Genomic DNA, 72,089 nt, shown 5'->3' with positions numbered 1-72,089 from the left:
CTTGGGCCTCACAAACTGTGGTCTGCCCAACAGTCCATTATTCTGGAAACCATAAACTTGTTTACCTGCATATCTCAACAGTGGACTGACTCCCAGCTGGGTTGGGTTCCAGCCCTCCTCTGGGATTTACTCTGGCACACTGTAAGCAAGTTCAGAAAACAGATAAATGTAATCTTAAATGAAAACTTTAAAGTAACAAGGGATAATATTTAGTTAGGTAGGAAACGAGAATCTTAAAGTGCCTTCAAAGTAGTACTTCAGCCCAGGTTGTAGAAAAACGTAGTGAGAATGCACCTCTAGATTTAGACTTCTACTTTATGAAAAGACTCACAAACATGAAAAAGTTCAATCTGGGATATTGTTACCTACCTAGGTTTACCCAAGATGTAACATGAAGAAGAAAAATCACAGATTTAGAAGTCATTTCTTATTTTTGTTTATTGTACTTCTACTGGTCAAAATCATAAGACACATTTATATTTTTTTTCTCTAAATGTAAAAATATATCAGGGAAAAGCAAGCAGTTTATGAGCTACCTTCACTAGACTATTTGCAGCTCTTATGTAAATAGAAAATCCCCGGGGTAACATCTTCTTGTGGTTTCAGATGTTTTTAAATAAATTTAGACACTAATGACAGTAACTGTCACAGTTCTTCTATTCTGCTGTTTTCCTGTTTTCATTTTGCTGACAAAGAAAAGTGCTTTTTTGTAAACCACATAAAGGAATACATATATGAATATATTGGTTATGAGGCCAGTGTTGATAGACTTGCATAAAAAATTACAACTCATTTGTGAAACTGTATATAGACAGAGCAGTTACTCTCCGAGGAAGTTAACAGTGAAAAAGGATTTATGGTGATTCAGTTATACCACACGTTATATTAAATTAGAATCTTCTGAAGTAGAGTGTGAATGAAGTAGGATAAAAACTGCCAAATTACTAGTGCCTATGGACTGGCGATATTGAATAAATGTACAAATATTATATTTTATATAAATATATATATATATATATATATATATATATATATATATATATATATATATATATATATATATATATATATACATACATACACACACACACACATATATATATATATATACACACACACATATTTTTTGCACCTGCCTGAAACTTTTGCACAGTACTGTATAATATCCATCCATCCATCCATTTTCCAACCCGCTGAATCTGAACACAGGGTCATGGGGGTCTGCTGGAGCCAATCCCAGCCAACACAGGGCACAAGGCAGGAACCAATCCTGGGCAGGGTGCCGACCCACCACAACTGTATATTTTATATATATATATATATGGTTGAAATAGTTTTTGCATTTATTTGACAGTAGAGTACGCGACACGTGTTTCGCCCTCATTCTGGGCTCATCAGGCGTACACACTCCACTGAACTCCCTCTCAGGAATCGAACCTCGGACGTCAGCGCCAGACGCGATGCCCCTAACGTTGCGCCATGGCGTGTGGTTCGTTTATTTGACAGCATGTAGATCGGGGTAATTACATTCACAGCATTCGAAGTCTGTGTCACAATCTGATTGTATGGGTGGTTACCTACCAGGTAACGCTTGTGGTTGGCCAGCAATCTGCTAACATCCGCCACGGTGCCCTCAGTTTGTGAGGAGCAGATCATAGAATGGTTGAAATAGTTTACTGTCAAATAAATGCAAAGAGTACGCGACACGTGTTTCGCCCTCATTCTGGGCTCATCAGGCGTACACACTCCACTGCACTCCCTCTCGGGAATATATATATATATATATATATATATATATAAATAAATAAAATCATTCCCTAGTGGTACAGCGATGATCGAAAGAGTCGGTAACACTAACGGAAGATTATACTCGCTTCTCTTTAATATTGGTTTAACACTCACAATAATATGTGAAAGCGTTGTCCTAGGCACAGGCAGGAGCAATGTCTTCCATCCCATCCATAGGTGAGCTCTGGAGGTCTGTGCAGTTGTTCAATTTTTATACCTTCTTTTTGAATATGCAACCTCCAAGCATGGGCACATTCTGGTTTACTGGTTCAGCACTCATAGAAAAATAGAACCAGAAACTGACTTTTGGATCATTGCACATTGCTTTTTCCCCTAAATATCCTGCCTTGGCAGCGAACAGTTGTTTGTTGCTTATCTTGTTATCTGGTTTCTGTTCATATGACTAAAATCAGATACAATGAAATAAACTTAACAGATCACAATGACATACTTTAAACGCTGGCTACACCAGGTAGGAACAGGGCAATCAGTTGACTTCATTCACCTAGACTCTTTACATTTTCCAATGGGCCATTTGAAGTAGATTTTATTTTTGTTCAACAGATTGCATATATTTCCAGGACTGACAACACAACTTTCCACTGTTTTTTGTAAGAGGAAACATTTCTTTTCACTAAATTTCACAAAATGTATTTTTCTTGTCAAAATGATGAGAAAATGTAACAACACCGTCATCCTTGAGAATATTCTCACTTTTATCTTGATCACAGAAAGCTATCTGGAGCTGAATCTACAGTAGTTTCAATTACATCGATAAAGTGAATCTGAGACATTTCTCAAAGTTTTCTCTGACTGGGAAATTACAGATCATGCAATGCTATTCCTTATTCTCAAGCATAAACAAAAGCTCAAAAATTAATAAAAGGCTATTAGGGTTACAACATAGGGCAACTGTGTTATTAAAATATTAAAAGGCTGTTTTAAATCCATTATTTAGAATACCTTCAAGTAAGACATTTTGATTAGTATACTGACATTGTGACAACATGCATTAATTATATATAGATATGTGTTGTCCCACTAAAATCATGAGGGCACACCTTTGTTCTTAAAATACATAGTTACTTATATAGTTACATCATCCAATTTGATGTGGGATGTAGTGACAAGTATAGGAGGTACTCATAATTAAAGCCCCAAAGCAATCAGTTGCCGAATAGAAGGTTTCTAGTTCAGCCCCATCACCAACTCCTTGTGTTTGTGAGCAAATCACTAAACCTGCATATGCTCCATAAAACATGGAAACCTCTATAAAGTTTCCCGAGCCCATACAAGATTTCTTCCTAATGTACAATAAAAAAGAAAAAAATGTCATAACCCAAATTAAGACCATTATACAGGAATAAATTTTTAAAAAATCCTTAGAACTTTTTTTTGCCGACTATACACAAAAGCTTTATTGGTGCACAGTTTTCTTTTTCATTGCAGATACATTTAAATGTGTTCTTATAAATAAAATAGATGGAACTTCATTTACCTGTTGCTGGGGGGAAATTTGGCTTTGTACAGAAGCTCTTTAAATAAATAAATACATAAACCTGTAGATAAGTAAGTAAATAAATAAATATACACACATTAGTATGACTTTAAAGCAAGAAAACGTCTGACTTGGTTGTCACTGTCAAAGTGAGGCTTTATGCAGACATACCCTGTATTGCTGTTGGGATAAAGTACTCTGTGTACACCTTATTAGATAAACTTCCACTTATAATGCGTATCTTCATGTCATGTCATTTTCTAACTTGATTAATCCAGACTAGGGTTTGCAGTGGAACAGGAGCCAATCCCAGCTACCACAGAGCACAAGACAGGAACAAATCCTGGAAAGGGCGAACACACACACACGCACTACCTCTGTACCACCATGCCACCCATATCTATCATACAATTTAATAATTACAATCTATATATATATATATATATATATATATATATATAAATAAAATTCTTTTCGCGTTTGAAACGGAAATTATGTATGACCATGCGATATGGAAATTACGTATGAAACGGAAATTACGTATGACCATGCGATATGGAAATTACATATGACCACAGAACATATTTTAACTGCGCCGAGCTGTAAACTATGTGAAGACGAGACCACCTTCAGCGGTGAGGGGTCGTGAAAACAAAGTGGACGCTGGGAGGCACGGAATGTAGGGCTGCTCAGCTGGGTCGAGAGCTTCGCAGTTTCGGGCAGTGTCCTCTCTTCTCGCACTGTTTGCGACACTTCAAATGCCCCGTCAGCTCCTGGGAGAGTGGAAATCTTTGCGAATGAGTAATTGGCGCCATCGAAGCAGGACTCTGTTTGTAAATTGCCCTGCACAACTACTTACTGTCCCTTAAGGTGAGTTCGGGTCACTAAAACATTCACGGTTGCTTTTGTGATCAGTTATTTTAAGAAGGAGAGTTTACATCTAAGAAGATGTACAGACTTCTTCATGTAAAGTGTTGGACTTGGGAATTGTTTGGACATTCTGCCTGTTAAGCAATAAAGGACAGCGTCTATATTTATTTGAATTATTTTTCAATTAAATCACAGGCACATAGTGCAAGGTTGTCAGGCAGAAATTTGGATGTTCACATAGAAAATGTAATTTCTATACCACAGCGGTCATGTAGCGCCTTTCAAAAGGGATCTACTACCGAGAGCTGATCCAAATACATTTTAGCTGCTGTTAGTACTACTTACCTGTTGTGTTATACTGCCTTTAAAATGTAGTTTACCCGAAACGACTCCAGTAGTGCTCAATGTATCTTTACTTCTTAAAATGTTAATGTTTTACTGTTTCATAACTTAGACATTTTATTTTTTTCCCCTGCACTCGATGAGCGAAGCCACTGGGTAATCAGCTAGTAATAGTATATAAATGAAGTGCAACAAACACAAAACAAACCACAATGCTTATGTACAAACACAGAGACATCATACAATATACAGAAATATACATTGCATACAGTGGATTCAGAAGTATTCAGACCCCTTCATTTATGCAAACTTTATTGTGTTGTTGATTTAATTTTAAATGGATAAATTTGCCGTTTTTGCCTATGAGTCTACGCTTAACTCATAATGACAAAGTGAAAACATGTTTCCAGAAAGGTTTGCAAATGTACTAAAAATCAAATACTGGAAAAAAGATTATTTAACCTTCCATTACATCAACTAAAAAATCATTTAAGCAACTATTAAGAAACAACATCAGTAGCTGTTGTAAGGGAATCCTTTTTTGTACTGATACTTTTTATGTTTACTTTTAGGTGTGTTCGAGTACATTTCATGAAGCACCTATTGCAATAGCCTGTGCAACCCCAAAAATCCTGGACAGGACAAACACACACACAGGTCGTCGAGATTATAAATTATATTATATACACACACACACACACACATATTTATATATATACACACACACACACTGTATACTTTGTGTGGAGCTTAGGGTGAAGGGCCTCCTGGGGGACTACTCCAAGGCTTTCATAACCTGAATTTTAAGCAGTGTTGTTGTAATGTGGGATTATAGTTAAACATCTGTTTGGATTTCTTCTTAGATTCCCAATTTTTAGACTTTGTAAGCACTTGTATTTTGATGTTCTGGTTATTGATTTTTGGATTGTGGACTGTTTTGTTTGATTTTCAAGACTGCCTTTTTAGGCATTTCCTTTTTGAGATATTCTTTGTTTTTGTACTTATTTTAGAAATTCAGAAATAAATTTCAATCCTTAAATAATCATTGTTTTTGTTAAATGTGGCCCATGGGTTTACATAGTTCACTTCTTCCATTTATGGATATTGAAACTTTTACCACTTTTGGTTGGGCCTAAAGCCACCTTCCAAATTTTGGGTTTAGGTTCACTTTATTGCTAGGCATCATTGGACCCTTTGAGACTGGTGTTTTTGAGAAAAGCCTGGGTTTTTGAGTTTGTGAGAACAAATAAAGAAATGTGAACAATCCTCAAGTGTCTAAGGAAGTAGAGGTCCTGGAGGATATGATGCTACAAATCTGCAACTGCCGATCGGCTGGTTTGTTACAAAATCCAAAATCCAATTGTGAGAGGATGGCACAGACTTCTCAACTATGATAGTACAATAGTGTTAAATCAGAGCTGTAATCTATAAACAGAACTCTGACATAAGTTTGTATTATCCAGATGTGAAAGGATGGCATGAAGTGCAAGAGATGCGATATCCTCTATGGGCTAGTTGTGAAGATATGCAAACTGGAGGCGATTATGACCAGCTGGAATATTCTGTTTAATGTTTCCTAGGTACCAGTTACTCAAACCACTTCATCACAGTTGGAGTGAATGGCACCAAGTATGTAGGCATTCAGTCAGACCAATCTGATTCTGATATACAGTAGTTTTCTTAGGCACAGGAATAATTGTCCTCATCAAACCAACATGGTGCAGAATTAACATGTTTAGCCTGTTCCATGTGAAAATACATAAATAACTGAAAATGAAATAGCTGTTTTTTACAACTTACATATTTACTGTATGGATGCTGCATTGAATTGTTTTATTGTGAAAAGGCTCCTATATAAAAACATAGTGAAACTTGAAAAATTAGAATTTTAATAAGACGAATAATTCATATATGCAGTGCTTTGAGCTGTTCTACTGGAAAAAGCCCTAAATAAATAAAATGAATACAACTTTGCTGCAGCAAATTGTTAGAAATGGTTTCTTATCAATGAATTTTCTGCTGACCCTGTCTACAGAACTTTCACAACAGAATACTTTCCCATTCCATTCACACATTTGGGCATCACTCGTTTCTTTTTAGTGCACCAAATTCCTGAAAACTGGTAGAACATCAAGGAATGTTCTAGTAGCCCATGTTTAGTGTACACATGTGAACAAAGCAAACTGATTAAAGTTGGTGCAATATGTGGTATGTTGCTATTGTTTTATATAAATGCAAGTAGACTGTGATGGAGATGTTTCCAGATGTATATATTGGACGTAACAGTTTGGAGATGCTTAATTACCAAAAGTTTTGGGGCGGAGACTAAGTTATATATAAAGAACAAAACACTTTTATCAACAGGAAAAAAACTATATATTAATTAAAGGTGATGAAAGTGGAACCCTTTAGACATAGTCTGTCTCATTATGTCTTGCATAAGCCAAACATACCATTTTACAGTAGGAACATCAGACATGGTGTGGTGATTCTCTGGGGATGCTTTCCTGCCACATGACCTGGACCAAGAGGACCAATAATTACTCGATCATTAAATTCCTAATAAGAATGTTCAGTAATCCATATGCAAGTTAAATTGTAGAATAGCTGGGGGAAAAAAATTAACGATCATAGTCAAAATCCAAACCTAAGCCAAGTGTATTTGCTCAGGCATGACCTACAGTAGAAAGTGAACTAAAATTCTTCTACAACAATGTGGCATACTAATATAAGGAGTGCAACCAATGTTGAAGAATAAGGAGTAATTACTTTTTCAGAAAATGCCACTTGGCATTGGATAAGTTTGTTCCTTTGAATTCTTTAAGTGCCTTTTACTTATTAGGTTTTGTTTGAAGGCCTACAAACCTTCATTATGAAAAACCTGCAATAATAGAGGAAATCAGGAAGGGTACAAATATTTATTTACTGCAACATACTATGCCACAACCATCAAACAGGCTGCCCTGACAACCTAGTATTTCTCAGAATTAATCGGCATCATAAGTTATACCTTATAAGCAGGACAACATGGATGAGCCTGTATGAGACTTTAGCTCATGACTCATAATGGCATTATGATGCCAATACAGCTGAAAAAACCTTGTAAGTTTTAAAAATTTTTAAAAGTAAAATCACAAGGTATTTAAAGGCAATGGGTATAGTGAATGCCAGTACATTTATGTTATTTTTTGCCTCTTGTGTTACTTCAAACATGTTTTTTGTTAGCTTCCTTCAGGTCTTTTTAGCCAAGTAGTTCACTTTCAACAGTAAATTAGGCCCAGTTTAAGGATTCAAATTTAATAAGTTGAATTTGAAAAACTAATTGGGTGTTGAAGTAGTTGATCCATTTGCCATTTTATACTTTGGATGTCTTACTCTCATTACATATATGTTGGCTAGTTGTCAGATGGCTTACTTGCTCATCAGGAGGGCTAACATATACAGTGATCATTTTAACAGAACTGATCATTAGACAAAGTTAGAAAGAAGTACAGTGTGTTTAAAAAAAAACCCAGCTCTGATCTTTGGAGCAATCACTGTTAATATCCATCTGTGGAGCAGCAAAAACAGGGTGGAAGACAGGGTACAGTGATTTTAATCTGTAGTTATGTGTACAAGAAGTTTTCCTATTGATACAAAAATAAAACATCTGTTATTCTTTACCATTATATGTAACAAAAATAAAAGTACAGCAAATATTAAAAACCTTTTTTTTTCAGCACATATATAGTATTCCTTCATCAAGTGTACTTCAGTAGATAACTGCACAAATTACTCATTGTTTGACAAGGCGTGCATTAAAATTGTCTTCAGTACTTTTTTATCCTTTTTTTAAATCATGGTTAAATATTTTTTAAACTGTGGTTAGGGGCTTTTCCAGTTTCTGTGAGGAAATATAACCTGCCATGCTCTGGTGCATTACCCGGAAACATGTCAACATTTCTGTTGCAATGGGGAATTAATACTTGAAGGTGATGGCAAAACTCAATTCTGCTTAGCAATGGTGTTTTATCCACATCAGGTGGTAGGGCACTGTCCTTCACCAAGACAAGAGGAAAACAAGTTACTAAAAACCAAATTATAGTGGCAGCCAAGTCTGGCGCAAGTTAAAATCTCAGTCTAGTCACTATATACATGGAGTTTTTCTTTGTCTTTGTGAATTCTTCTGTGGGTTCTCAGCTTTTCCTTCCACATCCCAAAAATGTTCAGATTTAGTTAAGTAGCAGTGCTAATGAGGATAAATACATATCCGTAACTTATGATGCATTTGCACCTATTCCAGAGTTGAGTACTGCTCAGCCTAATATTGCATGAATAAATTCTAGCTCAAGACACTAAATTCATGTAAGTAGGTTCAGCCAATGGATTGATGGTCACAGAATGCTTATTGTGTGATACCAAGACATGGGTGAGATTACAAATCCCAACAATAAATTTTAAAAACTAAAGGAAAGAAAAAAATGTATGTATATGTAATTTCGTGGCTGTAGGCAGCAGTGAAGTTTACTCAGTATGCAATGTGTCACTGTGGTCTGTGTATTAATGTTGTAGTAAGCTTTGCATTCAAAATAATTCATAAGCAAGTTATTTCATATAAAACATACACCTTGTTTCTGCCTAATTATGATGTTGAATTAATTTATTTTCATTATACATTCTTGATTTTTGCTTTTCTCTTATGCTGCAACTGTCTGTGGGTGGAAAAAAAGTAGTTTTCAGGCCATTCTTTATTCCCAGGGATTTCTGGCGGAAGAGGGGACAAAGCTCCAATTTAAACACCGAATGGTTTATTGTACCAAACAATATTATTCTAAAGTTGGAAAAAAAAAAAAAAAAAAGTTACCGCACCTTTGCACGTTTTGAGAACCCCAAAATTGTCGAATTACTCTGCCCTGGAACTTCTGAGAAAGAACATGCAGACACCACAAGGGCAGTAGCTGTGCAATTATTCAAAACCAGAATTCTGGGTTCATTTGACAGAATGCTCCACTGATTACCTGTATCTTCCATATTTCTTAGCTGTGCTAAAGAAGCACTGAGCAAGCTTCAGAAAGACTACACCAGGAGCAAATCAGACGACAGCTCAGCACAAAACTATATTTTTAGTATGGTACACCTAATGCTTCTAACTGAAACCCAGTTTTGTTTGGCTAGAAGTGTTAAATATGCCACAGTAAGCTATCAGTACCAAACATAAACAATGTACCTTAAAATTCTGCCTTCTTTGTCATAACTCACATAGTTCAGCCCCTTTCCATCTAAATATAAAATGAGTGAAAACCTGGTCCAAAATGCCACACTTCCCCATCTTTACTGTACTATATTGGACATTTTTAACATTGTAAAAATAAAGGCATTGCAATGGGTTTTTAATACATAAACCTAAATTTGTTTATAACAATCTTTTCTTTTCATGCTCTGGCAAACGAGATTTTACACTACTGTTGTACTGACCATTATAAGCAATTTGTCATCCTGCATTTTCTCACACTCTCAATTCTGAATGCCCATTGCCCACCCATGAAAGTGACATGTCTTGCACTCATACATATTATGTTGCAGCTCACGAGATTCATGGGATCCAAGACCTGATGTACACATACTGTATATTGAGAGATGAAAGAAAAATGTTACTTTTGACTGAATTATAATAATAAATAAAAAAACTGCAGAAACAGAGGTAGGGGACTCATTTGACTATTTTGACACCTCCAGCTCTTGCCAAATTTACCAAGTAGGAGGTGTTAACCAAGATGTAATCCTGTGGGCTGTAAGCATCTGCGTACCTTGTGAATAATGCAGAACTAGTGCCTGGAATCAAATGAATTACTGGTACCGATATATCTGGTGCCTACTTTTGATAGTAATAATATTGAACATACTAACAGTAGGCATGTCCTCCTGCAATGGAATCACATAAGACGCGGACTCTGGAATCCTTCCCTCTCCTGAGGCCATTCCAATGAAATTTAGAGAATGGTCCTGTGAAACAGGAGATGAACGGTTTACCACAAAGAGTAATGAGCGATTTTGATATACAAGAATTCACAGGAAGCATAGAATTAGTAAAAAGTGGCCAGGACTCTAATTTATTGCACAGATTTTTTAGCACAAGCTAAATTGTGTTATACATGTATTTAAAAGTAAATTAAATCTGTACATAAATGTGTATATATAGCTACAAAAAAATGCATCATGTATGCCTGCCAAGCCATTGAATGCACAAATCAGAGTGATGTACCGATTTCTGATTATTTTTACTTCATGCTAAATAATTGGGGGAACTTCAAGGTTATAAACTCCAGAAGCTCCCTAAGAGTGAGGGTTTTAAGGTGTATCAAATGCTCAAAGTTGCAGTGGTCTCTCACTAAACACTTTAACTAGGCAGGGACAAACACTTTAAATGAATTTCAGACCTGTGGTGAATTGATAAAGGTCAGCCTGAACCTGGAATTACTTAAAAGTTGCTTCAGAAGGAATTTTTAGAATCTAGAATTGGAAGATGATCAGTGCAAAGGCTAGCTGGTGGAAACAAATCTAGGACTACAAGAAAGAGAAAAAGAAATGGGTTGGCACAGATGAGAATGTTTTTCACATAGGATTCAGAGATCAGCAAATCACTGAGACACCCTACTGAGCAGATAGGAATCAAGACTGACTAAAGCAGGTGCAGAGAGGCTAAAGGGCTTAATTTGTCTTTGGTGTACTTTGAAACTGTATCTTCCACTACTCAGATCCTACTATTTTGTTAATCTGTATAATACACCCACACTGAGACTGTTTTGTATATTTTTTCTCCAGGATTCCAATTACAATAAGTTGCTATAAGAACACTACCTCCTTTTAAGATGGGTATATAAGGACTATATGCAATTGACATTTTCTGTAAATCTAAAGAACATACACATATCAAGGTCTGACTTGTTTGAAATTAATCAAATAGGAGTCATGACGAGCATTAGCAAGGAGTCTTTCAATGAATATATACTATGACCCTTGGGTATCTTTGGATAATGCATATATAAAATTAAGAAATTTGAAGTTAAAAATTTTTGAAAATAAGTTTTATACATATATTTGATAAACCCATCCCCTAATGTAATTGAAAGCCAAGCCTTTTTTCTGTACCAAGAGTCTGCCATCTAAAGGATATTGCTGCTTATGAACTTGTGATTCCAGATTTATGCTCACTTAAAACACTCACCCCGAGCTAAGCACCTATGAAATTCCCCTTGCTGTATAAATGTTGTATAGCATTGCTGAGAATAGTACATTATAGAACTAATTTAAGGGCATCAATGCAAAAGTTCACTGTTATGAACCTGAACAAATATCGTAGATGTTAAGCTATTTGGGGAAATAAAGGGAACTCTCTAAAATATTTCACTGTGATAAGAAAATTTGTTTTTTGAACATTTAAAAATACATTTAAGCAGCCAAACAATCAATCTCGAATATAAAAAATGAATATTGACATGACGTTGACATTTTTCTGCATATGATGTAATACGAAAATTGAGTGTGCCACTGCACATTTCTCCATATTTACTGAACTTTGGTTATTTTTATCTCTCTCTTCTTTTTCTTGTTTGTTTTTTTTTTGGAATAGATTATTGTTCCTGTCTGAGAATTCAAGATTCATTGCTTGCATGTTTATAAAAAATACATATATAAAGAATTTTACAGATATTTAAAGTATATAAACAGTAAATAGTTGCATGTTTTTTGAAAAATGATAATTATATAATACTGAACAATCTGACATCCATCTATTGATGTAGCTGTACTTAATTCATTATTTATTTTTAATTTGGAAAGAAGTTAACATGCTCCAAATTTAAAATTTTCAGAAATACAAATACAGTTTTTCATTATCTAACATGATTCCTTAAAGATCCCATACAAGGTAATCATAATAGATTGAATGTCAAAATTTTGCGTAAAAAACATTTCAGAAAACTGACAAAGGCAAATTCCAAGATTACTTCAACAATGAAAGTTGTTACACATGGGATTTTGTAGTGTGCCTCAGGGGTCTTGATGAAGGGAAACGGGTGGAACAAAATCAATAGGGCAATTTTGGTTTCCATCTCTGGAGAATACTTTGGAAGTACTTTGCCTGACTTCTGCAGTAACATCACAAGCCCCACTTCCAGTTCCTCCACCATATACTGTTGCATTCCTGAAAGAAGTTGTTCATTTTGAGACCATGTTCCAAGCCTATGAGATGGTCAAGAAGCTAATTATAGCTCAACAGAGTGCACTGAAGACTTGCGAGGGCAAATACATTTTCATTTTCCATAGTTCTAGTTTAATCGGACATTAAATGGGGTATCCTTCAGAACCTCAAACTTTCATGTGTTTCATTTACAGAGCAAAGGATTTAAAAATAACTACAATCTTGAAACCGCTATACAGTATCAAAAAAAAGGTTTTCCAAATATGGTATTTCCTTTAGAAAAAGACTTGCTCACCCACCAGATGAGGTGGTTAAAAGTAACCGAAAGGCCATCTCTGGATGATCGGAAAGTGGGATCCAAAAGGGAGACACAGAAAAAGATGATGATTGAAAAAAACTAAAAAGGATCACAGAGCTGGAACAATAAAAGTGCTCATCCATTACTCCAACTCGTCTTAACTGACTCAACATTCTCATTGCCCTCAATAGAAATTATCTTACATGTGGGACAATTGTGAATAAATCTCCACCATGAGATGGTTTACTGGCTGACTTTATCACATTTTTAAAGTGAATTTAAAACCGTATTATTCTGAGGCAGTGTAAATATTACTGTTCTCACACAGCATACCAAGATGTAGCATAGTGCTATATAGTACTGACTGACAAAATCTGCCAAAGCGCTTCTCGCAGAAAATACACTCTGTTCACCAGCAACATTATTTGCTAACTATTTACCTGGAAATTTGCCTTGGCCTGGTTTAGGCAAACATTTGTTTCAAGTGCTCCATGATCCTCTGTGAAGCAGCATGACATCACAGAGGTGTAGCAGCCATGCAGAGAACTTTCACGCAGGCCTATCGTAAGATTATTGTCATCACAACCTGATCAGTACTTCAGCAGGATTTCCATCTTGTGTGTTTAAAAAAGAAAAAATATGAAAATACTGCAGAGAACACTCCACCCCTCTTTCATTCTATCAATCACGCTTATTTGCTCATTTCACCAAGAGAAGAATTCGTATTGCTGCTAGTGGGATGCATAAAATTTAAAAAGGAAAAACAGGGGCACAGGATCATAAAAGTTGAGGAACACTGCATTAGCTGACCACAATATGAATATTAGTACTGCCACCAGATATGATACTGATCCTTGTTTGCTGGCAGTGCAGCATCACATGGATAATTTGCATACATGGTTAATCATGTGCCAAGCTACATCTCAAAGCAAGCCTTAAAGGATTCCTCTCCCCACTCGGGTCAGAATGAGACCCAATTAAATAAAAGTGAAAGATTCATTACTATAAGTGTGAAACATCTGCTAAGATACATGGGAAGGTGCACCTGTTGCTGCAACCTCCAACAATGGAACAAGTTCGTCCCATGCTGCCACAGTCAATGTGTGTCCCTAGATTTGAATTGTACAACTGCAATAATCTACATTTAATTTACATATTGCTAGTTTGTTGGATTTTGTTTGAGGTATTTGTTGTATTGATCAGTACGTAAAGAAATCTCCAGGTTGTAATTTCTTTCTTTATTACTGCAAAATCTCCATCTCCTAACTCTCCCTCCATCCCTCTCCCAGTTCTATATATATATATATATATATATATATATACAGAATATATATATATTTTTTTACAGTGCCACTTATTGTCCAAAATTAACAACAATAATAATGCAACATAACAGTATTCATCCTATCTGCATCTTTTGTTGTTTGAGAAATGATGGATAATTGGTCAGCATTGCGGACTCACAGCTCACATCACAGTTTTGGCCGTAATAATCGGTCCAGTATAGTTGGCAGTGGCTTCCCTAGCCCTCAGGGGCACTTTAAATACCATTTCACTTTTATAATCCTCCAAACTAGTTCAGTTCCTTCATGGCCATTGACTTCAAAACTGAGGAGTTCCCAAACATTTCCGTGATTTTGCTGAACTCATGGTAAAACAAACTCCAGGGTTTGCTCATCACTAGTGCTGTAAGTCAGCTTACTCTATTTAACACTATGGTAAAACTGAGAAAATAAAGCAGTGCCGTTCATCATTCTATTATAATATGTAATAGTCACAGTTTGAACCTTTTCTGCCCCACTACAATTTGTGAGGTTGGATACTTTCAAGAAAATGAACATAACACTATTAATCTAGTAATATACAGTATAAAACACTACAGTGTTACTGCTTTATTACAGATCCAGAGTTTTGTTTGTAGAAGTAGAATCTACACATGGTTTGTGTGCCAACACCAAAGACATCAAGGATAGTTTGGTTAACTGAAGTTTAAATTGGCCCTAGTGTGAGTATGTGGGTGCTTATTGGTAGTCTGCTAAGGACTAGCTCCTTATCAGAACTGGCTGTTGCATTGTGCCAAGTGCTGGTAGCATAAGCCACTGTACCACCGACCCAGATATTTACAAACAGGAGTCATTTACATTAATTATAAACCATTGCTAACCCTTCTCTATTCGGTTTCTTTTCTCGGTACCCTGTTGCACTACTGTGCCAAGCTGTTCTCCTGCCTAAGTCATCTGTGATACTGGGAGACTTGTAAACAGTTTGGACAACCCTATTGAAGAATGCACTTAATAAGAAAGGGCTTGAGTATATCCACGAAAAAGAGCATTTAATTAATACAGTGGAGAAATTTCATAATAAAGATGAAGGATGCATAGGGCTGAATGATCTATGTATGAAAAGCAGATTGACTTGTTGGTTGTAGTGGTACAAGTTTTTCAGCTGAACTCTTGTGTGTGACTTCCATTCACCTCTGAGCCCACCAGTAGGCTATGGATCACTAAACTTTTCATGGGGTCGAACAGAGGGATGGAGAGGGTCAGTTTCTCTATCCATACAGTCCAGAACAGCAAAGTCTGGCCTAGGTTTGCAGAAACTGAAGAGCACCTCAAGATCTCTGAAAGTGTGCCACAGAAACAGAGGCATTTGACATAGATCTTTACTTATGAACTACCCATAGAAATTGCCTTCTAAAAAAAGAAAATTCATCTACATAAGGCAGACACATAATGTATATGCAAATAACCAGACTGAGTAACTGACCAGGCAATGACCCATGACTCAGAATTATTATGATGGAGCCAGAGAATTAAATAGATGTTAGGCAGAAGCATTTGTACACTCAACAGCCTGGTAATTTGTGAAGTACTACCTGCCATGGTGAGAAAATGTACTGTGGACACTTCAGACTAGTAATAGTACAAAAGAACATCATTTTGTTTGACTTTACTATTCTGTATTATTTAGACTAGTTTCAATACTATTTAAAAATTGTGAAAATATGCAGCAAGACAGACTTGGGAAATGTTAAAAAAAATAAAGGGAAAATAAAGAAATGCTAAATTTAACAATTCTGTTTTTTTCTGCATTGCATATAAACACAAGCAGATCAGAACAATTTTAAAAGAGCACACCACTTTTAGATCAATAAAGCTCAATCATTATTCACTTTTTACAAACCATCATAAAGTCACCATCTGATGTCATCCAATAAAAGGCTGTGTGACTGAACAATCGCACCAACTTTTAAAATCTAGAAATTTATTCTGAACCATTCAACTGAGGCAGCTATAACAAATTTCTATACTCCATTGTAGTCTTTGGCACGGTTAACCTTTAAACACCCTTACTAATAATAGAGATTCGAGAGGGGCAGCATGCTCATATAGCTAAGGCATTGGACTTTGACTGGAATCATTTTTACCCTTGTATTGCCTATTTTTGTCTTAACAGCTTTCTCCTTGGTAGACATTGGGTGTATGATGACACAGTGATTAGCACTGTTGCTTCATGGGTCCAGCATCCTTGGTCTAAATCTTGTGTCCAGTTGATGTCTGTGCAAAGTTTACATGTTTTGCAAATGAGTACATTGCTTCTCCTGCTGCATCCTCAATGACATACAAGTTAGGTTGCTAAGCAATTCTAAACTGGACCCTGTCTAAGTGGGCCCTGTAACACGCCGACAGCCCTATTCAAGGCTGTTTTCTGCCTTCTTACCTGGAAAGGCTACATACATCTCCTACAACACTGAATCTGATTAAGCATGTTGGATGATGGTGGAGTGGCAGAAATGTACTTGGGGTACTGGCTATTGGATTAGCTTTTGGACAGACAGCAAGTGGTGAAGGTAAAACTATAGGTTCATGACAAAAACAGGCAATTCAGCCCAAGCAGCACATCCATCCTATATGCCTAGACAGTCCAAAATAAATTGAAATTTGAAAAAACCCTGAAGTCCTACTCTCTACCCCACTACTTGGTAATTTATTTATTCTGGGTCTTTGCATTAAGAAAAACTTACATTTTTGCAAAATCTGCCCTCAAGTTTCCAACTGTATCCCTGCATTTTTTGTGGAATTTTAAACAGGTGGGATCTACGAGGGCAATCCCAAAAGTAAGGTCTCCAAAGTGGTGGGGACGTAGAGAAACTGTTCATATGGCTGTTGGCCACACTGTTGTGATTGGTGCTTCCTCCACTCCCAAACAAGCATGCGTGGTTTCGCTGGGATGCTCAATCTTGGCTTGGCAGCCCTTGAAAATGGAGCTCCCGTTGAACGCTACCGCCAAGTGCGAAGTTCGCGCAGTTATTCGATTTTTGAACGCAAAAGGCGTTAAACCAGTTGAAATTCATTGCCAAATTGACGGAAGTGTATGGACAGTCGTGCATGGATGTCAAAAACGTTCGCAAGTGGTGTAGAGAGTTTACAGTCGGTCATACTGAAATTCACGACGAACAAAGGTGCGGGAGACCGTCAATTTCCGACTAGACAGTGGCGAAGGTTGAGGAAAACATGCGTAAAGATCGGCAGATCACTCTGGATGCTCTCTGCATTTTGGTTCCTGAAGTTTCCCGAAGCACCATCCACAGGATTTTAACGGAAAAGTTGCAATATCGGAAGGTGTGCGCAAGATGGGTACCACATATGCTGACAGAAGACCCACCCACCCTATAGTCCGGACTTGGCACCCAGTGACTACCACCTCTTCCCTAAGTTGAAAGAACATTTGTCTGGAAACCAATTCTGCTCCGACTAAGAGGTGAAAGATGAGGTTCAACACTTCCTGAAGGACATGGCGGCGAGCTGGTATGACATGGGCATTCTAAAACTACCACAGCGTCTACAAAAATGCATTGACGAAATGGCGATTATGTAGAAAAATAAATAATTCTAAATATTATAGAAAATAAACAGTTGTTTGTATTTCTAAAAAAAATAGGAGAACTTACATTTGGGATTGCCCTCGTACTTTACTAACACCACCATCATTTTCAATACTTTAAGCAAACAGAATAAGAGGTGACATGTTCAAACTGAAAAGGTTCTACTCCAATTTCTCCTCATAGCTCATACCTCTTAGTCCTAGAATCAGCCTAGTAACTTCCCTCCAGAGTTTCTCTAGAGGGCTGCTGCGCCATTTTATGTAATATAACGATAATAAAACATTTTATTTATATGGCACCTTTCCCAATATGGTGGCCAAACACATCCACAGTATTTAAGGTGAGGCCTCACTAGTGCATTATATAACTTAAGCATAACTTCCCTTGATTGGTACTCCACACATTGTGATTACACCAATCAGCCACAACATTAAAGTCACTTCCCAATACTGTGAAGGGCTGCCTCATGCCACCAAAATGGCTTTTACCCATCCAGGCATGGACTTCACAAGACCTTTGAAGGTGTTCTGTGGTATCTGGCAAAAAGCAGCAGATCCTTTAAGTTGCAAGGTGAGGCCACCATGAATTGGACTTGTTTTTCCAGCACATTCCACAAATGCTTAATCAGACTAAGATTTGAGGGATCTGGTGGCTATGTCGACACCGTGCACAATTTGTCGTGTACATTATCCTGCTGAAAAAGGTCACTGCCATCAGGGAATACCATTGTCATGAAAGCATGAAAGGATATAAGAGGTCTGCAATAATCTTTAGATGGTATACGTTAAAGTAACATCCATATGAATGTCAGGATCCAAGGTTTCCAAGCAGAACACTGAGCAGAGCAACAAGCTGCCTCTGCCATCTTTCCCTCCTCCCATAATGCCTTCTCTTCTGTAGTCATCCACAAATGGAAAGAAAATGCAATTCATCAGATAAGACCCCCTTCTTCCATTGCTCCATGTCCCAGCTCTGACACTAACATGCCCATTGTAGGCGATTTCTGCAGTGGACAGGAATAAGCATAGAGACACTGACCAGTCTGCAGATACACAGCAAGCTGCAATCCACTTCGCATTCTGACACCTCTCTCTTTTATAGCTGGCATTAAGTTGTTCAGTAACATATGCTACAGCAGCCTTTTTGTGGGATTGGACCAGATGGGCTAGCCTTCACTCTCCACGCATATCATTGAGCCTTGGGTAGAAACGACCCTGTCACCAAATGTCCTTTTGACCACTTTTGGTAAGTACTAACCACTATATACTGGGAACACTCCACAAGACCTACTGTTTAAGGTGCTCTGACCCAGACATCCAGTGATTATAATTTGGTCCTTGTCAAAGTCGCTCATATCCTTATGCTTGCCCATTTGCCTGCTTCCAACACATCACCTTCAAGAACTGACTGTTCACATGCTGCCTAATATATCCCACCCATTGACAGGTTCCATTATGACATTTTCAACGTTATTCACTTCACCAGTCAGTGGGTTTAATGGCCAAGTGGCATAGTCAGAGGAGGCTGAAGAGGTAATTCGTTTATCTTGACTATTTGTTTCTACTCTTAACCCCTTCCGTAATGCTACTGCTGTACTAGGTCATAATTGCTTAACAAAATCTTCCGTAAAAGTGCACAACATTAATACTCTAATAACCAATCTCAATGCACGTAGAAAATCTAGGCAATACGGCATAAACACAAATAATTTAATTATAATTACTACTTTAGATGAACAATGTATTAAAACTATAAAAACAGACTATAGATTAAATAAAAAATACACACAGAGCGTCGCTAGCAAAAATAACTTAGTTCCTGTTCCAAATATCAATAACACACATAGTATTCATCTCTGCCCCTCCAAAACATTAAATATGGCACTATTAAATGTTAGACCTTTAACTTACAAGACTTTTTTTATCAACGATCTTATTAGTGATAGAAAATTGATTTTATTGCACTAAATGAAACGTGGCTTGGCGCTGATGGCGCGGCAGTTTTAAATCGAATCTGCGCCTCCGGATTACAGTTTTACTCGTGCGGATCGCCAAGGAAAAAGTGGCGGCGGCTTGGCAAACATTTACTCAAGCCGGTTAAAGTGTAAATATGTCAGTTTTGGTAAATTCAAGTCCTTTGAGTATCTCGCCGTTGTTATTCATGGAAATTCTCACATTCTAGTATTATCCATGTATAGACCTCCTAAATTTAACGCGTCTTTCTTTGAGGAATTCTCTGACTTAATGTCAATTTTAATTACGAACTATGACACACTCTTAATAGTCGGCGACTAACTTTCATATAGATAATCAGTGTGACCAAAAAGTAAAAGAATTCATGAACCTCCTGGACTCTTTTGATTTGAGACAGCTCGTTAATCAGCCTATACATAAAGCAGGTCATACATCAGACTTAGTAATTACTAAAGGACTAAAAGTTGATGTAAGGCAGGTCATTGATATTTGTCTATCAGACTATTTTCTTCTATTATTTAATGTAGAAATATTGATAGAAAAAATTCATGAGAAGCATATTGTTAAAAAACGCTTCTTTGACTCATCAGCAGCTTTAAAACTTACAAACATTCTAAGCAATCAGTCCGTTTATAGTGCCAACTATAATAGCGAGGATAATGTAAATAGTAAGGTGGAAAGATTTAATACTAAAGTGAGAGCTGCTGTTGACATAGTTGCACCTGAAAAAACAGTAAAAAATCTTCTAGCATTGTTTAACCATGGAAGACCCAAAGAGTGTCTGATCTAATGAGAACATGCCGTAGAGCTGAGCGTAAATGGAGGAAAACTAAACTAACTATCCACTATGAAATATTAAAGGTTAAAATAACAGAATACAATAACACAGTCCGTCTTGAGAGGCACTGCTATTTCTCTAAGATTATAAATAACAATGCTATTGATCGTCTCCTAAACCCAGGTAACTCAAAGGAATGCCTCCAAAGTACTTCCAGTAAAACCTGTGAGGCTATTGCTGTATTTTTCAATCAAAAAATTAATGATATTAGAAGTAACATAGTATATCTCCTCTTAAACCCCAGTACTCCGTTACAAACAAATTAAATTCTCTTACCAGGATAGATTTACCTGATTTACATAAAATAATTTCTCAACTGAAACCCTCCACCTGCGTCAGTGACCCAATACCAACAAGTTTTTTCAAAGAAGTATCAGGCATGCTAATTGATAATATTCTTGACATAGTAAATTCGTCATTAGATACAGGGGTCTTAAGACTGCTGTAGTTAAACCCCTACTTAAGAAAAATAATCTCGACCCCTCTGCTTTTGAAAATTTTAGACCCATGTCTAACCTGCCTTTCTTAAGTAAAATTCTAGAGAAGGCAGTCATTATGCAGTTAAATGACCACCTCAATAAACATGCTATTCTTGATAAATTTCAGTCAGGTTTTAGAACAAATCACAGCACAGTAACTGCACTCGTTAAAGTAGTAAAGGAATTGTGGGTAAATGCAGACAGGGACCATTTATCTGTTCTCATCCTCCTAGATCTGAGTGCCACATTTGACACCATTGATCACAACATTCTTAGAAATCGCCTTAGTCAATGGGTGGGCCTCTCTGGCAGTGTCTTAAATTGGTTTGAATCCTACCTGGCAGGGAGAAAAGTCTTTGTTAGTTGTGGTAATTACAACTCAAAGACACAGGATATCCTATATGGTGTTCCACAAGGCTCTATCCTGGGTCCGCTGCTCTTCTCAATCTACATGCTTCCGTTAGGTCAGATTATTTTAGAGCTCAACGTGAGCTACCACAGCTATGCTGATGACACACAGCTGTATTTATCAATAGCAACTGATGACCCCGATTCTCTTGATTCACTAACACAATGTCTTACTTGTATTTCTGAATGGATGAATAGTAATTTTCTAAAGCTAAATAAAGAGAAAACTGAAATTTTAGTGACTGGCAATAATGGATACAATGAGGCTATTAGAAACAAACTGGATGCATTAGGATTAAAAGTCAAGACGGAGGTAAAAAGCTTAGGGGTAACTGTTGACTGTAATCTGAATTTTAAATCGTATATTCATCAGACCACTAGGACAGCATTTTTTCACTTAAGAAACATAGCAAAAGTTGGACCTCGTATCATTGAAAGATGCTGAGAAATTAGTTCACGGGTTTGTTTTCAGTCGACTAGATTACTGTAATGCACTCCTCTCAGGACTACCCAAAAAAGACATAAATCGTTTGCAACTAGTGTAGAATGCAGCTGCTAGAATCCTAACTAGGAAAAGAAAATCCGAGCACATTTCTCCAGTTTTGATGTCACTACACTGGTTACCTGTGTCATTCAGGATTGACTTTAAAATTCTGCTTATTGTTTATAAAGCCTTAAATAATCTTGCCCCATCTTATATATCGGAATGTCTGTCATCTTATATTCCAAATTGTAACCTTAGATCCTCAAATGAGTGTCTCCTTAGAATTCCAAGAGCAAAACTTAAAAGAAGTGGTGAGGCGGCCTTCTGCTGTTATGCACCTAAGATCTGGAATAGCCTGCCAATAGGAATTCACCAGGCTAATACAGTGGAGCATTTTAAAAAAACTGCTAAAAACACATTTTAATATTGCTTTCTCATAACTTCACTTTAATCCTGATATTCTGTATATCCAATTCATTATAATAACTATTCATGGTGGCTCTAAAATCTGTACTAACCACTACTCTCTCTTCTGTTTTTTTTTCCCCGGTTTCATTGTGGTGGCAGCTTAAGCACCGTGATGTTCCAACATTGATGGATTAAAAGCCAGAAGTCTGCATGACCATCATCATCAAGTCCTTCCGTGAGAACCTTAAATACAAAGAGGACTATTTCATTTTTGTTACGTAGAATGCCCAGAGGGGACTGGGCGGTCTCGTGGCCTGGAACCCCTGCAGATTTTATTTTTTTCTCCAGCCATCTGGAGTTTTTTTTTTGTTTTTTCTGTCCTCCCTGGCCATCGGACCTTACTCTTATTCTATGTTAACTAATGTTGTCTTATTTTAATTTCTTTCTTTGTCTTTTACTTTTTCTTTTCTTCATTAAGTAAAGCAGTTTGAGCTACTTTTTTGTATGAAAATGTGCTATATAAATAAATGTTGTTGTTGTTGAAGTCTATCCTAGCAAAATTAGGTACACAGCACCCACCATGGATTAGTCAGATCCCAGTTCACAACAGGGCACATGCACATGCACCCAGTCAATTTGGTCACCAATTAACCTAAACTGCATTTTTCAATTATGGGAAGTAAACCCAGTACCCAAATAAAACGTGTAAAGTGGAGAAAATACAAGCTGTACACAGTGACCGAGCCCAAAGCTGAACCCAGGTCCCTGGTATTGTGAAGAACCAGCACTAATACAACTTCTCCACTGTAACATTATCACAAAAGCCAAGAATGTATAAATGACAAATTACATTTGGTAAGTATTGCCTTTTCACACTTTAATGAACATTGCTGTACTCTGATGTAAACAGCAACTGTTTCAGTAAAACAAATATGAGGATGAGGCACAGTCTCTCCCTAAAAACTAGCTAAGGCTAGACCAAGTAAAAAAAAAAAAAAAAAGTTGCACCCTTTAAGGCCTCTAAAACTGGAGAAGCCATTTCTGTCACTGAAGCAGACAGCATGCAAACATACAAGTGTGATATCAATTTCTAGCACTACGGACAATGTACTGAATAGGTTGAATGTAGTTTTGTTCCAATTCAGTCACATGTAATCTCTGAACCTTGTTTAAGTAACCTATAATGTAGCTCCCTTATAGATTTTATCCATATCTAAATGGTACAGTGATTTACCTTCCTGCCCACATTTAAATACACTGCTCAAAAAATTAAAGGAAAACTTTGAAAACACATCAGATCTCAATGGAAAAAAAATCCTGCTGGATATCTATACTGATATGGACTGGGTAATGTATTAGGAACGAAAGGATGCCACGTCGTTTGATGAAAATAAAAATTATCAACCTACAGAGGACTGAATTCAATGACACCCTGAAAATCAAAGTGAAAAAATTACACAGCAGGCTCGTCCGTATTGCCGAAATTTCATTGTAGCAACTCAAAATTGTACTCAGTAGTTTGTATGGCCCCCACATGCTTGTATGCATGCCTGACAATGCCGGAGCATGCTCCCAATGAGACGGCGGATGGTGTCCTGGGGGATCTCCTCTCAGATCTGGACCAGGGCATCACTGAGCTCCTGGACAGTCTGAGGTGCAACCTGGCAGTGTCGGATGGTCAGGCGAGCGTGGGGGCCAGTCAATAGTATCAAGTCCTTCATCCTCCAAGAACTGCCTGCATACTCCCACCACATGAGGCCGGACATTGTCATGCACCGGGAGGAACCCAGGACCCACTGCACCAGCATAGGGTCTGACAATGGGTCCAAGGATTTCATCCCGATACCTAATAGCAGTCAAGGTGCCGTTGTCTAGTCTGTAGAGGTCTATGCGTTCCTCCATTGGTATGTCTCCCCAGACCATCACTGACCCACCACCATACCGGTCATGCTGAACGATGTTACAGGCAGCATAAAGTTCTTCACGGCTCCTCCAGACCCTTTCATGTCTGTCACATGTGCTCAGGGTGAACCTGCTCTCATCTGTGAAAAGCACAGGGAGCCAGTGATGGACCTACCAATTCTGGTATTCTATGGAAAATGCCAATCGAGCTCCACGGTGCCGGGCAGTAAGCACAGGGCCCACTAGAGGACTCTGGGCCCTCAGACCACCCTCACAAAGTCTGTTTCTGATTGTTTGATCAGATACAATCACACCAGTGGCCTGCTGGAGGTCATTTTGTTGGGCTCTGGTAGTGCTCATCCTGTTCCTCCTTGTCCAAAGGAGCAGATACCGGTCCTGATGATGGGTTAAGGACCTTCTACAACCCTGTCCAGCTCTGCTAGAGTAACTGCCGGTCCCCTGGAATCTCCTCCATGCCCTATAAACTGTGCTGGGAGATACAGCAAACCTTCTGGAAATAGCTCGTATTGATGTGCCATCCTGGAGAAGTTGGACTACCTGTGCAGTCTCTGTAGGGTCCATGTGTTGCCTCATGTTACCAGTAGTGACACTTACCATAGCCAAATGGAACACTAGTTTAAAAAAAAAAAAAAAAAAAAAAAAAGTCAGAAAAGATGGAGGGAAAAATGTCAGCGGCCTCCACCTGTTAAACCATTCCTGTTTTGGTGGTCGTCGCTTTGTTGCACCGCTAATGCCCGTTGTTAATTTCATTAACACCAAAGCAGCTGAAACTAATTAACAACCCCCTCTGCTACTTAACTGAGCAGATCAATATCCCAGAAGTTTCATTGACTTAATGCTCTTATTAAAAAGTGTTACTTATATTTTTTGAGCAGTATATATTTGCAGTAATTTTAATTTCTCACTTATGACTCTAATATTCTGGTTTCACTCAAATAGCCTCTTCTGTGCATTGACTGGGTTTAAATTTTGGATCAATCTCCAAATCCCTTCCTTTGCCATTTCAACCTTCATAAATTCCTACCACCACCAGGCTATAGGGGCCTATACTTCAACGTTCCGGCACCTGTCATACATTAACTGCAACAAAATTCTTGTGGCTGGTTTGAGTTTTATTGTAGTTGGGTAAAATTTACTTTGCATTCACTTCTAAGATTAATTGGTATCTTGCATTGCATTCTCACAAAGTTTGAACAACCACTAAAAACTGACCATTCCTAATTGAATTTTTCGGTCTGATTTAAAACTCTTCATTTGTGATTGGCAATTTTGGAAACTTCGCCTTTAGTACTTATTTCAAAACAGTCCTCTGGACTGTTATGTACTTTGTTATGTTGAACTCTTTAATGTTGGATAAATATGCCTGTTAAGAGAGTAAAAATACATTGGCCATGTACTGGGTTGGGTAATGCTCTGCTGCCTCCAGTACTGCGAGGATAGGTGCCAGGAACCCACAAGAACAAACTGAATTAAATGAGTCTAAGAATAGTCTTATTTATTTACACATGGATTCAGCTCACAGAATCTGGTATGCATCAATTTCATAATAAAATTATAAATATTAAAAACCAATATTAAAAATGTGTTTTTTTGGTAAAAAAAATAGAAATCAAACTAGACAAAAAACCAACTTGTGTACCAAATGACAGTAAAAGCACACATTGCTTATAATTTTATTTTGAATCTAATCCCAGAACACAAATATAAGAGAACACGTAGTCCAAATAAATACAGCTCTGGCCCAGTAACAACAGAAACTAAAACAATGTAAACCTGGAGTTCATTAAAAGAAAACATTGGTTGAAGTGAACACCCATAGCCTCTTAGTGATCCATGACTAAACTTTTGCATTCCAAAACACTCAATTACCCCCCCCCCCCCCCCCCCCCCTTCACAGGATTTCATGTTGCCATCAAAGAGCTTTAAGGTGTCAAGCTGGTGTTCAGAGAAGTCCCCAAAGTACCACTCAATCAGGATAACAGGTACTGTAATACGTAACATTTACCAACACTTCATAAGAACTAAATATTAAACTATACTTCACGGGGAAAAAAGTTAGATTAGATTGCCATCTTCTGGATGCACGATGAATTTGCAATTCACAACAATTAACACAGTTTCATACTGGTTAAATTACATGCTTTTAGGGATTCTTAGAAGGCAGCAAGAGATGGGGTGGAGACAAAAAAGCAGGGTCTGTAGGTGGTTTTGGTCCCTGCCTATTATTGGTTGCTTGGGCATAATGCAATCGTCTTTAACAGCAGCATTGTCTTTATCAAGCCCTCAGGTGGAAATATAAAATGCAGTAGTTTTATAATCTAATTCAGAATATCAGCAACAGATGAGTACTCTGTCTAAATAGCAGCCTGTCAGACTTCTCATGTGAAACTAAACCTAAACAAGCGTAACTTCAGGGTAAGGAGTTGACAGAAACTAAACCCACAAGATGTACAACTATAAACAGTATCTAAAAAAAGACATTGTCCTACTAAATAGTTAAACCAATAATGTGTCATTTCTGCATGATTCCCACATGAGCAGATATGATCATTTGCAAATCGGTAACTCAAACAAATATATATGACCCTCAGAAGAGCAGTGCTAGCTCTGAAACCTCTAATATCCAAAAGGCAAATTAAGAGGAAGGCTAGGAAACAAAAACCCCACAATATGAACCACCAACAGGAACAGACATGTCAAATGGTGACAATGTTCAGCACTCAAAAGATTTTAAAATGCGACAATGTTAAGTGAGGTTTAGTTTAGTGATACTTTTTTGGAGAAGATAGCTGACAGTTGGTGCCAAATTTTAGATTTGGCTGTGGTCACTGTACAAAGACATTTGTGCCAGTTGATGCAGTTAGATTGCTAAAAACTCAAATTATGTAGTACCCCATTTATTATAGATAAAATAAGTTATAATTAAAATTTGTGGTTTGGAAATATGAACAAAAAATTGTATGGGCAAAATTTGAGGAGATGCAAAAACAAACTTTTACCCAAGTGGTTTAAAAAGAAAGGTGTACATCCGAAGAAAGATCAGTTCTCCAACATTTGAGGAAGCCTGCTGCATTGAAGACCATGGGCCTCATGTATAAACGGTGCCTACACACAAAAATGTTGCATACGCCCATTTCCATGCTCACTTCGATATGTATAAAAAACTAAACTTGGCGTAAAGCCATGCACATTTTCACGGCAGCCTCAGACCATGCGTATGCAAATTTCTGGTCGGTTTTGCAAACTGACGGCACCCAGGGTCAAAGCAGTGCTACTGTTTCTGTGTGGTCTCCCTTTTTTCAGTTTCACGTCAGTTAAACACGATTTATCAAATACAATAAAATTAATTGCATATTGTTTCCAGATTTAATTCACTTGATTGTAATTATTCTGTAACAATATAATGGTGCAAGGAATGGCCAAACTATTCTAACTACTATAGCTGCTTTAACATTGTTAGAAGTCATCAGAAATGGGAGAATTACAAGGGATATTTAGAGATGATGAAGACTGGCTTCTAAGTTGATTTAGATTTCCAAGACCTGTCCTCTTGGAGCTGTGTGCTGAACTGTTCTGCTTTTAAAAAGCTGGTGCTTTGAAGAATTGTGCTCTACCTGCTCATTTTACAAGGTGCACCCACCCTCAGGTTTAAAGCCACAGGAGTTTTTCAACGTGAACTTGTTGACCAATTGGGTATTTTGTAAATATCATTGAGCCGCTCCATGTCAGACATATAGAATGGCAATATCCGCTTGTCATCCAGATAAGATTTCCTTACATTGTGGTCGAACTGGCAAACATGAATGCACAATTTGCAGCAATGTTCAGTTTTCCCAATGCAGTCTGAGCAGTCAGCTGCACGCATGTTATTACAGCAGCATTGGACAAGTTACATCGGCCATGGATGAATCACCCAAAGAATGAGCTGGAATTGTATCATATACAGTATAGCTTGAGAACCTATAAAAAAAAAAAAAAAAAAAGCCAGCTCCGCACAGTCGCAGTTGCTTTTTCCAACTAGTGTGTCAAAAGGCAAGCAGTCCTTTTAAGGGTAGCAAGTCACCTCAAACAGCCACATAAAGAGTTGAGAAATCGATCTGTTGTGGCACGACACTAATGCTACACTATAAAAAGGCATCTTCACAGAATGAATTTGCTTATGTAAATAGAAAGCATTTCCACTCTATTAATGTGCTGCTCTATAATCCACAGAAAGTGTGTTGCATTATGCAAGCATGTAACATGCTCTGCATAATGTGGCACACAATCGTGGCTTGTCCATACCTGAAGAGATACGGTATATAATGAACCTGACCCACCAAACGATCAGACAATTGGACACCGTTACAACTTTGTTTGAATATAAAATAGCAGAATGTAAAAACAGGTAATCAGATGCAGCATTTATTTTTTCACCAATTCATTTAATTTGTGGTCAATATCACATCGTACAGCCCTTATATTCCTTAGTTCATTGGCCACATCTCTTACACGCATCCAGTATCACATTTCGTTGACTCCAGAATAGCATCAGTCAGCACACAGCCACATGGTCTCCCAGTGGCTTCCAAGGAAGGGGTTTGTGTTCAGCATCTGAAGCAGCACTAAGATTGCATCCTTGACATGGGGGTCAGCTTGTGTAATGTTGTCTGAAAGAATAAACGGACTGGGCTGCGACTCACCTTTTCACAGTGACTTTAATATCTGACCACTTTATTGCAAGCACTTTGCGTCTTTCTGAACTTGAACTTTTGAGTGTCACCACCACTCTATCACTCAATCAACTTCCTTTTGTTGCTTATACCACTGCTTAAGCCAATAAATAGGTTTTTCCTTGGCTCCACTTCATGTTTGCTGAAATTGTTTTCTCAAACATGCTTTTGCCATGGTCTTAACACAATTACTGAACAGAAGGGTCTATTACATGCACAGCTGTATTTATCAATAATGCTTGATGACCCCAACTCTCTTGGTTTACTGACACAATGTCTTATTTGTGTTTCTGAATGAATGAGTAGTAATTTTCTCAAACTAAATAAGGAGAAAACAAATTTTAGTGATTGGCAAAAATGAATATAATGAGGGTATTAGAAATAAACTTGATCCAATAGGATTAAAAGTCAAGACAGAGGTAAAGAATTTAGGGGTAATTATTTACTTTGACCTAAATTTTAAATCACATATTAATCAGATTACTAGGACAGCATTTTTTCCCCACTTAATACAGCAAAAGTTAGAGATCTTATAACTTTGCAAGATGCTGAGAAATTAGTTCACACTTTTGTTTTCAGTTGACTAGATTACTGTAACGCACTCCTCTCATGACTACCCAAAAAAGACATCAATTGATTGCAACTAGTGCAGAATGCAGCTGCTAGAATCTTAACTAGGAAAAGAAAATCCAAGCACCTCTCTCCAGTTTTGATGTCATTACATTGGTTACCCGTGCCATTTAGAATGGACTTTAAAATACTGCTTATGGTTTACAAAGCCTTAAATAATCTTGTTCCATCCTATACTTCAGAATGTCTTTCACCTTACACTCCAAATCGTAACCTTGGATCTTCAAATGAGTGTCTGCTTATAATTCCAAGAGCTAAGCTTAACAGAAGTGGTGAGGCAGCCTTCTGTTGTTATGCACCTAAAATCTGGAACAGCTTACCAATAGAAGGCTAATACAGTAGAGCACTTAAAAAACTGCTAAAAACTCATTTTAACATGGCTTTCTTATAGCTTCATTTTAGTTTAACCCTGATATTCTGTATATGCATTATCATCATCATTCTTGGTGGCTCCGAAATACGTACTAACCCCTACTTTCTCTGCTGCTCTTTTTCCGTTTTTCTGTGGTGGCGATCTGCGCCACAACCACCCAATCAAAGGACCATGCAGTCCATACATTGATGGATTGAAGGCCAGAGGACCATCATCATCAAATTGTTCCATGTGAAGCCTGAAAACCATGAGGACTGATTGAGATCTTTTATGTTAGGTAGAATGCCTAGAGTGGGCTGGGTGGTCTTGTGGCCTGGAAACCTTGCAGATTTTTTAAAATTTTTTTTTGTCTTCCCTGGCCATCGGACCTTACTTTTATTCTATGTTAATTAGTATTGCTTCATTTTTTTTTTTTTTTAATTGTTTTTGTTCCCTCTTTCTTCATCCTGTAAAGCCCTTTGAGCTACATCTTTTGTATGAAAATGTGCTATATAAATAAATATTCATATTGATTTTCCATATTCAAATATGTACATTTGTGGGAGGAGTCAGGGTTTGGCTGTAGGCGCACACACACGTTCATTGGGACTTATAAAGGGGAGTGCATGGAAATCAGCACACACACAGTTTTATGCACCTGGATTTTTTGTGCATACACACATTTTCAGCTTTGTCTGTACACCATGTTTTACTGTGAATTCTATGCACTGCGCTATACATGAGCCCCATGCCACTCCTACACAAAGGGACATAGACTTGCTTCATTTTGCTACATTCCGATTTACTGGAAATGAACAATGAACTAAGAAAGTTTTCTCTTCCAGCGGTCTTTTAAATCGAAATTTTCTAGAATGTGTAAGAAATTAATATTAAAAAAATAGCTAAGGGCAACCCTTCCATTTAAAGTTGTATTCTCTTTCACTGTAGGTTAGACCAGGGGTTCTCAAACTCAGTCATGGGGACCCACTGTGGCTGCAGGTTTTTGTTCCAATCAGTTTCTGGTTTTAATTGGACTCCTGGTCTAATTAAGTGAACTGTTATTTCCCATATTCTGTGTTTTGGGAACAATACAGAAATTAAAAAAAAAAAAAAAAAAGTTAAAAAAATTAAAATGTAAGCAGTTATATGGGAATCTTTTTTTTTTTTCATTTTAACAATAGTCATTCTAGTTTTCCAGGTGTTCTAATTGTTTAATCTATTAGTAATAATATCTAATTAGTGGGGCTGAGGCTAAAGTAGTTGCAGTCAATTTAATTTGTCATTATTAAGATATCATGAAGGGAGCAAACTGCACAGAAAAAGGGCAAAACATAGCAAAAACAACAAAACAGAGTTAAACATTTAAACCTATAGCAAAAATAGAAATAGTTCTAAAAAAAAAAAAAAAAAAAAAAAATCATTGTCGTGTCCTTTTCATGAATGTAGAATAACAGAAAACAATACCAGCAAATTAAATGAGATCAGCGTTATCAGTTGTCACCGATTATGAATCTGGTTGGAACAAAAACCTGAAACCACAATGGGCCCCCAGGACCCAGACAATTGACAATCAGAAATTGAATGTTTTAAAAGAATCTTATTCTGAAGGAGCTAAAACACACCTTACTGCATACAAACATTTCCAAGCTGCACCCGATGACTGAATAAAGGGAACATGACCACAGCATCTGTCACAGTAGGCTACAATACTGTAACACCGTAGGATTCTAGATACAAGAACAAAGGCTGGTGAAGCAAGAACAGATCTTGTCCACAAGTATGCAAGACCAGCACGGCAAGAAAGGGAAGATCAAGTGATTAGTGACAGTCCTCAAATGTAACCTTGTACCTCAAATATTAGACTATTCTTGCCTGGCATATGTATAGATTTAACTGTAGTACAGAAAAACTCAAATTGTTACAAATTGTGCCATATAGCATAAAAAAAAAAACACAAAAAAAAAACCTTTAGGCTCATAATAAAAATAGTGCTATCACCCGAGGGCAACCCCCTAACTTCCCTCAATACCAAGGAAGCCAAAACCCATACATAAAGATGCATTCATTAAGAAAACACAGTGGAACAAATTTGGGGACAAAAGGTAACTGGGGATTTCATAATCTTGGACAGTGTGATTTTGCAAAGGGAGATTAGCCAAGGGTTAACACACAAGATTGCATAGGTTGATATGAAATTACATGAGCTCAAGACAAGCAGTACTTCAAAAATTTTAGAACCAAAAACACTTCAGAAATGTTACTTTTGCAGTTTTAATACTTTTTAAATACATGCTGCTTAAAGAACATTGATGATCCAGCTAAAGATTTCTCATGGAAATCTTACACATTTTTAAACCATGGGGGACAAACTGGAGATCCTCTGCCCATCTTTGTTCCTCAAAGACTCAGCTTTTTGTGGATACTTCTTTTATATTAAATCAGGATTATAATCACCTGTTGACATCACCTATTTGAAATAACATTTAAATTTTTTACCTCGTTAATGGCCATAATTTGCCCCGTCCCAACTTTTTTGTACTGTGCTGCAGGCAAGAAATGCAGGAATTGATGTATATTAATAAATGAAATGAAGTTGACAGACAAAACATGGAATATCTTGGGATCATACTGTCTGCAATAAAACAAGAGTCAAAATAAATTTAAGAATCATTGATTTTTGTCTTACTTGTATTTTCCCATTACCAAGCTTTTTAGGGTTGTACATCCCAATCAAATTTAGCGATTCATAGTTTGATCTTGCCATTTTAGTCTAAAAGAAAACATCCTCTGGACTTGTTTTCTTTAACAGTTTTTGTGGCTTCTGTTGACTTATATTGACTGGGGAGTATGGAAGACCTACAACTGAAATGAAATTCAGAAGTGGATAACTGGTAAGAAGGAGAAGGAAAAACCCCACTATGGTTCCACACAAATGGCACCCAAAATATGCAATTAGACATCAAATAACGGGGAGAAAGAATAAGAGAACATGAAGAGTGAAACAGATGCATTTTAGTGGATGTACTGTATATTTCATCATGTTCTTTAAACTTTGTGCAGAATGTAGCATCACAGATCACACCAAATTAAATGAATTCTCATATTTTACATTACTTAAACTGGATTTTTTTTTTAAGTTGTATACCCTTCATCATGCTCCTTATACAGCTTGTCGCCAAGGTGAGCTGATGGGACACCGTCACACTTCCAAGTGACAATCAAATTCCCTGCTAAACTTTCTCTTCCAATAAAACACCTTAGGTTATACAGCAGGACTAAGGCTTATTGTTGGGTTGTTGCAACCAAATCATTCAATTGATCCTGCAACTTCCATACTTTCAAATTAGTACATTTCATAGAAAAACAAAGTTCTCAAAACTAATTTTATACCAAGACAAACTAAGTAACTGGTCAGATTCTGGCTTTAAACACTACAGTGCCCTGCTTCGCATTGCATTAATCACTTTAGTAATTTTAATCCTGTAACTGAGCAGGAAGTCTTAACTTTAATTTCTAAAATGAAACCCACTACTTGTTCCCTAGATTCAGTGTCAACAAAACTAGTAAAAAGTGTAATGGATATTTCTTGCAGCGCCTATTCTAAACATCATCAATAGTTCATTATTGCATAGCACAGTACCTGATGCACTAAAAGTGTCAGTCATTAAACCATTACTTAAAAAGTCAGACCTAGAACCACACATAATAATTATAGGCCTATTTCAAATTTACCCTCTCTCTAAAATACTAGAAAAAGTAGTCACCAATCAGCTTCAGTCACACCTTACAATTTATTTGAGGATTTCCAGTCTGGTTTCCACACTGGTCATAGTAAAGAAATGGCACTAACGCGGGTTGTAAACGACATCCTGATATCCTCTGATGAAGGAAACTCCACTGTAATTATGTTGTTAGACTTAAGCACAACACTTGACACCATTGACCATTCTATTTTACTGCACAGGCTAGAAAATGATGTTGGGCTTACAGGCACTGTGCTCGCTTGGTTTAGTTCTTATTTATCAAATCGATTCCAATATGTACAAAAATATGCTGACAGTACTCCATCATTATACACAGAAGTGAGATATGCTGTCCCACAGGGCTCAGTACTGGAACCTTTACTGTTTTTACTTTATATGCTTCCACTGGGATCTCTCATTAGGAAACAATGTTAATTTTCAGTCGCATGCAGATGACACCCAGCTACAGTGATCCCTCGCTATATCGCGCTTCGCGGCTTCACTCTATCGCGGATTTTATATGTAAGCATATTTAAATATATATCGCGGATTTTTTGCTGGTTCGCGGATTTGAGGACAATGGGTCTTTTAATTTCTGGTACATGTTTCCTCAGTTGGTTTGCCCAGTTGATTTCATACAAGTGACGCCATTGGCAGATGGCTGAGAAGCTACCCAACGTACTTTTCTCTCTCTCTTGCGCTGACTTTCTCTGATCCTGACGTAGAGGGTGTGAGCAGGGGGGCTGTTCGCACACCTAGATGATACGGACGCTCGTCTAAAAATGCTGAAAGATTATCTTCACGTTGCTATCTTCTGTGCAGCTGCTTCCTGAAGCAACATGCTACACGGTGCTTCGCATACTTAAAAGCTCAAAGGGCACGTATTAATTTTTGACTGTTTGTTTGTTTTTCTCTGGCTCTCTCGCTCTCCCTGCTCCTGATGGAGTGGGTGTGAGCCGACACCTTCAACAGCTTTGTACCGGCGGTGCTTCGCATACTTAAAAGCAAAACAGCCCTATTGATTTGTTTGCTTTCCTCTGTCTATCTGACAGACTCTGCTCCTGACACGCACTAATTTGAAGAGGAAGATATGTTTGCATTCTTTTAATTGTGAGACAGAACTGTTATCTCTGTCTTGTCATGGAGCACAGTTTAAACTTTTGAAAAAGAGACAAATGTTTGTTTGCAGTGTTTGAATAACGTTCCTGCCTCTCTACAACCTCCTGTGTTTCTGCGCAAATCTGACCCAAGCATGACAATATAAAAATAACCATATAAACATATGGTTTCTACTTCGCGGATTTTCTTATTTCGCGGGTGGCTCTGGAACGCAACCCCCGCGATGGAGGAGGGATTACTGTATACATTTCATTTAGATCAAATGAAGTTTCTCCAATGTTGTGTTAGTGAATTAAAAGAGTGGATGGTTGAGAACTATTCGTCTTTAAACATAGATAAAACATGTTAATTGTTGGAGGGAATGACACTGATCAAAACAATATTTTATCATTGAACTCAGTTGGAATCACCATTAATTTTACTGAATCAGACCGCAATCTAGGAGTTATCTTTGAATCTAGGGCAGATTTCAAAATCCCCCTTTTAACATATAAAGCATTAAAATGGCCAAGGTCCGGCTTACTTGTCTGAACTTATCATGACTTACAAACCAGAGCGCACATTGAGATCTCAAGATGCCGGTCCGCTTAAGATTCCAAGGATTAATAAAATAACAGTGGGAGGTCGAGCTTTTAGTTACAGGGCCCCTAAACTATGGAATGGTCTGCCTGCTACTATAAGAGTCTCAGCTTTTAAATCCCGGCTTAAGACTTACTACTTCAGTTCAGCATATCCTGACTAGAGCTGCTGATTAACTGTACAGAGTGTATCTCTGTTCTTAGTCATTAGCACTAAAACATAAGTAACAGGATCATTATAATTTGTTACAAGATAGATACTTTATTAATCCCAAGGGGAACTTTACATACTCCAGCAGCAGCATACTGATAAACAATACTAAAGAGTGATATAAATGCAGGTAAAAAACAGATAACTTTGTATATTGTTAAGGTTTATCCCCCCCTGGGTGGAATTGAAGAGTCGCATAGTGCGGGGGAGGAATGATCTCCTCAGTCTGTCAGTGGAGCTGGACATCGACAGCAGTCTGTTATTGAAGCTGCTCCTCTGTCTGGAGATGATACCGTTTAGTGGATACAGTGGATTCTCCATGATTGACAGGAGCCTGCTGAGCACCCGTCGCTCTGCCACAGATGTCAAACTGTCCAGCTCCATGCCTACAATAGAGCCTGCCTTCCTCACCAGTCTGTCCAGGCGTGAGGCGCCCTCCTTTATGCTGCCTCCCCAGCACACCACTGCGTAGAAGAGGGCGCTTGCCACAACCGTCTGATAGAACATCTGCAGCATCTTAATGCAGATGTTGAAGGACACCAGCCTTCTAAGGAAGTAGTCGGCTCTGTCCTCTCTTGCACAGAGCATCAGTATTGGCAGTCCAGTCTAATTTATCATCCAGCTGCACTCCCAGGTATTTATAGGTCTGCACCCTCTGCACACAGTCACCCATGATGATCACGGGGTCCAGGAGGGGCCTGGGTCTCCTAAAATCCACCACCAGCTCCTTGATTTTGCTGGTGTTCAGGTGTAGGTGGTTTGAGTCGCACCATTTAACAAAGCCTTTGATTAGGTTCCTATACTCCTCCTGCCCACTCCTGATGCAGCCCACGATAGCAGTGTCATTCGCGAACCTTTGCACGTGGCAGGACTCAGAGTTATATTAGAAGTCTGATGTATACAGGCTGAACAGGACCGGAGAAAGTACAGTCCCCTGCAGCGCTCCTGTGTTGCTGATCACAATGACGCACATACTGAGGTCTGTCTGTAAGACAGTCCACGATCCATGCCACCAGGTATGAATCTACTCCTATCTCTGTCAGCTTGTCCCTAAGGAGCAGAGGTTGGACGGTGATGAAGGCGCTAGAGAAGTCCAGAAACATAATTCTTACAGCACCACTGCCTCTGTCCAAGTGGGAGAGGGATCGGTATAACATATAGATGGCATCCTCTGCTCCCACCTTCTCCTGGTATGCGAACTACAGAGGGTCAAGGGCATGGCAGACCTGTGGCCTCAGGTGGTGATGCAGCAGCTGCTCCATGGTCTTCATCACGTGACGTTGGAGCAATAGGCCGGAAGTCATTCAGCTCACTAGGACGTGATATCTTTGGGACTGGAGTGATGCAAGATGTTTTCCAAAGCCCCGGGAATCTCCCGTTCCAGGCTCAGGTTGAAGATGCACTGTAGAGGACTCCCCAGCTCCAGCGCACAGGCCTTCAGCAGTCATAGCGATACTCCATCTAACCCTCACCTATTCAGTTTCTCTTCTCGGTACTCAAATGTGGGACTTGGTGTCATGGCCCACCTGCCAAGTTGTTTTGCCTGCCCAAGGTAAAGTCATCCCTGATGGAGGATCGCAGGAATCGTGGGGTCCTTTCATCGGATTGGCTGGCCCAGTGCTGTTTCAGCTGTGGAATAGCCAAATGGGGGAGGGCAGGTTGATGGCTGAGGTCTGCAGGACTCAAAACAAATCATATTATGAGATATCTACTGTTAAAATTTTGCTCCACACTTGTAAAATTTTTACTGTATTGAGGATTTGTTCTGTGTATTGTATTGACCCCCTTCTTTTTGACACTCACTGCACGCCCAACCTACCTGGAAAGGGGTCTGTTTTTGAACTGCCTTTCCCAAAGTTTCTTCCATTTTTTTCCTACAAAAGGTGTTTTTGGGAGTTTCTCCTTGTCTTACAGAGTCAAAGCTGGGGGGCTGTCAAGAAACAGGGCCTGTTAAAGCCCATTGTGGCACTTCTTGTGTGATTTTGGGCTATACAAAAACAAACTATTTTACTGTGTTCAGCAAGGACAATAGGTTTAACATTATGGTCTTCAAACTCAAGATTAGTCTCAGATCCTGTCCTCCAGGCAACATCTTTAATACTTGCTCAAAATTAGGGAGCTAGCTAAGGTAGTCCAGAAGCCATTTTCTACTAAGCCCCCTTAAGGCAATCATTCTTCTATTTACCAGCCAAACTTAACAGTTGAAAAGAATGGGATGAACCTTGTGTTACACATCAAGAACACTACACTTATCCATCATCAAATTAGCACCCTCTCCCCCTTTGTCCTCACTGTCCAAGATTAATGGGGTTCCAGAATAGGAATTACATTATTGATCCTTAGCAAATACCAGGATTAGCCAGGTGATATTTTTCACCATTTGTCAGGAAGGAGTTTCTTGGCTCATGGTAACCATGTCCTCATTTGGGATTTGAGTTGGAGGTGAGAAGAGAATAAAAGAACAAGTCCATTGAGGCTGGTACAATACAAATAAGCTTTCTAATATAACAACTGACTGGGCAGACGACATTTAACTTCCTCGGCTTAAGACTGTCACTGTAAGCCCATTCCCCAACCCCCCAAAAAAAGTATGTTAGCTGGGTTTTAGATTAAAGGGTTAATCCTCATTATGAAAGGAACAGTTAGTAGTAGTGTTGATGCTGTTGTGCATGACAATACACCTGAAACTCTGAATTAAGCTACAATCCAATAGGGTAGGTCAGCTTTGCTTCCAAGCAGAACTACCAGGAAATACAGACCTATGTATTGACACAAAATTCTTCGTTAACTTGATACAGGCTGGGGCAAATGACAGACCAGTCTAATGAACTTCAAAACACTCTAAAAGTAGTACACAGAAAGCACATGAATAACTCAAAGTAGAAACATTCATGGAGTTTAGTTCATTATAAACATTATGGAGGAAGATTTAGCACAGAATATTAATTTAAAATATCCCCACAAGGCCACAATATAGGGTATACGGTCTTGTTCCTCAACTGCTGTCGAACTGATTTTACAAATCTGTACCCTCCCATGAAACATGGGCTGATCCAAGGCAAGATCCTTAAGGAGATTTGGTGGTGTGATCTAGTACCTCCTAGGTACTTATAGGAAATTTAAGCTCTCCTACTAGGCCAAAAAAAAAAAAAAAAAAAAAAAGATTCAAAGTAACAGCCAAAACAGTCTCCCAAAATTCGGTTGAACAAAGAATTAAAAAAAAAAAAAAAAAAAAAAAGTGTTACTTAAAGCTCTCTCTTTACTATACATTTTACGATGCAGAACACTGTTCAAGACTTTGGTAAGAAGCTTGCATCAAGAATATGGTCTTATGTTAAATGTGGAATGCAGCCATTTTGGGCTCAGGTTGCTATGTTCAACTTTAGGTCATTAGGGACATGTCCCCAGTAGTCATGCTTATAATCACTATTGCTGCAACTGTATAAATAAATCTACCATTTTGGTTATGCTGTCCTAAGTTGTAAAATACTTGTGCAGTCCTTTTTTTAGTGTTAATGTGCCTTCACTTTCTGGTTACCCCCCCCCCCCCCCCTTCATCCTAGCAGTGGCAGAACATTGTCCCATTTCTGATGCACTCCTCACAATTTCCACTACAACTTGCACAAAAGTTTTCATACCTTTGGTTATTTAACACAAACCACTATTAACCACACTGTCACAATCTAACTTCCTAGCTACAATCAATGTTTAACCAATGCATTTCTAAAAAGATTAAAAGCTCTTCAGTGTTCCAAGTATACTTCTCAATTTAGAAATTCGTTTTTGCACTCCACAACCTCAAATAAGGCCGTTTTAAAATCAACTAAATAAATTCAGATTTTAAAGTTGCATTGACCAGAAGAAATTCACTCGATTCATATTATAGGTATGCATTTATTTCATACAAGCCATTTTACACAGATGAAAAGCAAAGCTGATCAATAATTCAAAACATTTAATATTCTTCATCCTCCTCTTCTTGTGCATCTGCAGAATCAGCTCCAACCTCTTCATAGTCTTTTTCCAAAGCAGCCAGATCTTCCCTAGCCTCTGAGAACTCCCCTTCTTCCATGCCTTCTCCCACATACCAGTGAACAAATGCTCGCTTGGCATACATCAGGTCAAACTTGTGGTCCAAGCGGCTCCATGCCTCTGCAATGGCAGTTGTATTGCTCAGCATACAGACGGCACGTTGCACCTTTGCCAGATCACCTCCAGGCACCACAGTAGGTGGCTGATAATTAATACCCACCTTAAACCCAGTTGGACACCAGTCAACAAACTGGATGGTACGCCTGGTTTTAATATTAGCGATGGCAGCATTCACATCTTTTGGCACAACATCACCTCGATACAGGAGGCAGCAAGCCATATATTTCCCACGCCTTGGATCACATTTCACCATCTGATTTGAAGGCTCAAAGCAGGCATTGGTTATCTCTGCCACAGAAAGCTGCTCATGGTAAGCTTTCTCAGCAGAGATTATGGGGGCATAGGTTACCAAAGGAAAGTGAATTCTGGGATAAGGAACAAGGTTGGTTTGAAATTCAGTTAGATCCACATTCAAAGCACCATCAAATCTCAGAGAGGCAGTAATTGAAGACACAATCTGGCCAATAAGTCTATTTAGATTTGTGTACGAAGGCCGCTCAACATCCAGATTTCGATTGCAGATTTCAAAGATGGCTTCATTGTCCACCATAAAGGCACAATCTGAATGTTCTAGGGTAGTATGTGTGGTCAGAATAGAGTTGTAGGGTTCGACCACTGCTGTGGAAATGCGTGGGGCAGGGTAGACTGAAAACTCCAGTTTTGACTTCTTCCCATAATCCACAGATAGTCTTTCCATCAAAAGGGATGTGAACCCTGAACCAGTACCTCCACCAAAGCTATGAAAAACCAAGAAACCCTGCAGGCCAGTGCATTGGTCAGACTGAAGGAAGAGAGAAAGGGAAAAAAAATCCATTACTAAATTATACAATGTTAAACACTAGGTAAATAAGGAACACGTGTACATTTTTTTTCCTGAAGCTGCCTTTGTGGGATTGTTTGGCTTACCAAGTAGTAAAATTTAAATGTTCTCTAGTGTAAGCATATGGGGAAAGGAGAAATTTCCAAAAGGTTTACTCTTTGATGTCCTATCTAGTAGGCCACTTGATTAATGCAGAAAGTCAATTTTACTTGCTACCAATTTAATATGAACCCAATTTTCACACAGATTATACATTCCAACCTATCTTGCACCAGGAGGTAAGCCAGTGTTTTCAGCATCAGTTGGCTTTAAGTTGATCATTGCCTATTCCAATGCTCTTTGGGACAAATGATGTTCTAGGATTGTATGTCCTAGCAAATCCAAAACAAAATTCAAGAAAAACAGATGGGCCACAATCTAACAAATAATTTCCTAAAAGCCATGTAGGAACAACATTAGAGAAGTGTACCTAACTGGCAACTCTGTATAATACAGCAATTGCATAAAGTAAAACTTTTTAGAAAGACCATGTAGATGTAAAAACACTGTACACATCTCTTGGAGACTATTGTGTAATAATCACGCTAGGAAAAATTCAGACTTCAATAGTTCAAGTTACTCCTAACCCTTCCTTACAAACTCAGAAGCTAATAAAATATTGACTTCAAATTAATCAGTAAATTCTAGGATATTTGAAAGGGATCAGTCTTGTTTTCATTTAATGGTTCTTCATTCGAACAGTGAGAAGTTAGACCTTTTCCTACCTACTTAAGCTGAAGTTTTGGAATAGATTTGCAATGACAAATGAGAAATTTAAATGCACTCCATGCATACACTGAAACAGTGAATGATTTACAGTAATTAAAGTATGGTCAAACATGGGCTTGATAGTAACAAAAGCAGGGTATGAAAAAAAATATTAGTTTTGATTAGGGCTGGGGGATCTCTCCAATATACTCTATGCAGGACAGCTTATTCTACGTGGAATTCAGTAAATGACTGTTTTGGACCAGGTGCATAGCAGTATATACCTGAAAAGGACATAGAATGGACCACCTATCGTCATAACTGATGGCTTGACTAACTGCTGCATTACTTTAAATCTTAGAGTTCAAGGCCATAGAGACATACCACCATTGATTGAAATGTGAAAAATCATGAAGTGTTCTTGTACACTGCTTCTAGTACTAAGAATGTATACTACAGCTTGTTCTAGATTATGTTAGAACATTACAATTAATAGAATGTGATGCAGCTGTTCTTATGCTGCACAGTGGTTTGTTACAGTGAAAACCTGTTGTCACAAACATTATGCACAAAGTACATGATGTTTTGAAAATTTGTTGTGCGATTTGTATAAATAGTTAAACTTAACTTAGGTTTTATGCCCCATTGTTTAACATGCAAGTTTAAAATTTTACAATAGAAACCACTAATGATTTAATAGACAAGTTGCAGCCAACAGGGACTACGAATATCATATTGATGTGATTGTATAAATCAAAGGGTTCAATTAAGCATTTATGAAAATAGTTCATGCAACCCATAGAGAAACCAAAAAAGTACTACTTTTTATATACACCCCCCCCCCCCCCCCCCCAAACTAAGTGGACACAAATTACCAACTGTAAGAATGACATTTGCTCAGCTGGCTTTCAACTACACTCAAAGATGCTCTCAGAATTCAATGATCTGAAATTTAGTCAGACAAACAAATTAAGATCAACTGTCAGCACACTATTGTTTCATGCACAGAGAAAAAAGGACATTTGAATATAGTCCTAGTTTTTGCACATGTGGAGATGAGACACCAAGCTTTTGCTGCAATCTTAAATTTTTCACATCTTAACTCACTATAACCAGCATGCTAATGTTACCATTGCATCTTTAAAACACCAACTTTCAGCAGCAGTCTTATGCTGGTTGAAACATGTAACCAATACGTTTAAAGCATTCAATGCATACAATTAAACACTATAAAAATTTAGACCTTAGTGAGCATTAAACCAATATAGGTTCTCTAAAGCACCCAGTACATAAACCAGCAACCACAAGTCAATGCATCTTAAGCTAATCTTTTCCTGAAATAACCCTTGCCTTTAACTGCATCCATAGTTATCCAACAAATGTAAAAAGTGTAACTTTCCTCACCTTAATTGCTTCCAAAAAAGACAATTTTCAAGCCAAGTACTTGCCATTTTACGGATTCTGTCTAGCACTGGGTCTATAATCTCCTTTCCAATAGTGTAGTGACCACGGGCATAGTTATTGGCTGCATCTTCTTTTCCAGTGATCAGCTGTTCTGGGTGAAACAGATGGCGATATGCACCATTCCTGATCTCATCTGCCAAGAGATTTGTTCACACATTTTAGAGATTGGAGTTAAAAGGTTATTACAACCTTGTAATGCTTTACCAGTTATACATTGGATTTATGAATACATTATGAGGGTTGCAACTGCTAATCAAATGAAATTAAAATGGTTGCCAATCAGAGGAGTACTACAGATGTACAACTCGAGTAATGTGCATCACAAAACAATGTAAATATGGCATAGGGTTAAACAATACTGAAAAGTGTGGAGTCAATTCAACTTCTCATCGGGTAGATGGGGAAAAGAAAAAAATCTGCATCATGCTCAGTTGGCACACGAATATGCGTGTGCACCTGAAAATAAACCACTGGAGTAATGGATGTCTCTCTCCCACACATGGGGATAACCCAGCATCACCCTCTATCAGTTTATTCTGGAAGCTCAAAAGCCTTATGACATTTCTAAATTTGAGTCAATATGCAAAACATCTTTTACAGATTTCTTTTGAGGATAATGAGTAAGTAATTGCTGCCAGGGTGAAAAAAAAAAAAAAAAAAAAAAAAAAAAAAAAAAAAGATGAATTGCACTAGACAATGCCTCACTGCCATTGCTGCCATCAAGCAGATGTACTCTAGGCCAGGGGTAGGCAACGTCGGTCCTGGAGTGCCACAGTATGTGCAGGTTTTTGTTCCAACCCAGTTCCTTAACGAGAACTCAATTATTGCTGATGAAGCACATATTGCTTAAGTGACATTTTAATGCTTCATTTTAGTGGTCTCGCTTGTTAAGGTTCTCCAACCTTAATTGCTTATTTCAATCTTAAACTGCTGCATTCAGTGTTTTAATTGCTCCTTATTAGCAATAAGATGTAAAACAGGGTAGGCAATGTCGGTCCTGGTGAGCCGCAGTGGCTACAGGTTTTCATTCCAACCCAATTGCTTAATTAGAAACCAATCATTGCCAATCTCAGACCTTATTTAATTTTATGGCTTGTTAGTCTGTGCAATGTAAGGCTTTTATATCAGATTTTTTTCCTTTCCAAGGATATCATCCAAATGATTTGAAGCCTAAAACAGATCATTTTCAGTCTGTCACATTTTTCTATTAAGTGTTTTATTAAATCAAACAGTGCATGATGAACACACACAGATGTAATTGGAAAAAAGCTAGCTGGAGAACTGCTGGCTGCTTTGTCTTTTACATCTTATTGCTAATGAGCAATTAAAACACTGAATGCAGCAGTTTAAGATTGAAATAAGCAATTAAGGTTGGAGAACCTTAACAAGCGAGACCACTAAAATGAAGCATTAAAATGTCACTTAAGCAATATGTGCTTCATCAGCAATAATTGAGTTCTCGTTAAGGAACTGGGTTGGAACAAAAACCTGCACATACTGTGGCACTCCAGGACCGACGTTGCCTACCCCTGCTCTAGATAGATAGATACTTTATTAATCCCAAGGCAACATTTATCCAGGTTTCACAAATTTGGTAGCCTTCTAAGCCCTTTATGTTAAGGACAACCTTGAAAAGTTGTGGAATAGACCTTAAGCTAAAAAAAAAAAAAATGTTGCAATCATTTTTGACATTTTAAAGCATACTTGTGGAATGGAGGACAGCACAGAGCAAGAAATACAACAATTTCTTCAATAAAATTCTTGCACCTATACGCAAATGTTGGATGCATTAAAACTTAATCAAAACTGGCCAACTAAATAATTAGCAAAATAGTGGATTGTTGAAGTATTATAGTACAACTTTATTTTAAGCACAATGAGTTGTAAGGTTACTTTACTAGAGGCTGCTGGTTCATTGCATGTTTGACTTCTTATGAAGTCAAAAAGACTAAACCATGCACTGCAACATCTTTCCCAGCAAACAGTTGTACTGTCTTGTTAAGGTACCTGATGGGAATGTGTGGGTTTTTTTTTTTTTTTTTTTTTTAAACCCCCTTATCCTAAGTGTTTATTAAACCTGTCTGTACCAATGCGATTCCTTTCTTACTAATCACAGCTTAAAAAAAAAAAAAAAAATTATATATATGCATATGAGAGAGAGAGAGAGAGCCAGGTATCATATGAATGGGTTCTTTTTCTTGGTTTTCCTTGAAGTATGAAAACCAAAGTCACTAGGAGACACAAAGTAACTTGATTTGGCAAGAAAGAGGCTTACACAAAAACATATTACTTTACCTATAACAGTTGATTCAAGATCGATCAACACAGCTCTGGGCACATGCTTTCCTGATCCAGTTTCACTGAAAAAGGTCCCGAAGGAAGAGTCTGTAATTGTTGAACTCTTTGGGTCAGAAATCGTCCCATCAGGCATTATGCCATGTTCCAGACAGTACAGCTCCCAGCAAGCATTCCCCATCTGGACACCAGCTTGGCCAACATGAACAGAAATGCATTCCCTCTGGAGAGGGAAACATAAGAAATGAGGTGGGGAGTGTTAATCTTAAAATAGAAACCGCATTTTAGTGTACAACTCTGTATCAAACAAACATTCATTCTTGGATAATCAGTTTGCAAAAAACCACACAACCCCAACCACCTGAAAAAGAAAATGGATCTAAAAGTTGGGTAGTCCAATAACCTAATCCAACTGAAGACTAGGGCTAGTTTAGCTACAGCTATCACCATGTTGATGTTCTGTGCCCATATCTATCAAGCATTGTAGAGATTGAAAACTAACTGAATTGGTTCAAAAACAACTTGAGATTGATAAGTTTAACCCTACCCTTAGGAGTTGGAGGAAAGAAGCTACCACTTAATTTCACCAGGATTTATGATAGCTCATAAACTGTCCTAACTCATTAGGAGTTGCCAGATTTGGTTCAGGCAGAGATTAGCATACATATTCTGGGAAATTCCATATATTTTGGAAACATTGTACAATGAACTTGTTACTAATGTTCCATTTTTTTTTTTTTTTTTTTTTAATATAAAGCTATAGTCTTGGAACTCACATTATTGCTTCATGTACACCGCAAAGTCATGCTCCATCAGCCAAAATGAGTTTTGACAACCTTTACAATAGCAATACATTAAAGCAAGTCACAACCAACCATTTTGCAGCAAACTTAACACTCTTCCAACATGCGACATACAGATGTACACTTCACACAAGGTATTGTTAAAGCAAACTGCATTCATGCAAATTGCTGGTTTTCCTGGAGTTGGTGTGACTGACTGCACACAGTTAAAGATCATTACCCAAAGTGTGTATAAACATGCAGATGTGAATCGCAAGCAAAACCAAACTGTTTTGTATAGTATCATATTACCCTGAAGATAGGCAGAGCTGGATGGGTAAATGACAAAGTATCACACCAGTACATAGTGCTATGTATTCCATGAATCCCTGGAACATTTGCATTACACTTTACAAGCCCAGCAAGGTTCAAGGAAGCAGGAGGAGACTAACAGGAAAAATGCACCTTGAATAAAATAGGTGTGAGAAAAAAAAGACTAACATGTCAAGACTGTGGAAGACTCTCAGGAACACTTTAAAAGTAAACACTACTTCAGAAACAGTGAAAGAACAGCAGTGACTAGTTTCAGAACCACTGAAAAACACAGGCATTTCTGATGGCTACACCACCAGGAAGGGGATTCTTTTGAAAGAGGGGCTACGATTCACCTATTCAGGGTGTATGTCTGTCTTTCCATCTGTGCTCAATACAGTAATATTCCTGATGCTGCAAATGGCCTAGTGTAATGAATTGCTCTAGAATACTTTGTGCGAATGACAAACTCATTTGAAAGTAATTGCTTCCCTTCAAACTCTTTGTGGCAAAGTCTTAGCATGGCTATCAGAAAACATTATATTTAAGGAAACTACAACACATCTTCATGAGCTCCACTTTGCAGAATTCATGTCCGAGAATGAATAACTTCAAGCTGGGAGAAAGCGTAGGACGCTTCATACAATAACTACCTATGTTCTACTCTGTTTGGTTCTTAAATTCTTAACCAAGGTCCAAAATTTAATGCAATTCCTAGGAGTAATTCAGAGATGTTTGATAAACACAATCATTGTTTTTCACCGCTTCAAGAGTGTCCAACTTATAAGGCAATGCTCCAGAAAGATATTCCCAATAGACTTTCAAATGTCAATTTTGTTGATTAATGAAGGAAGTCTCACTAGTGCTAATGATTTGGAATTCCAACCAGAAGGCAACATGCAATAACTGCACATTGTTGGGGCATCAGCAGTCTCCACCCCCCCCCCCACCAATCAATACCCTACTAGCAAATGCCACATACTGGAACTACCAGGTCAGAATTTTAACAAGTTTGACCAGTTCAAAATATCCCAAAATTATAAGGCACTTCCTCCTTCAGTGCTATAGCATATTGCTACTGTGCCTGCCAGCACAACGCAAATTTACGTACATGGTTACCTACAAATAGTCGGCAACAACCATTAACAAAATTATGAATGGCAGACCTTACTCAAGGCCAAAGGAAAAGTCTGTTCTGTGAACTGCTTAACATTTATAAATACTATCATGGCAGCAGGCTCAGATTAGCCAACAAGATAGGCCAGACCTTTCCCCCCCCAGCTGCCACAGGCTGTTGTACTGCATAAAAATGAAGTTAACACAACCAGTTAAAAATTAAGTTTATATTTAATACAAACACTTACCCTTAAAGATAAGCACACAACTTTGTAAGGATCTGTACCTCAACACATTTCTTCCACCCCAATTTCAGATAGCTCACAGAGAAATAGGGATCAAAAGAGCATGATGCTAAAAACTGAGGAAGACATTTATAAACCACCAGGTGGATGCATCAAAATGGGCAAAAATAATGCACTTATTCACCCCATTACCTTACATCTCAGGTAACGCAACTAATGAAAAGGAGTGTGAGCAATAAAATGTGCAATAATGGCCCAGCAGCAACCAGTCTGGCCTAATAAGTAAAAAGGCTGTTTAGGGAATTACATTCCCACTATAATCTACTCTAGTGCAAGACGTAATCTCACAAATTCTGTTAAAACCAAGAACATAAAAGTTTGACAAATGAGAATAGACCATTCAGTCCAAGCTTGTTTGGTTACTTTACAACCAAGATGTCCCAATAACTGATCTAGATACCTTACAGAAGTCGACAAAGTTCTCGGTTAAACCACATCTCAGGAGGTAATGTTACATACCCAAAATGTGTTTAAGTGCATGACAAGAGTTCTGCTTGATCAACTTGGTGTTTTTTTATTTAAAAAAAATAAAAATAAAAAACACACCACTATCAAAGACATTGATAAGTTCCTAGATAGCCTTCCTTAAACAAGGCTAAAGAGATGCAATTTTCAGTCCATACTGCAATGTCACCAAAAAGACTAGTCTGGAACAGACAAGGCAATAATAATATATTAAAAAAAAAAAAAAAAAAAAAAAAAAAAACACACATTTCATAGGCTTGTAGTTGGAGAATGGGCCACTCTGGATCTTGTCTGGAGAGACAGAGGTCTGTAAAATAATGTAGCCAAGTTAAAAATGACAATGAAAGGCTATTCTTGTCACTCAAATTTTTCACAAAAAATTGGTACTAGAACATGCAAGTACTCCAGTTGTCTAGTTACAGATTAAGCAAGTGTATATAGCATGCAATCAAGTCACGAGAAATGAAGTTACAGGTGTATATTAATCAGGTTAAAAATTTAGTACTGATGTACCAATATAGGCAGAGTGGTAACACATCGCTAATATTTCTGCTTCATGGCACCAGGACCTGCACAAAGTTCTGGCGTCATGTTCTCCTCATGCACTTGGATTGTTTGGTATTAGTGAGTGTGGTCAGCTGCATATAATTCTCTGCATCCACAACCACAGCCCCAAAGAACACTGGCCACTGAAGCAACAAATCTGATGGTTTCAAAATATCTAGCAAATAACTGGAGTAACTAGAGCATTCCTTTGTGACCCTAAACTAAGTGGATTAAAATTTGCTTTCTTGCACATGCAGGATTAAATCTACACCTACACTGTAAACAAAATGTCAGTAAATTTAACAGTAAAAATACTGTTAATGCTGAAAGCAAGACCTTTTCTGAAAATGGAGAGAGTTGCCTTATGTTCTACTGAAAAATTACCTGTATATCTTAAATCTCATTATTTTTTTTACAGCCAAGTCTTGTAAAATTGATTATCTACCTTCAAAATGTGCTACATACCGTTGACTGATGCATTGCAATTACAAAAAAAAAAAAAAAAATTTCAGTGTAAAACTTAAATAGCAAAGGTAAACCACTGTAAAATGGTAAAGTGCTGTTTCAGTAACACCAAAGTTATATTGTTCATGGTGAACCGCATACCTTTGAATAGTAAGGGGGGAGAGAGAAAAAAAAAAAAAAAACCTTCAACTTAGCAGATGTATTTTCCCCTGCGTGCCGAAGGTTTTTTAAGGTTATGGAAGTGATTTACGGTGTGTTGTATTTGATAAGCTGGCACACCTGTAAGACACCATACACCACAAAAGCAAACTTCACTTTCCCACCAGACAATGTGCCATAACTTCCTTAAACATTGAATTGTTTTCAATGTGTATAATTAAGTGATACATGTTTCAAACTGCGTACTTGGGTTTGACCCTGACAACACTTTATAATGGTTTATCGATTTGCCTAAATTTCTGGTTAAAACATTACCTTCTGTTGGGAATGCGTTGTAAAGAAAAAAAAGTTATTTACTACAATGTGTATTGTATTGTCCCTTCTTTTTGACACCCAATGCACGCCCAACCTACCTGGAAAGGGGTCTCTTTGAACTGCCTTTCCCGAGGTTTCTTCCATTTTTTCCCCCTACAAGGTTTTTTTTTTTTTTTTTTGGGGGGGGGGGGGGGGGGACTCTTTTTTCCTTGTCTTCTTAGAGAGTCAAGGCTGGGGGGACCCTGTTAAAGCCCATTGCGGCACTTGTGTGATTTTTGGGCTATACAAAAATCAATTGTCCCACAAAGTTATGCCATAGACCTAAAAATTCTGTCATTGTTACTGCTAAATTCTGGCAACCCAGCTGCCAGTACATTACCATAAATTTAACATTTCTTTTACACTAAAAAATTTCAGTAAATTTAACGGTAAAAATACTGTAAATGGTGAAAGTAAAAGACCTTTTCTGGGGAAAAAAGGAAAGTTACAGGTAATTTTCAGTAGAACATAAGGTCTCTCTTAAACAATACATTTCATTATTTTTCTACCTTCAAAATATGCTAAATACCATTTACCTGAAGCATTACAATTACACTGAAAAAATCTGTTAATTTTACAGTAAAACTGTTAAATAACGAAGGTAAACAACCGTAAAATGTAAAACCGGTTACAATATTTGCATAAGGACACGTCCCCTTTTACAATATTTTTCCTGGTGAACCGCATACCTTTGAATAGTTGGGGGAAAAAAAAAACAAACAGTTAGCAGGTGTATTTTTCCCTGCATGCTGAAGGTTTTTTGAGGTTGTGGAAGCTGATTTATGGTTGGTTGTATTCGATAAGCTGGCACACCTGTTGGACACCATACACCACAAAAGCACATTTTTCTTCCCCACCAGACAATGTGCCCTAGTTTTCTTAAACATTGAAAACAATTCAATGTGTATAAATTAAATGGTACTTGTTTGTTATTGGTTGTTGTTACTTTACTGATGCAAGTTGTGTACTGGGGTTTGACCCTGACAGTACTTTCTAATGGTTTATTGATTGGCATATTAAAGTACATGAATTTCTGAGTATGGTTAAACATTCCCTTCTGTTGGAATGTGTTGCAAAGAAAAAAGTTTTTACTACAAAGTTATACTGTAGACCTAAAAATATTGTCACCTTATTACAGTAAAATTTTGGCAACCCAGCTGCCAGTACTTTACCATAAATGTTTATATATAAAAAAAAAAAAAAAAATAGTGCAGTGTATAGCACATTTGCTCAGCTCTTGTAATTTAACTACACGGGTGCATAAGCTCTTCCACACTAGTAATCAAAATATGGAAACTGCAAAATTAAACTCTGTAAATTAGAATGAATGCTACACAAGGGTTATTTAGTCTTTAAGCCTGGTTAAGATTTTCATCATTAATTTCATTCTGCTTTTCTATGTGTTGGATATTTATCGCATCATATACTAATGACATTTAATCCATTATTTGCCAATGAGCACGTTAGTGGGTGTGATGGTGAAGTACAGTAGTTGCAGCTTTTCATTTGGATAAAATAAAAGGAAATCAACTGCACAGAAAATGCAAATATGGAAAGAGTTAACGCAATAGCAAAAACCCAAATGTGTTTTATATTAAAAAAAAAAAAAAAAAAAAAAAAAAATGGCTTGAACAAAAACCTGTAGCCACGTTGGAGTCCCAGGACGGAGTTGGAAAACCTCGCCACTTGACAATTTTAAGTCGCGCGTGCACGATATTAAGAATTATAGCAGGCAATTATAAAATAACGCACGTTTCTCTTACCTGAAGAGCAAGAATAAGCATACTTACAAGTGATTAAACACTAATTAGGCAAGGTGTCAATTTAATGACGTGTGCAAGTTCAGATCATCACGCCAGACATACAAATTGCTTTTTTTTTTGAGCAATGCAAAGGTCTGAAACTAACCGCCAGTGTGGACGCATTTACATTTTAATTGATACTTAATTCCTTACTATACCATTTGGTTGTTTGGTCTCATTTTACATTATCCTTAAGGACTGGTTGCATGTTTGGCTTACTAACAGCGGGCCGCCCAAATTGTTATATTTCCCCAATAAAAAGTAATGTCTTAATCCGACCCTGCAAGACCGTTTTTTACACTTGATAAAAGCAGTAGAACTGCACGTCTGAAACTGCCATCAGATGATGTTCAACCAAAAAAAAAAAAAAAAAAATTCAAAAAGGTTAACATGGTTCATGATTAGAGACTGAGCTCACGCTTAAAGTCTCTTAAGCCATAAAAGCAGAACGGCTTCAAATGAAAGAAACCATCCTGAAGCTGCATTACATAAATGGCGAGGGTGTTTTGATGCAAAATTCAAAATTTACGCCCATTCAAAGAGACAAGGAGCAACATTTCCATTGAACAACAGATGACATTTGGCACCTTGACGTACTATTTATTATAAAAAAAAAGTTTCAATTAGATAGCCTACGTTTTAATACTACACTGTGAATCTAGCTTGCCAAGCCACCTTCAAACTTCACGGATTACAACCTACAAATAAAGTTTTGGAAACAAGACGCACTATAAATGCATTACATACCACAAGTCAAACTTTTACTAAACGTAAACATAAAAAAAGACATACGAGTAAAGAATAATCATTTAACAAACCATTGCGTCGTCACGTTTGAGGAGCAGCAGCAACACCACCACTGACCTCTCAGAAAACTAGCAAACGCTACGCGAGGCCCTTAATAACTGACTAGCTTGCCGCGCCTTCTTTAAGAACGCCTGCGCGCCTTTTGGACTGAAAATCCAACAATTAAAGCCAACAGCTGTGCACATCGTTATCCGAGTTGCGCTGCCTATATGATCCACTTGTTGGGCCGCAGCACTCTACGTCACCGCAGGTCTCAGTCCAGGACGGAACTGACGTCACCGCAGTTTCAGGTCTGAAGTTCGTAAATTGAAGTTCGTAAGTTTTCAGCAAAGTGCGGAGCTTACGTTGCGTTATGGGCCCGTGCAAAAATTAATCGATAACTTGGAAAAGAGACAGAACAAATTAAACCACACAGTATCATTTAACACACCTTATTATATGTTGGGATCTGTGAGACCTAATTGACAGGTCGGCAAAATTAAAAAAATAAAAAGTTAAAATTAATGTTATTTTTATTTGCATAATGTTAAAACAGAATGTTTCAATCAACCACATTTAAGTAAAGTAAATTAAAATAATTTTAATTAAAATTTAACAAGAATATTTTTAAATATATTTGTAAAACAAACATTACATATTAATTGCTTTAGATTAATTAATTAATTAATTTAGTACATATTAATTGCTTTAGAGCTTCTCTAATATTTGTCACTTCTCAGTTTATTTGTTTGGTGGCCCACCGTGTCCACTTTCCCTATGAATCATCCAGCAGTACACTGTCATACCAAAGTTCCCAGTACCTTCTTTCCATGTCCTTGATATCCCAGTGAAATCTTTCACCCTGCTCTTCACTCAACGCTCCAATATTTTTTCAGGGAAAAATTCCAAGTGTGAATCCAACACATAAACTTTGATACTTATGGTACTCAATTCCTTAAACTTAACCAAAACATTTTTTCACTATTTTGCTATCATTTGGATCTATATTTTTACTTAAAGGCTTTGAAATGACTTCTTTGAATCATACCCATGCCTCTTCTTCGAGATCATTCATTATAAATTTCACACCATAGGATTTTGCATCAGATATAATTTTTTATATATCAGATCCAGCAAAAATCCCCTCCTTCAATTCAGCCTCAGACAAACCCAAAAACACATCAGATGGGTTCCATCTTTTAAATTGTCAAAGTGCTTCACTAAACCGAGCTTAAAATGAGGGGCTGGTAGCAGCACTTTATTTGGATCCACCAAGCTAGGTCTGGAGATATTGTTGGCACCAAGCTGCAGCTTTTTCTGGATGGGCATTCCTTCTGAACCTAATGTCAATTCTTTGTGCTGCTGTCCAGCTCGCAGAGAGAAACTGGGAATTTTGTATGTCCTGTCGGCAGACACAGTAAAGTACACAGAACTTTCAAGTCCCCACATATGAACCAACAGTGCTCACATTAAAAACAAGAGCAACAAAAAAAAAGTTTTGTATTAAACACATTTTAATATTAGAAACTATTCCATTCAAACACATTATTAAAATAAAAATGTAATTATTTACAGTATGAAAACAATAAAAAAACTATAATTACCAGATAAAAAATGTGTTTTAGGAAAAACAGTCTTTGCATTTGAATTTGGCATCCAAAAATCTATACAAAAATCACATGAAAGACTCAAAACGTTTTTCAAAATACACCCATGAAATTTGAAGCAATGTAACAAATGTGAATGCATTTGTTGGCAGAGTTTTTATCCAGCGCTCTTAAAGGTGTCCTCCTGAATCTCTGTGAATTGCTGTTGAGGTAAGACAATGCCACATTTTACTCTTTTCGCTAAAGTTATTTTAATTCAGGTCATTTGTGTTATTTATTTTTTATTTTGCAAAACACTTGAGGTAAAAACATATACACCTGTTTTTTTTTCAATTGGGGGACACATTTTTTGGACATGAGGCCCAGACCCCATTCCTCTAACCTAAACACACACACACTTCCGTATGGACAGAATGTTCACTTTATGTTGCCTTGTGCCATTTGAGGATATTCTTTAATTTCTCCTCCTTCCTTCCTTTTTTTTTTTGTCCTTTATTCTTATACATTGAAACTGGGGTCTTCATCCCTCAACCCCTGGAATCGAGTCTTCAGTTTTTTTCGCCTTTGCAGGAGCCTTTCGCAGTGCTTCTTGCATGAAACACATAAAAGAGAGCCACTAAATGGCAGAGCCTGAAAGGAAACACTGAATTAGTGCTTTACTTACCTCACTGTACCTGTACAGATATGGGCCATCCACTGCTAAATCGTCCTCCATTCATGTATTTCTTATTGGGGCAGCCAAGGATTGTTAGCAGGGACTTCGATTTTATCGTGCATATCATTTTGATGTTGATGCGGCTGGTGGGCATTGTCCGAAGCTTCTATTTTTGTTGCGTGACGTGTCCCTATTGTTTGTATTGGGTTCAATATCGTCTTTTTGACCCGTGATGATAGGCTGAAGCTTTTATGCGGGTTGAGTAGCTTGAGGATGACGGTTTTCAGGAGTGGGCTTTGAAGCATGATGCCCATTGTGAAGCATCGGTGCCCTAATTCGGTAGTACCCCTCATTTTTGCCTTGTGAAAAATCCCCTCGACAAGGACTTCATATGCTCTCACGTGGATTCTTGAAGAAGAGCGCCGCTTTGCGTAATAAGTAAGGGTTCTGTCAGCCTGAAACACGACGTTTAAAGAAAGGCGCATCGTTCCTACAGGGATTGGACCTAAATTATTAGGTCTGAAAATACACCTGGCAGCCGACTTGCCACTGTAGCTAAGCTTTTCTGTCGGTGTTGCCTTGGACTTTTACAGGGCTTCGGCGCCGGAACAAGTTAAAAACGGGACCACTTCATTTCCACAGTGGGGTGGGACGAACATTTGCAATACAGATAAAGCCCACGTTAATTTTGATCCACAGCAAGTATCTGAGAGAGTGCATGTACAGCAGATTGAAGAAAAACGACTTCTCAACGCAATGCCACAGGTTTGCACTGAAACGAAGCAAAAGTTCTCGAATCTAAATCGCTGGCTAAAGGCGATCGATGCTTTTTCAGTATTGACGCCGTGGAGACTCCTCCCGAACAATGTACATTTAATTTCAATTATAAAATTGATATCCTACATCGAGTAGCGATTTTACTACCGAGTAATTTACCACAATGACATTTAAAAGAATAATAAAAATAAAAAGGTGGAAACAAACATATATCAGGAATAGAAATACAATTTTAGGAATTTTGTGAAAAAACATGTAAATAATAAAAGTAACTATACTGTGCGAGGGTCAATTAGCTCTTTGGGGGGGATTTATTTTTGACCTCCATACTGCGCGCATTTTATAAATCAAAATATTCTCCGGAGTCAAAAACTGAATGACTGGTCATCAACGTGGGAGGTGGGGGCAGTAAAATGAACTCTTATGTCGTGCGCTGATTGGGCGGTAATTTGAGTTAATTTCCATAATATGCGACCGATCAGTAGGTAAGTATTTTAGGCAAATGTTTATAGCCCCTTCCTTTTCATTTAAATTTAATGACTGAATCAAGATAGTGTGTTTATTTCAAAGGCCCTGTATCTTTTATATATTTGTATGATTTACAAGGTTGCTTAAAATAAAATAATAATTTAAAAAAGTCACCATTTTAATAAAGCACCTTTGTTTCTGGAAGTTTACATACAGCGTAAAACGCACAATTTTCCACACACACGCAAATGTTGCGATTTTTTTGTTTACTTGATTCACAAATTCTGCAGCCAAAATAGAACTGGCACTGAAAGCCATAGGTAAAGCGGCAGACGCGCATAGGTACATAGCTGGAGATTTGCTAAAAAAACACGCTCAACTAAATCTCCCCAATTAAAAACTCGCAGCTTCCCAAACGGCAAAACCTGAAAACGTGAACGTATCCTGTGTTACTGTAAGTGGGTTTTTTTTTTACAAATCTGTTACCTATACGTTTTGAACCAGTTATGGAATAAAAAAATGTTCTTCCCGAAACCCTCATGTGAAAAGTTGTATTGGAAACCAAAAATCGTTCCCTTGTAGCATTGCTGGGAAGAACTACTTTGGCACCCTTATTTTTAATAGTGTATTTGGATCTCTGTGTGTAACGCAAATACCATGTTCAGGTCATTGCCATACGCCTCAAGCAGCATTCACAGGTTGGTATTAACTGTTGCAGGTGACGGTGAAGACAAACATCCCTCGAGTTAGACATTATGGGCACGTCATCTAAACCTGAAAATTACTCCGTGGCGCTGAACAATGCCCGATCCTGCGCCGACCCATAAAAGTCATGCGAAAAGACAGTTTCCCTTTGGGGATTAACAAAGTACAGTATATCACAAAATCACAACAAAATTTAAAGATTATTAGATTAACGATTTCACGAGCAGGCAAACCTTTCGTGCGTTTGTGTGAGTGTGTATTCAATTGAATTCCTCTCATATTTTTTCATTGAATTTGTCTCAGATGAGAAAACCGAACCTGGAGTTTCACCACTTGGAAGACAGTTGTGCAAGCATTCAGGCAAACGTGAATTGTGAATACCTGCAAAATTAAACTCCTAAAAATGTTTTTATTTGTGAGTATTTTTATTTGCATTCGTGGACACAATAAAAATATAATTACAATGCTTCCTTCAGTCACTGAACAGAGTTAGTTTTAACTTAACAGTAACTTCTTAGTTTTCTTGTTTTAAAACTTTCTTTGTTGACCCGTCGTGTTTTGTGAAAAAATATTACATGATGGAGAAAATGTTTTTCATTTTTTAATTCCGCACCCCCAAAAGTACACACAAAATCACAGTAATAAATGTTTAATATATATACCTGTATATATTAAAAAATAAATGAATCAATGTGGAAGCGTTTATAGCACTCTTTTTATGCAGCGTTCTTAAAGGTGTCCTTCAGAATCTCCGTGAATTGCTGGTGAGGTAAGATAATGCCACACTATTTTTTTTTGCTGAACAGTAATTTTAATTCAGGTTATTTCTGTTATTGAATTTTCATTGTTTTTTCATAATTGGTTTTTGGGTCACACATTATTTGGGTACGAGGCTCTAAAAACCATTACTCTTACCTAAACTCACCCCCACACCGTGTGCCTTTACCTTGCGTGGCTGTGTGCCATTTGGAGACATGCTTATAATGACACCAAGCAGAAGCTCTTGAATCTAAATTGCGGCCGACAGACGCAAACGCGCTAGGTAAAGGCGATCGATGCTTTTTCAGTATTCATTTTACTTTACCTATACAGTGCGCATAAATTAATTTACTGTAAAACATAACATTTGTTTGTTTCAGTGCAATCCTGACGTTATGTTATGCAGGACGTCGTCGTTTATGTTCAATCTGCTGTGCTCTTTCAGACCTGTTGTGGATCAAAATGCGCGTGGGCTTTATCTGTATTTACAGTCTTCCGTCCCAGTGCACTGAGGGAATCAAGTGCTCCCGTACTTAACTTGTTCCGGCGCCGAAGCCTCGGAAAGTCCAAGGAAACACAGAGAAGCTCTACTGCTGCGTTTTCCAGCTAATGATTTGGGTTCAACCCCTGACGTGGGCAACACGTGCTTTTGTTTAAACTTCTCGTGTCGCTAATGAATTTCTTTCTGGCAAATGTAACCCCTAGAGCAAAGCACTGCTCTTCTTCAACAATCGACGTGAGTTCGTGAAATCGTTGTCAAAGGCCTTTTTCACAAGTCAAAAAATGAGGGTAACACTCCCTCACAGTCAGCATCCGGCTCATCTGCTACCCGGAGCAATGGCACAGAAGTATCCGCCTATCGTCACGTGTCAAAAAATATTCCCGTGACAAAATTGAACCCAATACAACCAATAAGGACGCGTAGAGAAGCTTCGGTCACTGCCCACCAGCCACGTCAACCTACACGCGGGATGAAGTCGAAGCCCCTGCTAGTGGTATTTGGCTATGCCAAAAGCAAAATTTAGATGGAGGACGATTTGGGGGTGACTAGCCCATACCTGCAGGTGCCACGACAGAAGTAAGGAGCTAATTATGGACTTCTTCTCATGCTCTGCCAGTTTGTCGCTTTTTTATGTCTTCAGTTCACTGAGCGCTATGAAAGGGTTTAATATTTTATAATATTAAAAACAATGTTTAAATCTATGTTTTAACAGCATTTAACTACAGTGAGCACCTTTTGTTCATATGCGACAACCTGAAAGTTCTGTGTACCTTACTGGGTTAGCAGGCAGGACATTCAAAATTCCAAGGTTTTCTCTATGAGTGGGACGTCAGAACAAAGAACTGACTTTGGGTTCAGAAGGCATGGCCAGCGAGACAAAAGCTGCAGCTCAGTGCCAATAACATCCTCAGACCTATTCTGGTGGATCCAGATAAAGTGCTGCTACCACTCCTTCATATTGCACCTGGTTCAATGAAACACTTTGTCAAAGACCTTTCAAAAGATGGTGTCTGCTTGATGCGTTTGTGCAGAGAGATTATGGGTTTGTCTGAGGCCAAATTAAAAGGGGGCATTTTTGTCGAATCGGATATTAAAAAAACTGATTTCTGATGGTTTGAAGGCGGCCCTGGAATGAAAAGCTTGAGTATGATTCAAATAAGTCATTTCAGTGTCTTTAGGTAACAAAAATGATTCTAGTGACGATGAAATGATGAAAAAATGTATTTGTTAAGCTTAAGGAATTGGATTGCAACCTTAGTGTCAAAGTTCACTTTTTGAATTTGCACTTGGAATTTTTCCCTGAAAATATTTCGATCAGTGAGTGAAGAGCAGGGTGAAAGATTCCATCAGGATTTCACAGACTTTGGGATGTCAGTCTGATGGCAGACCACTGCTGGATGATTCACTGGGATGCACAAGAAAAAGTCGACAAATCATAGGCCACCACATGCAGTTTTAGAGCAAGAAAATTAAGAAGTGACAAAAGCAAATGAATTTCTGTCGCTGTAGGAAAAATTATGGAAATTCAAATGATTGTAGTCATATAAAACAGGTTTGCCTGCAGGTAAAAATGTTATTAACCTTAAGATGTGTGTTGTGATGTTGTGCCCACTGCATCTATATCAAGATATGCCTTCATCACTGCCACATTGCATACAGGGGTGCAAATAGAGGATATGTGGAGTATGAGTTGTGAGAGGGGCCCAACAACATCTATTTGCAAACAAATGTCTGATTTGGTACAAGATGTACTCCAATTGCTGTGGTACTGCAGTAACCACAAGGGCCACCAGAGAGCCCTAAACCACAGACAGTAAAGAACCAAATGTTGATAGGATAAAATAAAGGATTTTTATTCCTTTTCCAAGCACCTCTCCAACTTTCCTTCCAGTAACAAGTCACAAACACAATTACAACCACGATAAACAAATGCATCTTCTTCCTTCCATGCTCCAGTAGAGTGTTGCCCACTTCTCCAGACTTGTGAGTTTAAGAGCCATGGACGCAGGCTCTTTATCAGACGAACCCAGGAGTACTTTGGTGATGTTACGTGGGCAGTTGGAAACACTTCCAGGCTACAAGAAAGCCAGGGAGAGCCTCCTTCGGCAGCACCATCTACCATCCGCCGGGGAACCCTACAGGGCTGCATTTCCGGACTCCAACTCTCCAGCAGCTCCATGTAGAACTTTATTTTTCTACCTTTTTCTGTATTTCACTGTTAAAAGAAAGTGGTAGGAGTTATCAGTATGCTGCTGCTGGAGTATGTGAATTTCCCCTTGGGATTAATAAAGTATCTATCCATCATGCAGACCTGGGGGTATACAGACTGGGACCCTACATGAGGGACACCGACACCTAAAAAGGTGGGGGTTGAATTGCTCCTGACATCTTCGGGCATCCCAATCAGGATGGGAATCTTAAGGCATCTCAGCCAGGTATTGCCCCCACTTATTCCATCCTTCCATTATGTCATCCCTGCCAGGTCAGGAATCACCTCCTTCCTGGGCAGGATTGCCCACTTGTCTTCTGGAGCATCTACACTGCTTATCATCACTCCTTCTTGTGAATAAATAACATTTACAAAATGACTCGACTATCGCCAGTTCTGAACTTGTTTTCAGATGTTCTCAACTCATTAATGTGACAATGGGGCAATTTGCTTCAGTTCTTTTAAAAATTATTTTTTTTATACTGTGAATGCTCTATTAAGAGTCCTGCTTGCACCGATACTTTTAAAAGTTCTGCGAAAGCGCATTAAGTACAAAGCAATGTAAATTTTACGCGGATCTGAATTTTCGGTACACCCCTAACATTAACCCCTGCATCCAAACGTGCTCAATCACACACTAGGCTTGCAATCAAGAGCTAAACAAAAATTATAGGCATACATTTCATTTTAATCAAAGTTTAATACAGATGTTTTAACACATTTTATCTGAGCTAGCATTCCTGACTCAGTGCCAGAATCTGCATGGAGTTTGCATGTTTTCCCTGTACATGTTGATTGTATGCTAAATGTGTGCTTAACTTCAAGATGAGGTCATGTGTCAATACTTTTAAAACTAAAGATATTTTTTCCTACATAATCTGTGAAGTAACATTCATCTCCAATCTGAGCCACTCACGGTATGAACACCAGCCACCGTGCCAACACATCACACTGTTTTAACATATCTATGGCAAGTAACTGGATTAAAACTAAACTGACACTTGTTACTGGACAGCACACAACACACTCTTTTTCATAAGGCTGTGCAATTGTGCCAGGCAAAGGGTTGCTGCACCATTCAGCAGGTTTGCTTCTTGCCTAACAGACCACATGCTGCTCCAATGATAGCTGGCGTCCTGTGACCCTAAACTGGACTGGATTAAATTTACGAATCAGCACATAAAAAAAAAAAAAAAAAAAAAAAAAAAAAAAAAAAAAAACCCATTAAATGTATTCCTATAACTTTTGTTCAGTTTGTCACTTGATTGCTTGCTGTTCATGTCGATTCAATGCTTGAAGTGGGCTGGTATCCACCAGTATGCAGTACATCTGCACTTGTTTTTCACATACATGTAAACACCAGAACCTTTATGCAAGTCTTCAAAAGGGAACAATCTTCAATCAAGTGATGTCATATCCTGGCATTCAAAGCTTCAAGTGATACAGACCACACCAAGTAAGTACCTTTGTGAAATAATGCAATTCTTTTGCAAAATAAAACAAAAACATTTTTTGAGTGGCAGGAAAAAGCTTCCATATGTTAGAACTTCTCAGTTCTTTCATTTTAACTAACAAGCTTTTTAACCTCCTTAGTGTTGCACTTTTTCCCAAATAAACTGGTAAAAAGTGCTGCATTTCTTGGCTTGAAAAAAATGACATTAAATCTCATCTTTCTACTGTAAAACATGCAAAACACTAAAAGTCAAAAGTATAAAGAGTAATGATACAAATCATAACACTAATACCATATATAGTGTCAAAATGTGTTTGTGTGGTATATCTTGAAGCACAGTAAAACACACAATCCGATGTCACAGTCAGGACAACAGTAGCAGGATTCCTTGCACATTCTTTCCAGACCTATCAACTTTTGAACAGCATACTGCACAAGTGCTATTTGACGAGTGTAGCTTTCAGATTCATCAGAATCACTTTCGATTTCACTGTCCATTTCAATTCCACTACCTGAAGACAAATGCACTCTCTCATCACTGCTTGTATCACTGTCAGGAACATGAAACACCTGGGCTGCTAAAAAACGTTTCTTACGAGACACTATTGAGTCTAGGAGAAGACGCGTCTACACCGTTTCCTGGGTAACATGCAGGCCTGTTGCTTACACGAGACATGCCTATATCATTTTCCCCAAGCAATGCTCGGCCCTAACACTGTTGCCAACTTAAAGCCCAAGTAATCCTGGAGTCTAAAGCTCACACGAGACACGTCTATACAGTTGTCTAAGTGACACTTGGAACAAACACTTTTGTTTTCACAATCTGAGTGACGTGCAGGTCTAACACTAAGGAGGTTAAAGTAAAAGCACAAATAGGTGAATTTCTACATGTAGCCAGAGGTAAGAGCAATCTTTCAGAATGGCAATGTTAATTTTGTTACCTAAAACAGCTTAAATAAGAGGGTCCAGAAAAGTGGTGGATGAATTTTAACTTATTCACAGCAGGGCAGCACACCAGTTGTCTGTTGCTTGAGCACAGGTTCAGTTCCTGACTGAGGCACTGTCTATGTGAAGCTTGAATGCTCTCCATTTGCTGTCACCTTTGAAATAGTGACAGTTTAATTAGATATTGTACTGATATTGTATTAGCGCTGTGTGTTGAATTCAACCAATGAGGTACAGTGTAGATATCAGTGTAACTCTTAGTTCATCTGGCCCCACAGGGCATCACCACCTTCTGGAGGGCATTTGCACATAGTTCCTATGTCCACACAGATTTTCTCCAGCTACTCCAGTATCCACCTTAAAAGGATAAGTGCCTATGTATCTGATTACTAGATCTCCATCATTTCAACAGATAGCACACCACAAATGTTTATAACAATATGTATTGTAAAAGATGGTAGGTCACAAACATTACCACTGCTTGAACAAATTCCATACAACAGCAATATGCATTGCATGATGCACTGCAAACATTAAACACTAAGAAAACTTCTGGTCTGTCACAATCACAGTGAGGGCTTAAGCAGGCATATTGGTGTTGGTATAAAGGAGACCCAGTTAGTGTTTCCCGATACTCTTCTACTGAATAACTCATTGGCCAAAAGTTCTGTGTTAGGGTGTCAGAGAATGTGCAGTATTGTTCATAATGGCAGTTTCAACTCTTTGCTACTACCTCCAGGGGGTCCAGAGTGCATCACAACAGCCATTCTGCCCTTTTAGCTAGTTGATTCAGTGGGCCCCTCGAAGTGATGTTACCATCTTGGTACACCATAAAGAAAATCACTGGCCATCACCAAGTTAAAGATGTGAAGGAGGTCTCTTCCCTCAATAAAAGGAACACAGTAACCCAATGGAAAAGAGCCTAATGTAACTAGTCCAACTGGTCATTAATGTGGGACAACCCCACCCCCAGTAATTATAGGAATGCACCACCTCTACATCCACATCTTGAATCTTGACCAGATGTAGCTGCTCTTTGGTGCATCTAAAAAAAAAAAAAAAAAAAAAAAAAAAAAAAAAAAAAACCCACACATTGCCTTGGTTTTGCTAATGTTAAAATTGAAGACAACTCTAACAAGAAACAAGTTCACCTAACTCCTATATAGTCTCGTCCCCTTTATCAATACATCCCCTTAAGTGTAGAATGACAAAGTTGCAATTAAAACATTTAAAAAAAGAGCTCAAACTAATCATTTGCAAATTTATTCTTACATAGCACTTTTTACAGACAAACTAAGATTAATCTATTGGCTTAGCAAAATGTGTTAGTATTAAAGTGTGATTGTGCAGAGAATGGCTTTGGTACCCAGATGTCTGAAAGAAAAGCTGGAGGGTATTCCTGACTTGCACACTGGTATTACAAAATTGTGCCATATTTTAGGGTTAGTGAAGACTAACTCACTTTAAAAACTACAGAAAGTGTCCAATCTGCTTTAACTCCTCCAGCAATGCTGGGATAGAAGCTCAAATAAAAGCTTTCACAAACTGCCTTATGTTTACGCAAATGCATTTAACGACAAGGGCAGCACGGTGGCGCAGTGGGTAGCGCTGCTGCCTCGCAGTTGGGTGATCTGGGGACCTGGGTTAGCTTCCTGGGTCCTCCCTGCGTGGAGTTTGCATGTTCTCCCCGTGTCTGCGTGGGTTTCCTCCGGGCACCCTGGTTTCCTCCCACAGTCCAAAGACATGCAGGTTAGGTGGATTGGCGATTCTAAATTGGCCCTAGTGTGTGCTTGGTGTATGGGTGTGTTTGTGTGTGTCCTGTGGTGGGTTGGCACCCTGCCCAGGATTGTTTCCTGCTTTGTGCCCCGTGTTGGCTGGGATTGGCTCCAGCAGACCCCTGTGACCCTGTGTTCGGATTCAGCGGGTTGGAAAATGGATGGCTGGATGGATTTAACGATAAAATACCCATGCTACACTATGGAGTTTGGTCAAAGCAAGCTTGGCTACTCAAGTCTGGTAATACTCAGTGGATGTTGGAGAGATTTGGAAGTACTGTAAATCTAATTACTTATACATTTTTTTTTTTTTTTTTTTTTTTAAATATATAAATTTAAAAAAAAATCCATGCTCGTTTACAAAAAACGACCACACCACTGATTCACAAGGAGACAGGACCCTTTACAATCCTCAGAGTGACAAAACATTCCTGTGCCATGGACCCAAACATGGCTACCACCCAATGATCTAATCAAGTGGCAATTCAGGACTGAGATATGTCAGCATCACTGACAATTGTTAGTTGAAACTATTCACTCACCAGGTATGATAGAGCCACCATCTGTACAGATTAGGCCATATACAACTATAATAAAAATGATACATTTAACCAACCACCCATCAGCATCAACTCATGTCTTAAGTCATAAGTTTTAAGCATAAAGGACATTGGATAGTAGTGTTGCAGTTCACAACAGGCCTGGAGGTAGAGGTCCCCCAATTTTAACAAATTAGGCTTCACACTAGGGATGATCTGTAATCAGGGCCAATCTTAGATTAACATTCCAGGTCCGGTTTTATTCTAGGTGGGCTAACACTAAACCTATATTGGTAGTTAATCAGCATTGAATTGTATTCAATTAAGACCATACATTTGGTATTATGCAATAATTTATTGTACTACAAATTCAAAAATGCAACTGCTTAGACACAATTGAAATTTAATCTGGTCATCTTCTCAAAACTAATATTCTTCATCTTCCTCTTCATGTGCATCTGCAGAATCAGCTCCAACCTCTTCATAGTCTTTTTCCAAAGCAGCCATATCTTCTCTAGCCTCTGAGAACTCCCCTTCTTCCATGCCTTCTCCCACATACCAGTGAACAAATGCTCGCTTCGCATACATCAGGTCAAACTTGTGGTCCAAGCGACCCCATGCCTCCGCAATGGCAGTTGTATTGCTCAGCATACAGACAGCACGTTGCACTTTTGCCAGATCACCTCCAGGCACCACAGTAGGTGGCTGATAATTAATACCCACCTTAAACCCAGTTGGACACCAGTCAACAAACTGGATGGTACGCCTGGTTTTAATATTAGCGATGGCAGCATTCACATCTTTTGGCACAACATCACCTCGATACAGGAGGCAGCAAGCCATATACTTCCCACGCCTTGGATCACATTTCACCATCTGATTTGAAGGCTCAAAGCAGGCATTGGTAATTTCTGGAACAGATAGTTGCTCATGATAAGCTTTCTCAGCAGAGATTATGGGGGCATAGGTTACCAAAGGAAAGTGAATTCTGGGATAAGGAACAAGGTTGGTTTGAAATTCAGTTAGATCCACATTCAAAGCACCATCAAATCTCAGAGAGGCAGTAATTGAAGACACAATTTGGCCAATAAGTCTATTTAGATTTGTGTACGAAGGCCGCTCAACATCCAGATTTCGATTGCAGATTTCAAAGATGGCTTCATTGTCCACCATAAAGGCACAATCTGAATGTTCCAGGGTAGTATGTGTGGTCAGAATAGAGTTGTAGGGTTCGACCACTGCTGTGGAGATGCGTGGGGCAGGGTAGACTGAAAACTCCAGTTTTGACTTCTTCCCATAATCCACAGATAGTCTTTCCATCAAAAGGGATGTGAACCCTGAACCAGTACCTCCACCAAAGCTATGAAAAACCAAAAAACCCTGCAGACCTGTGCACTGGTCAGCCTAGAAGAAAAGAAACCACATAAAACAATGATTCCCATTCCCCCAAGGCATTACACGTATGCATGAAATTCCTATGCCAACATGGAAACACTTAAATGTGAAAGACTGAAAGAAATGAACAATTAACTCCTTTACTCAAGTATGTCCACTTTAACCCAAGACTGAAAGTACTAACTTAAAAAACATGAGCAACATTCATTCATGGTTAATGTTTTGGTGGTACAGATCTCATTTGCTTAGGTTCTCACTGTGGGCACAATAAGCTAGTCTGTACAAAGCTACAAGTGCCATCATAAATCAGTATTCCTGTACACATGTAAAAAGATGACTTGCCACCTTTAAGATTCCTTACTATAGGTCTGATGAACTAAATAGCTCTAATGAATAATCCATTGGTAACGCATGGTGAACCGGCTTAATGTTTATATTAAAAAAAGCCACATTCACACCACCCTACACAATTTCTGACAAGCTTATTTTGCTTTACCTCTGCAAAGATACAGGTATTGGCACAAAGCACTGTCAAGTCAACAGTCGATTCATAAATTTAATCTAAACAAAACATAATTCAGTCATTGGAGACCAAAGCCTGATCTGACAGGCACTGAAAGCATGACAGAAGAAAGCCCTGGATAGGGTGAAAGACCACTATAGTGTCCACTCATGATCCTGCTAAATATACAAATTACCTATATGGTTCCTGAATGTTTAGAAAGGAATTATCCAAAATTTCTCACAAATTTAGTTTTACATTACTCATACATAAACAATGTCTAATGCACAGCAAATCAGTTTCACTGCAAAAATTTAGTACAGTGGTGCCTTGTACTTTGAACGTTCCAGAGTTTGAATGTTAAATTCAATAAAATACGATTTGAAGTTTGAATGATGCTTCTAGATTCAATCTGTGCACGTAGTGAAAAAAATGCAAAAGATGGCGCTACTGCAGTGGGCATAATCTGTTGTGTAGTCTTATTATGCCAGCTGTTGACATACAAGCATTCTTCTCCCCCCCCCCCCTTCTCTTACTGTAGTCTGGGCCACAAAATATACAGGCAGGACAGGACCATTAACTCAATAGCTATATCTGGAATGAGTGAATGAAGCCAGGTCTCTAATTAGCAGACCACAACTGTCCTTTACAATCATATTTGCTGCAACTTGTAACTTCAACTCGTCCAACTTATTTGAAAGGGATCTTGCATTGGCGAGAAAAATGCTAGGAAGAGATTGTGTGGCTGCCTCCATAACCTCACCAGCCCATTTCCTACCTGTGGTGATGGTAATTCAAAGGGAGCCCTGACGCCTGGCTATGTCCGCCCAAATGTTGAGGAAGCAGAGAAACTCCATTGTAAGTCTGCTCACTGCACAGTCCTATTTTTAAGAAGATCATGTCGGCTATAGACCTTCACGCAGCAAAATATTATAACTAACAGCAACACATACAAACAGGCAAATAAAGAAAGGAAGAGCACCAAGCTGCTGTGTCTGTGTGCCTCCATTAATTTTAGTTATATGGCATTTACACGTTTCTTGTTCACATTTTATTTATGGTATTGTTTTTACTTCAAATTGGGTATTTGCGGTTTATCGAAATGGGTATCATTTAGGGTCTGGGAACTGATTAATACACTTTCCATTATTTCGAATGGGGAACACATTTGAACTTTGAAAAATTCAGAGTTCAAACAGCCTCCAGAAACAAATTAAGTTTGAAGTCCATGTTGAATATTTGTAGTCTCAATCAGGAATGAAAACCAGTCAGCTTTAACAGAAAAGCAGAGCTGGATTTGCTGACAATTGGGACAGCCTGCCAAGCATTGCAAAACAAAAATCAACTGCTTCCAAAAAAGCTATACATAAGAGTTAAATACTTGCCATTTTACGGATTCTGTCCAAAACAGGGTCTATGATCTCCTTTCCAATAGTGTAGTGACCCCGGGCATAGTTATTGGCTGCATCTTCTTTCCCAGTGATCAGCTGCTCTGGGTGAAACAACTGGCGATATGTACCATTCCTGACCTCATCTGCCAACAGATTGGTTCATATAAACTTAGTAAAAAGTACTCAAAAATGCAAACTCACTATCAATTCAAATAAGGTGTGAGGGAGGGGAAGTGCGTTTGCCCCTTTCTTACCTATAACTGTTGGTTCCAAATCAACCAGCACAGCTCTGGGCACATGCTTTCCTGAACCAGTCTCACTGAAAAAGGTCCCAAAGGAAGAGTCGGTAATTGTTGAACTGTTTAGGTCAGAAATGGTTCCATCTGGCATTATGCCATGTTCAAGACAGTACAGCTCCCAGCAAGCATTCCCCATCTGGACACCAGCTTGGCCGACATGGACAGAAATGCACTCCCTCTGAAAATACAACACAAATGGGATATGGACTTCCAGCAGTCTGCTTTAGGTTGGCAGTTCTTGAAGTCTGATGAGAATTGGGGGGGGGGGGGGGGGAAACCACCTATACACCACATACATGCTTCTGTATTCCAAGACAATATGCCCCTGCAAAACTTGTATCTATAGTTTTAAAATGGTTGCTACTTATTACATAAGCATTCAGAAAATCTCAAGGCTGAGCAACAACTGGTCAGTTTTCCCCCTGTACCTACCCTGAATGACTTCCACTGCATTTGAACTCTGATTATAGTTGGTCTTCACCATACATTTTTTCCACAACTTGCAGCGTGTTTCAATTAACTGGAACATCATCAGGAAGCATAGTTGCCAATAATTTGAATTCTCAGATACAAAGTAATGCATAACACAAAATCATCACAACAGTTGTATTCACTGCTGCTTATATAGAGCACAAAATATGGAAAAATGTAGATATACAATCCTGTCTTGTAGTTTAGGTTGGATGGAGCTATTAAGAGGTCTTAACACTATGATGAAACATTAGATACAGCAACGTGGCATATACATACACACACGTGTAAAATATAAAAAAATTCAGCTATTCGCATGGTAAGTGTTTCTTGTCCTTGGTTACTAGTAACACTTTTGTCACAGTTAATAGTTTAGTTATCCAGTTGACTGTACCTGTTTATCCAATTTACACACTCTGACTAGTGATGAGCAGACCCTGCGGAGTTCATTTCACCATCAAACAAACAAAAACACAAATGTTCAGCAACTTCAGCAAAACGCACCAAAGTCAAAGGGGAAAGAGAAAATTAACTACTTTGAGTTGATTAGAGTGGAGCACTGGACTAAGTATTGTGTGGCCTAAATGTGACTCATTGTTCTATACTTGGGGTGCTGCTCCAGTCACTACCCAATTTGGACTACATATTCACATGTTAACATGCTTAATCTATGCAGAACGGCAAAGTATTTTCTGAATGTTCTCATTATAGACACCTAATTTAACTATTTTCATTTGAGAGGTACAACTCACACAACCTCCCCCAGTGCAAAATCAGCTTCAAAACCATTTGGATGGGAACACATACTCTTACATATTGTAAATTACACAAACACACAAAAAGGAGCAGCACCATAAAGTGTGAGATGACACAGTACACATGCATTATAAAGTTCTGTAAATGCAATTTAAAAATCAGCCAGGTAGTACATATTGTGTTGTGACAACCCCATCCAGCATTGACTGCTACAGCTTAGTGAAAACATGCTGACCTGACAAAGTATCATGGGGCTCTTTGACTAAACTGGACACTGAATTTTCAGAGAAAAAGCAAAAATCAAGGTCACCAGAAACAAAGTAAATTCAAAGAGAAAACCACTATTGCAAATTTCACAGAATACCAATACTGGCTCAAGGTATATTTAGATAGTTTCAGACCTACAATCAAATTCTGCAATTCAAAAATAATGGTGCAGTTAACATTTTAAATGATCAGATGTATAGACCAACAAATCAGATTGCTTTGGACTGTGCCTAAATAAGGAACTTTAAGAGCTTGTACTTTAGTTTTTAGACTGGACAGTCAAGATTGAAAAAATAAACTCCAGGATAAATACAGTTCAGTGTGAAAAATGATAAAGTACATAGGCAAATATAAATGAACAGTTAACCCATATTCTTTGTCTAGACAAGCAAAACCTGACATCTACACAGTACAGTTTAACAAATCCTAGGCTTAGAGATGAGCTACTATAAAATAAAAAAAATAAATACCTTAAAGTGGTGTTCTTGAAAGCATGTACTGTACACATACAACACAAACCAGTATTGCATTCACAAAGACTACCCAACACCCTCATTTATAGCAGTGCTTGCTTAACCAGGATTTTGTCATCTTGCCATATATCTGGGCAATTTTGTAAAACTAATAAAGTAGCCAATTACTTTTTGTACTTGGACTATGTTACTTGAACATTTTCTTTCTATGTTTTGCACCCAAAGAGGAACAATTCCCTATTTAAGTACGGTTTTATCGCACAAGTAATCAAGCAGCCGTGTTCAACAGGAACGACTAACTGGTTTTAAAAACCGAAACAAATCTATTTAAAAAAAAAAAAAAATTACGAAAGCGGATACAGGTCATGTCTATCATTTCGATACTTTCTTACAGAAATTAAGGCAGCAGGACAACACTGATTTAGAAGATTTTCGAAACTGAATTACAAACTCGAAGTTGGATCTGATCACAAACCAGGCTTGGTCAATTACTTGTACATACAGCGGCATTCTAGAATTTAATGAGAGCCACTAGCTGAAAGCCTTTCACAAAGCAGATTTTAAAAATTGCATTTGCTTTGTTTTACTGTTACCCTAATGAGTACCAGAACTATAAAGATCACCTGTACTTGATCAACAAGTAGAAGTGCGCACCTACTGTACCTACGCTGAATTACAGTTGCGAGACTGTTATTCATAAAAGCAGACGCACCACTACACGCGGTGAAATCACCAAGAACCTCAACTCTACCGTTCTGCCAGTTCAAGACCGCGCGTTATAAAAGCATCGAGTGTAGACTATACATCTTTAACTCCACCCGTGTACAGTATTGCGCAGCTAGCACCTTTTAACGTCGCGAGTAGTCGATGTCGTGTTCGCATAAGAACCACAAGCTAAATGAACGTAGTCACCGATTAACCTAACGACCTTGACTTGTCGATGGAGGAGTAAGAACCCGAAATATACGATTTGTTGTTAATGACGCAGTTCCACGTCGCTTCGTCTCAAGCCTTCAACTCTGGCCCTGTATACATAAGTTGTATGCGACATGCAAACGGAATAAGCACATGCTGCGTTTGCTTAGGGGTCTGTTCCACATTTGCTTGGTGGTTGTTCATCTTGTGAAGGTTCATGTTCTTGAAAAGTTCTTTTGAAATACAATCTGAAACATATGCAAACAGCACAAACACTGGCCCTGAACCGTCAGCATGCATGGAGAGACGTTTATATATACAAAACTAAGAAAAAATGTTTACGGACGTAAATTAAAACAATGAGTCTACAAAAATATACAACTGGGGTATTTCTACAGAACCGAAATGTGACGACAAATGGCGTCTTCAAAAACCTTCCCCAGCAAACTTAACCATTCTTACTCAAAAAGTACAAACTCACCATGTCGATGAAAATAACGATTAACAAAGCAACAAACTCGACTGTGAAAACACGCACCTCCAAAGGCTGCGGCCTTTATACTACACAACCTCCTCCAACTACAAGTTCTAGCACGCACATCGTGAAACCAGCGGCTCCAATTAAAACGGCTGTGAGGCGGCAAACAGCTCGTGCGTTGATTGGTGGATATGAAATTGATTGGCAAAGATTTGGTGGGCATTCTGCATATGCTGATATACATAGAAATGAGCAGTTAATGAAGAAAATGAAAGTTTAAAAACTATTGACGATGTACTCTAGCAAGCCCGGCCTTTCAGAGAAATAACAGAATCGATGAGTTATCGTTCAATACGCTTTTTTTTTTTTAAAGAAAATAGAGCTGATGCAGAGAAAACAGAAGACAATGCATGTACAAAGCATAACATAAATATACTCATGGTACATGATGATCAAAAAA

General features: G+C 38.2%; 2 protein-coding genes across 2 annotated transcripts; both read right to left on the bottom strand.

Annotated features, from left to right (window-relative positions):
• Positions 1-39,604: 39,604 nt before the first annotated feature.
• On the bottom strand, positions 39,605-52,475 carry LOC114654790 (tubulin alpha-8 chain-like). The gene is made up of 4 exons (XM_028805589.2): positions 52,321-52,475; positions 45,197-45,419; positions 42,886-43,034; positions 39,605-40,651 (listed from the first exon to the last, which is right to left on the bottom strand). Exons 1-4 carry the CDS (start codon positions 52,321-52,323, stop codon positions 39,674-39,676), a joined length of 1,353 nt encoding a protein of 450 aa, XP_028661422.1. The 5' UTR covers positions 52,324-52,475; the 3' UTR covers positions 39,605-39,673.
• A 12,586-nt stretch (positions 52,476-65,061) lies between these two features.
• On the bottom strand, positions 65,062-71,766 carry LOC114654791 (tubulin alpha-8 chain-like). The gene is made up of 4 exons (XM_028805590.2): positions 71,633-71,766; positions 68,225-68,447; positions 67,965-68,113; positions 65,062-66,086 (listed from the first exon to the last, which is right to left on the bottom strand). Exons 1-4 carry the CDS (start codon positions 71,633-71,635, stop codon positions 65,109-65,111), a joined length of 1,353 nt encoding a protein of 450 aa, XP_028661423.1. The 5' UTR covers positions 71,636-71,766; the 3' UTR covers positions 65,062-65,108.
• Between the last annotated feature and the right edge of the window lie 323 nt (positions 71,767-72,089).

Source organism: Erpetoichthys calabaricus, chromosome 7 (assembly GCF_900747795.2).
Source record: "Erpetoichthys calabaricus chromosome 7, fErpCal1.3, whole genome shotgun sequence".
Lineage (NCBI taxonomy): Eukaryota > Metazoa > Chordata > Cladistia > Polypteriformes > Polypteridae > Erpetoichthys > Erpetoichthys calabaricus.
Note: the sequence above shows the minus strand (reverse complement) of the source record. Positions and strands in the feature narration are given on the sequence as shown.

Coding starts and splice junctions, on each gene's coding strand:
- LOC114654790 (XM_028805589.2), bottom strand. Junction 43,035..45,196: donor TCTTGAATCAACTGTTATAG/GTAAAGTAATAT, acceptor ATCTCTTGGCAG/ATGAGATCAGGAATGGTGCA. Junction 40,652..42,885: donor TAGACAGAATCCGTAAAATG/GCAAGTACTTGG, acceptor CTCTTCCTTCAG/TCTGACCAATGCACTGGCCT.
- LOC114654791 (XM_028805590.2), bottom strand. Junction 68,114..68,224: donor TTTGGAACCAACAGTTATAG/GTAAGAAAGGGG, acceptor ATCTGTTGGCAG/ATGAGGTCAGGAATGGTACA. Junction 66,087..67,964: donor TGGACAGAATCCGTAAAATG/GCAAGTATTTAA, acceptor CTTTTCTTCTAG/GCTGACCAGTGCACAGGTCT.